General features: G+C 38.0%; 2 protein-coding genes across 7 annotated transcripts; one reads left to right on the top strand and one right to left on the bottom strand.

The window, feature by feature from the left end:
- Positions 1-11,856: 11,856 nt before the first annotated feature.
- dyrk2 (dual-specificity tyrosine-(Y)-phosphorylation regulated kinase 2) lies at positions 11,857-29,153 on the top strand. 5 transcript variants are annotated; one of them, XM_053650534.1, is made up of 5 exons: positions 12,035-12,055; positions 15,380-15,489; positions 18,418-18,590; positions 19,404-19,495; positions 20,446-22,159. In XM_053650534.1, the coding sequence occupies exon 5, from the start codon at positions 20,467-20,469 to the stop codon at positions 22,036-22,038; it is 1,572 nt and encodes a 523-aa protein (XP_053506509.1). In that variant the 5' UTR covers positions 12,035-12,055; positions 15,380-15,489; positions 18,418-18,590; positions 19,404-19,495; positions 20,446-20,466; the 3' UTR covers positions 22,039-22,159. The 5 variants fall into 5 exon arrangements, 4 of the variants coding, with proteins under 4 accessions (XP_053506507.1, XP_053506508.1, XP_053506509.1 ...); XR_008388582.1 differs by lacking the exons at positions 18,418-18,590; positions 19,404-19,495 and adding an exon at positions 28,802-29,153 and having other exon boundaries at positions 11,857-12,051; positions 20,446-27,766; XM_053650533.1 differs by lacking the exon at positions 18,418-18,590 and having other exon boundaries at positions 12,032-12,055.
- Positions 29,154-70,075: 40,922 nt separating this feature from the next.
- On the bottom strand, positions 70,076-72,027 carry si:ch211-266a5.12 (uncharacterized protein LOC557488 homolog). 2 transcript variants are annotated; one of them, XM_053650520.1, is made up of 6 exons: positions 71,805-72,027; positions 71,622-71,684; positions 71,404-71,538; positions 71,174-71,227; positions 70,976-71,050; positions 70,076-70,798 (listed from the first exon to the last, which is right to left on the bottom strand). In XM_053650520.1, the coding sequence occupies exons 1-6, from the start codon at positions 72,006-72,008 to the stop codon at positions 70,703-70,705; spliced, it is 627 nt and encodes a 208-aa protein (XP_053506495.1). In that variant the 5' UTR covers positions 72,009-72,027; the 3' UTR covers positions 70,076-70,702. The 2 variants fall into 2 exon arrangements, with proteins under 2 accessions (XP_053506495.1, XP_053506496.1); XM_053650521.1 differs by having other exon boundaries at positions 70,076-71,050.
- Positions 72,028-72,089: the final 62 nt, after the last annotated feature.

Here is a 72,089-nt window from a genome sequence, read left to right as displayed (position 1 = left end):
ACACCCACCTATCTGTGCCGCATATTGACTGCTGAAAATAAAGTGACTTGTTCCTGGAGTTGTCCCCGGAGTTGTCCCCGCTTGCTCCTTCATGGCTGTTAATAGATGTGCAAGGGGGAGATGGAGAGTCCGTCAGCTAAAACAGCAGGTGAAAACGGTCTTCTTTTTTTAAAAATTGCATCACCTGTGCCACACTCCATCTCCAAAAGACATCTACTGGAAATTGGGGAAACGTTTCTGAGAAGCGTGTGGTATTTCTGGGGTGACATGGGATTGGAGATGGGAATGCAGTCAAGGGCAATGAAGGCAATTTCCCAGCTGATCTTTCCTGAATAGAAAAGAGGTCCCTGGAGCGTCATGGTTATGACCTCTGATCTCAGTGACTGACAAGCCAGCCTGTCAATCAAAAAGCAAAGCCACAATCCCAAGTGTTATACAATAATGAATGTAAAAATTGACAGCTTGCAAATCAATACAAGACATGTGTCAGAAGTCATGTGGGAAAATGTCAGGCTGAAGTGCAGTGAGAGAGGATTCTGCCTTACATTGTTCAGAACATACAAGCGGGAAGGAACACCACATGTCAGTTATAGTGCCTTATCAGTGATAAACATGTTTATGGCTTTTTATGAGCAAGTTATATTGAGTGTTTAGACTTGTTTCATGATGCTCTAAGTTAGGCTGCTTGGACATTGCAAGCCTGGTGTCTGGGGTGGCTCGTGTACTGCCTCCATCTGTGCTATGTGATTGACACACACACACACACACACACACACACACACACACACACACACACACACACACACACACACACACACACAGAGAGAGCTCTCTAGCCTGAGACCCCAGTCTTAATATTTTCATAGCTATAGCAGCACAGATGGGCTCAGATGGCATGGAGGCAAGGGCAGACGTATTGAAAAAGTTTACTATTCTTGAATATGATTACCAGCTATGCATAAATCCAATCCAGGCTAAAGGTTATAAAGCAACCCTAAGTTTGTAAGTTTGACATAAGACATCAATAATGTGCAATCAACTACCTATCTTGCGTTTAAAATGTAAATGTAAAACCTGATTCTCACATTCAGAGGCCCATGAAAGCTTTATCCTGGTCCTGGGAACATTGGGTGTGATGCACAAACACACCCTGGACTGAACTCACCATATAGCCAGTCCATCTACTGGCATGTTTTCTGGAAACTGGAGAACTCAGAAAAGACTCACAAAATGGGAACTGTATAGATGGACAAAACAAGCATAATTAAAACACAAAGAATATATCAAATCAAATAACATAAAGTTCCATATTAAGCTAGAATAAATATTTAAAAATGTAAAACAAATGCTTAAAATGATTGGTAACTGATGCTCTTTATGAAGCTTTATACTGTTTACACTGAAATGATGGATTAAAGGAGATCGAGTATACAGCCCTGTGTACGCTACTGTGTACGCTACATGTGACCTGCAATAACAACTTTTTTTTCCAGCTCAATCCTACGTACCACACATATTCAGGTTCTTTTACTGACCAACAATAATGGTGTATATACACACAGGATTTGAATGATACAGATTATCATTCCCTAGGAAAAGCTTACGATTGCGATAACAAATTTGAGCTGTTGATGAATGACTTTTCCAAGTTACACTGAGGATGATGATTAAGTTTGTGTAATGGTGTGTTTTTTTTTGAGAGAAGGAGAGATGGAGAGAGTGTATTTGGCTCCAGAGGAGCAACAAACACAACCCCCCAGCTTTCTTTTCGAATTTGATTTGATTTGGTTAACAAAATGTCTGTGGTGCAGAAATGATTACCACTCTGCCAGGAACAGACATGCAGGCCACCTGTGTGTAGATTTATTAGACATTTGCATGAGGCAGTTGTCCTCTGTACTGAAGTATATTGCCTGTGATAGGCACTAGGGAGACAGCCGGTGGTTTCTCAATCAGGTTCTGGGGTTTTTGCTGTGTGTTGTGGACTTCAGTTAATGATTATATGTTTTATTTTTTTTTACAGACTTTCAGATTCCCAGGATAGCATTGTTAATCATTGCTCACTCAGGGCAAAAGTGATAAGTAATGACCAAGTGAAGCTACCACTGGTTATAAACAATATCACTAGATGCCATAATAAAGAGTATGGTCCAAACCACTTGAGGATTAGAGACAGGGAAATGGTGAACCTGCAAGAATGCAGTCAATTATAAACTCCATGCTATCCTTGATAATACTATGCATGCTTTTTTTAAACGATAGTATCAGTTATTCTGGTTTATTTTCTCCCATATTTTTATAGGACTAGCAACAGCTTTCATGCCAAACAGCCGTTATATTAATGATGAAGCAGCTGATCCTAATGTTTAAGTTAAATTACGCAGAGAACCAATGACCCTGCGACTCACTTTCTATTCCTCTGGATGGTCCCTCATGGACGCCCTAAAGATAGCACTTCCCAAAACCAAACTCATCCTTTCTGGATACTGTTGATGTGTACCTGTTCTTATCCTAGGACTCTTATTCACACTCTATACTCATGCTGAACATAGTTTCAACACACTTCCCAGGTAGCAAACCGACACTGGGTTAACGGCAGCCATTCTGCTGAAAGCCAGTCAACCCAATGTTGTCCCAATGTCATTATGTCCCTCCAAAACAGATCTTGGGTCAATGTCAGTTTGCTATGCGGTTTAGTGCTATTTGAGTTCGAGTTCTAAAATGAACGACTAATTTGGATGATTTGGACTCCCGCTATCTGGTGTCACCCAGAAGTCATCTCAGTGAGCTTTTCGTTCCCACTGTTAACTCTGGCTTGTTCATTATGGATCTAAATCTACACTGGGATTTCTGTAAAGCTGCATTGTGACGATATCTATTGTAAAAAGCATTCTACACATAAAAGTGGATGGTATTGAATCTTACTCATGAGTGGCATATAAACCAGTTAAACAGAGCCTGAAGCTGGTAATCCACTAAGCAGATGCATTACAGAGTGGCAATTACTTTTCAGGGATGAGCTGTGGTGACACAACGCAGATGGACTCTTTCAACCTCATCAATTATTAAATGGTGCAGTGTTACACGTTGCATGGTCATGCATTTTTTCATTAATGATACTGGGTTTTTTTGTGGGTGTGGCATACTGCAAGCGTAAGTGACTTTAGAAGGTTATGGCCTTTCTTAATTGCAGCCAATGGAAAAAAGGTGTGTGGATGCCAACTATTCTGGAAACGCCCAACTCTCTCTCTTTCTCCTACCCTCTTTCCTGTCATGAATCTATCATTTCTTTCTTTATTTTCTGTTATGTGTAATACAGAACAAAACCTGCCAATGGATATTAATGAACAGAATTTCCTTCAGAAATTTCATTTGAAAAAAAGATCAGGAGTCACAGATCTCATTTATGGTGAGCTTAATTATATTACATTTTAAAAGGGATTGGGGGGAAACCTAAAACGCTATCACATTTTATTAGGCATTATAGGCAAGGTGTCAACTGTGGGTTTCTAAATTATAAGGAGAGTAAATATATATAAACAGCATTGGAGTCAGAGTTTTCCTAAGTCATCACTAAAATAACTGAATAATGTCTATACCTTATACCTTACCTAATATCTTGATTGACATTACATTATAAGTACTATATTTTCATAAAATACAGACAACACAGACAAGATTTAGCTAAACACCATTGGGTAGTGGAACTGTTCTGCCTCTAAAACAGACACCGCCCTTTACGTAAACACTCAGTGAGCTACAGAAACACCACACCCCCTATTTATCTCCAGCTGATTACATGATTCAGGGTGATCATTTTTCAGCTATGCCTTAAAATAAACCTCTCACGCCACTGTCATGGAGGTCTTGGTGGTGGAAAAGAGAACGTAAACGCAGTTGTAGAGAAAGTGAGAGACATTTCCACGTTAGGCAAAACTAATAATAGCTGAGCAACTTATTCTGGGGTTTGCGTAAGCGTGACATAATCTCCTTTTTGCTTCAGAGTGTAAGAAATATGATTTACATGCCACTTGTCGTGTACTTTAATGTAACAGTAAAAATGTTTTCCTAAGACGTTATGATCGCTAGTATAAACATATAAACACGGCTTATCATAAAACTTTTATACACTGTTTGCCCTTTGAAGCACGACAGTACTTGTTAAGCACAATGACGGGCTTGTGAATTAGTATATGTATGTGTGTGTATATATATGGGAACATACAATAGGAAGAATGGTCTTCTATTTCTACTTTTAATGATTAAGCCTAAGCAGTCATTTGGAATAATGCTAGTGTATTTAACTATAGTTGAAATGAAATTATGATGAAGACTCAAAGTTGCATATTCACAAAAAGTGAATCACCTATTATAGAAAAACTTTCTTGACAATAACATGTAACACAATGAAATTGTACATAATATCCCATATATAACATAGTTGTAAATAAATGGTCTTGATACAGTGTTTGACATTTCAAAGGGTTGAATATAAATATGAATATAAATCTTTATGTCATGCATAATAACACTTATATGAACTTTTTTATAAAGACAGTGCTTCTAGATAATATTACACTACATTATATGAAATGCATACCACAGTGCTCTTGAATTCTCAAAGTTGATCGATCTTGAGAAAGTCTACCATTCAAGAACAAAGGACTTCGCACTTTCTACTTTCTGATCAAAGTATCATGACAAACTTTTTGGTCTTATTAACTTCAAGAGTGAGAGAGAGTGACAGAGAGAGAGAGAAAGAGAGAGAGAAAGGGAGACTGGGGAGAGAATGACTGTTTATATCTGCTATGATGTAACTGAAACTAACTCGTCTCATGGAAGTTCCATATTACATGGAACTATAACTGGTTAAAACGTACAATGTGCCACTCCTTTGCAAATTAAAATTATTATTTTCATTTAAACAGCACACCCTGACATGTATTATCCTTTTCATACGGTACTGTGGAAAAGTTTTAGGCACATGCAAAGAAATGCTGTAGAGAAAAGATGCCTTCAAAATAATGAAATGAAATGTTTCTACATTTAAAAAAAATAATGTAAAGAGCAGTAAACAGTAATAAATGAAATAAAGTCAATATTTGGTGTGACAAAAAATTCAAATAAAAATACAATTAGAGCAGTTTTATATGGAAATGAGCTGTGAGTTTTATTGAGCATCTTGCAGAACCAGTCATGGTTCTTCTGGAGACTTTGACTGTCACACTTGCTTCTTATTTTTGCAGCAAAACCCAGCAGCCTTCACTGTGTTTTTGTCTGAAAAGTGTCTCTTACCACTTAATATGCTGCTTTCTTTACTGACATACAAACATTTTTTTCTGTAACATTTAATTTTTATGCTATAAAACTAATGGGAATCTAAACTGTTTTGTACTGACACATGGCATGTGGTTTTCTAGCTGTAAGGAGTGACAGGTGGTCAGTGACAGGGAAGGTTTGATGCTGTTTCTGCCCACTGGGGGTCTAGTGTCTATTTCATGAGTACAATAGAAGCTCTATTCCTACTGTAGGCTAATTGGGTTGGACACCATTTCTATTATTCTGATAATGAGTTAACTGGTGGATGGCTCGGTAAAAAAAACAACAAACAAACAAACAAAAAAAAAACCTCCAAAGGTCCAAATCCTAACAACTAAAAGGATATATGTAGGCCATGCATTACAGAAGCTATAGTAGCTGTCTTGCTGGTTCTTTGCTGGTTCATAAATTGGCTATACCCCCCAACATAATCGCAAAATCCTTAAATGTATATCCCCAAACAAATTTCAATAGTGCTGGTGCTGCTGCTGGATTGAAATACATGCTCAGCTACTCTCCATCTCAATCTGTCTCAGCTGATAATGGAGATTTGGTGTTGCTGGGCAACCGATTATTTGTGTAACACAGTCCTCGGCTGGTTTCGGTCCTAGCCACTTGACTCACTGTTTTGTTCGTACATGCACTAAACCGGAAAGCCAGTTTAGTGCATGCACGAACAAAACAGACTTTTCCTGTAGCCCTTGTAGTGGTTTTATTGGTTGCATTGAAATAGTTAGTAAGATTTCATAAATGGCTTCACATTTGTATAAATGGCTTCCGGATAAATCAAGCTACTGTAAAGTCATGGTTCACAGTATGTTTGCTTTGAAATGTAATCAATGCACCACCTCTAAGAAATGAAGCGTATCAATCCATAAATCTAGTATTAGATAGCAGGAAGCCTTAGGGACAGAAGCAGATGTAGAAGTATGTCCACGTGTCTTCAGCTGTGGCCTGCTGAACTCCCAGTGATTACACAGCTCTCGGTATGCAGTCTCAAGGCTGTGGGCGGAAGGGTTTCCCTGCATGAAATGTTGCCAAGCACCACTGGCTCCTGGTTGCTGGACTGGGGATGTTTGTGGTCAAAGATATGGGTGCATCTCCTGAGGTATAAACATCTAAAAATCCACCATCTGCGTGAATATAAAGCAGAATGTAACTTGCCGCCATATTTAAGCAAGGCTGGCACCTCAGAGGAGTAGATGATGTTGCTCTTTGAGTCAGTGTACCACTGATTCTCACATACGCATTAAAGCATTGCTCCAGCATGCTTGACTCACCATCACCACTTCCATAAAAAGTCAGTGGTAATGATTCCAGTGGAGTTTTTTTAGCTTTTCCACAAACTCCCACCAGATGGCTACAAAAATAAACCCTGCTAAATATGTAGTGTGTGGGTGAAGGAATGCCAGCAGAGATGACATAAATATGCCTGCCAGTCTCAGAAAAGGTACTCTGGGAAAAAGTGGGGCTGTGATTTACATGGCACAAAGGGGATCTGCTCCGTTTTCCGAAGATCATTAAAAAGTGATCAAAACTTCTTTTGAAGGATCTATTTTTATTCAATGGTTCATAGTAGGGTATATTGTTCTAACAACAAAGTCTTTTTTAACATGCAATTATATTTTCCATCTTTCTTTTGAAAGTTACAAGCCAAATGCCTGGCACCCGTAACGGTGGATGGTTGACGTAAAACAAGTTGCACGGAAATTCCCACCTCCCACTGTCTCCACACACACATACACATACACACACGTCCTCTACCATTAATTACTCTGTCCTTGTCTGTGTGTGTGTGTGTGTGTGTGTGTGTGTGTGTTTGTGTGTATGTGTATAAGCATATATATGTTTGCCCATGCCAGTTGTGGAGGAAGTGTATCCACATGCTCCAATGAACATGAATCATTGTTGCATAATCCTCCACCAGTAATTTGCTCATCAGATCTTGTCGTGTGTCAGTGGTGTGGATTTAATAGATAGCTTTCCAGCTGGATATATATAGTTTTTCAATCTATCAATTGGGACAGGACAGCATGGATCGTGGATCACATGATCACGCGCAAGATCTGCTGTCAAATATCTGACCTTCTTATGACCCCTGTCAAAGGCAGGGGTGGACAAATCACCTGCAAGCACATTATGTATCCAGGCTATGGATTTTTTATTTGTAGTTTCCCATAGCTGCTACCAATTTCAAATCCACTGCCTGCTGCAATATACAGCTCAGGCGTGCAAACATGATGTGCTACATTAGAATTTTTTTTAGAAGAGGATTATCATATACTTGTTTGTTTCCCTTAATTGGTATCAATGCATTTAACTAGCTAACTAGCTGACCATACATTATTACATTACGTTAGCTACTACTGTTTAGCCTAGTCAGTTTCTAGGCAATCAAAACATAAGACAGGGCAGCACACTGGAGCTTTTATTTGCCCAATAGGCGTGCTTATGAATTTATCATTTCTTCACTCCTGAAAGACTTCACATAGTTGTCCATTTGTCAGTAAATTAGTATATGTAAATACATATACTCAGAGAAGAGGCTGCCATCTTTTTAGATTTGTCTGATCTTGACAAGGATTTGTTTTTGTTTTTTAAATTAGAGTTAGAGATTTAACGTGCACAAGAAAAGAATTGCCATCACAGCTGCTTTAGAAATTTTCAGGTGTGCGTGTGAATGTAGGACAGAGGATGAAATCTCTCAGGTGTAGCTTGTTTCTGTCTCTGGGGCTTGGGATCATCAGGAGGTGATTTGTCGCTTGGCTTCATTATTGTGGCGCTGAGTAAAATGCAGGTAAAGTTACATACAGTACACTCTAATTAATCATCAGGGGCTATGGGTTAAGAACATGCTTGTGGGGGGTTGATAAGAATTCAGTCAAGCTTTCAGGGAGGGAACAGTTGGTATACGTCCAACAATAAATCAATAATAATTTTAAATATAGGACAATTTATTAATTGATTTACTGGTAATTAGAATAAAAAATAAATATCAGCAAAAAATAATAATAAAAAAAATATATAATATAAGAAAATGAAACAAAACAAAGTAAAAAAAACTTACACCTTTTTTTTAATAATAAAAAAAATATATTTTTTACTAACCCTAACTCATGAGTTTCATAATTTACTAACCATTCTGGGTAAACAAAGAAACACAGATGTATGAATATATAACACACATAACATTAAAAAAAAAAAAAAAAAAAACTAAATAGGAGCATTTTAAAATAATTCCAGAGCCAATTTCATCCTAAAACGTAGCAAGTGGTGTGAGAGGAAAATCATTTAATACACATTCACTTTTAAATAGTTTACAGTTTAACTAGGAGCTTTTTAACAGGAACAAAATGTATTTTTTTTTTCTTTTCCACTGGATTTACTGAAAGCCTTGTAAAGCAAGACTTGCTGTCACGTATAAAGAACATGTCAAAAACATAAATCCTGATGTTCTTGACCATGCCATACTGTAGACCTTAAAATTGCTGAAGAGATGCTCCATGCTCTCTATGCTCTTTGCTACATGTTTCACTAAAAAGCCTTCCAGCATGTCCGTATGCCTCATTAAGCATGTTACTAAGCAGAATGAAATGTGTTCAGACTCTGTTCAGGCTGGAACCATGATTGTTCCCACTTCTGTCATGATGTCTGAAAGCTCCAACACCTCAGAAATCACTCTAGCTAAATATAGATCAACCACTGCATCCTCCTCTAATCTGATGTCTCCACTATTCCACTGTGTCTCCCAGTGAAGTACTCACAGCGAAACCTTCAAAATTGAGCTGCACCCCATGCCACCTCAATTGTGCTGGTCTAAAAGAGACCCAACGACCATATGTCTGCAAGGCCATGTCGTCTTATTAGCCCTCCCGAGAATGATGCGGAAATGTCAGCAGAAGGCAATGCAAAAACAACACAGCCTGTGTTTGGAGATTCTCAGACAAGCACCGCTGACTCATCCCCTGAAGATCAGATGTTCCCTCAGAGAGCAGCAAGGCAGAGGAGACAAACAGCAAAATGGAGGTTTCTTTGCAATGCTTTGAGTAAAAGATGGAGTCTGGTGATAATTCTACAACGGTCTAGCAATCTTAATCATGCTAATATTATTAATGGCCAATTTCTACCAGCTGAGCTTGCACAAAACCGCTGTGTTTCTATGAAATTATGAGTGCTATGGGAGCTTCATACTGCTGTACCTCAGTGAATGGGTGTTTATTTGACAGCTGACTATGAAGACTATGATGTAAAGCTGACATAAGCTTGTGATCAACCCTTGTTTAGGCGTGTTGATGAAATTAAACTCTCAGTAGCATAATTCTTTACTCACCATTGAATGCGACCCGACACGTAGCACTACGAGGCAGGAAATGATAATAATGTTGTCATACTGACTGCAATAACATTTACACTGCGATGCACATTTTTACTTATTAGCAGTCGGGACTGAAAGATAAAATCTGTGCAGTGGACTGCCTAATGATATCTTCAGAATGGCGACTTAATACATTTTATACCATAGTGATGGGGAATACACTCTTAAATATTTAGGTTCTTTAATGGTTCTTGACAGCACCATGGATTTTGCAAAGAACCTTCTTCTTGTCAAGAAATATTTTTCATTGTATAGGGTTCTTGAGTTGAGCTATATGGTTCTTTGGAGATTAAAGAAACTCTTTATGGTTCATTATAAGATCTTCAGTGCAGTATATTTGTTCTTCAAGGCATCATCCTTTAACAGGTTAAAGTGAACCTTATAAGGTTCTTTGCGGGACTGGAAAAGTTATCTTAAGGACCTTACTTTGGTCCCTTAAAGAACTAACTAGTTCCTTATGGCACTGCTGTGAAGAACCATTTCTGGGATATTTAAACATCAATAAATAGATGGTTCTCTAAAGAGCTTGAGAGTAAAAGGTTCTTTGTGCAACTTAAAAGGGTTCTCCTGTGGCATCAGGCTGAAAACCCCTTTTTGGCTCTAATGGGAACCTTTATTTTTAAGAGTGTACTCAAATAGTCATTATGTGTTGATTCATTTTCTTTAACAGCAGCTCTGAAAATAGTGCTGGCTGTAAGACAATTCACAGGTTTAGATTAATGCAATCATAATACATAATACAGCACGTCATCATTAACTAGTTCACCAAAGTCACTCCACAAAATCTAAGCTTAATGTTAAACGGATAAACGTTAAAAATACAGTATGCCGTTATTGAAGAAAGAAACACATATAATCATTGATATGATGAAATTCTGTAAGGATACGTTTATGTAACATTTATAGAAGGAGTCTCCAGTGTCAGCAGTTTGCAACAGTCTGAGACTGTTCCTTTAACTTGTCCAACATGGGAAAGACTCCAGGACAGAGAGCTTTACAGTTTCTCAATAACATAAGCTGCAATTTTTCTGTCTTATTCATTTAGAGAGAGAAAAAATGAGGGAATGATTCATTATTATAATGAGAACAGGAATTAACTTTTTTCCTGGACATTCCACAACATTAAATGTAACCATACATTGATAAAGTGCATTGTAATGTTCTTTAACTAATAAATAAATGTAATAGTTGGAAAATTGCTTTGGTAAAAGAGACTTAAACCACATTGTGATGTCATAGGAGGATTATCTACTTCAGCATGGTAACAGTAACTAACAGTAACAATGTTGATTATTTTCCTGTAACAGCATGCCCTGTTGTTTTTAATTCTGGCCTTTGCCGTAGATATTCTGAGAAGAAAATCTTAGTATACTAAGATTATATACTATTATTTATTGATTATGATTATATACTACTATTTAATACTATACAGTATATCTTAGTATACCATAGTAAACTAGGTTATTTCAAATAAACATGCTTAGTGATGTGCAGTCAGTGAATCCACATGCTGTATGCTTAGCACTGATAACATACACATTGTTACGCCTCATACTTGGCATTGATAACATGTATTCAAACAAGAAGGCTTTCACTTAATATTCAATTAATTTGTGTATATATTTTCCATTCAGTACTGGTAAATACTGCTGTTGTTGCATTGGTTATTAGACTGTTTCATTATATAAGCCCCACCTAGTAATCAATCTAGCATCATAATCTCTTTAGTTCCCTAGTCTTTGTTATTGGTGTATTTCTTTTTACATCCACCTAAAACAAATGGGAGCCCAATTAATCATGAGCTGATCAACACCATTGTATAGCATTGTATGAAGTACTGTCTGGAGGACTACAACACCTCTAACATTGTGATCATTGTATTTTAGTGCTGTTTATGTTATAATTAGATAGTGTCGTGGAAACTTACAGTTTTCTCTTCTCTTCTTTTTTTAATATAATTTATTTATATTTTATTATTATTATTATTATTATTATTATTATTATTATTATTATTATTATTATTATCTCAGTAAAATTGACTTGTGCATTAAATTTTCCAAATGTATCATGCATTGACTCCCATACAGACAGCAATACACAATGACACCATAAAATTCTAATTCTAATTCTAAATTATTGATGATTCCTACCGGTCAGTGGTAAGGCTGCATCGGTCTTTCGCTCTGCACAACAAAGAGCAAACCGCCTGTGTATTAACATGGACTTCAGGATGAAACTTTTCCATGAACGTCCTCCGGTTTGCTTGTTGCCCAGAAAAGCTGAAAAGACTCGCGCAGCCCAGCCAGGAGACGCCAAAATGTCGTGGAAATTAGACAACACTCGCAGACTCATCCTCTGTAGGTAAAAAAAAGGTTTATTACAGAAAGATGGTTAATACAGGATAGAATAAAGCAGGATAGAATAATGAGAGCACTCTGAAGAGCTTGTGCTGAACCAGTACTATATATGAAACACAGAGCATGACACACTTCTGTGTACCGATAAGAAGCGTTTTGAGGCAGTTCAAACAGGCTTTGTTTCAGGGTCTTAGATGATGTGCAGACGAACCTTAAACAGCAGAACATGTTTGTGTCTCTGCATAGTAGATAAACATTCTGTACTGATGAGAATGAAACAGAACAAGAACAAAACTATTACAAAGTAAAAATGAATAATTTCCCTCACAATAGCCATAAGAGGCTAGTTAGATTAATATCTAGCTAAATCCTGTCAAATCTTTTTTTTTTTTTATGTGTTCATTTAAGTTTAGAACAACTGCAACGGACTTTATGGTGTTTCCCTGTGTCTTCAATAGGATTTTTAAAAAATAATTCTAATAAAAAGTGGAGGTATTTTTATTTTTATTTTTCATTCCATGCATACAGACAAATTCCATAACACCACGAACAGTTGCAGTCAGTCAGTTGTATGCATACGTGCAAAGTGTCATGTGTAAGAGCACATGCGAGTGCTGTACTGTTTAGCCCCCTCCTGAACATTCATGACATTCAGGGGGGGCGAGAGCAGGCCTCGTGTTCACCCCACCCTCTAGTGGACAATGATCATGACTTTGAACAAGTGTGCATACAAAACTCCACGAGTTCCTAGTTATAAAGGTTACAGAAATGTAAGGTTATAACGCTGACAAAACTAAATGGGTTCTTTGTCCCTCTGGGAAATGCCCTACATGTATTATATGTAGAACACAACAATAAAGGGTTTCCCTTTCAGAAAACTTTCAAGTAACATAATTTTGGAACCATGAACCATCTGTAAAAACTGATAACTTATTATACAAGCTTTGAGGATTGTTGGTGACCGATAAGTTATTGTTTTTGTCTGCATATGTTATAATGCAGTCATAAAACAGTAGCGAGAGAAAAGCATATTTGTTGTCTCCTTCCTTGAGTCTTTGTTTTAATACAGCTTTTGTGTATTCCTACTTCAATATTTCATTTTTCTTTCATTTGTCCACTATGCATCCAAATAACCCTTGACCAACCCTTTTTTTTCTAAGAGTGCATGAATGCAGAACTAAACATACTCAGAGAGAAACATTTGAATTGTGTATCAATAAAGGCTTTGCGCGTGTTTGATGGGGGACCCTCAAATAATAAACTACAAAAAAACATTACATGTATACTATACAAGCCCACAAAACAAATGGCTCCATTAAGCATGTCTTTGGTTTGTTCCTCTGTCTCTATGTAGAACCCTCCAACTGAGTGTTCCCTTTCAGAAAAGGTACCAAGTTGAACCATTTGAAGAAGACAGACCCAATAACCTTCCAAAAAAAAACAACAACAACAAAAAAACCCTTTTTTAATCAATTAATCAGAGTTTGGCGATATTTTAATTAGTATTGAGTCATGTAAACGCCACAATCCGATTGCCCGATTCAGATTAAGACAATATTCTGATTTCCCAAATTCTGATTCCCTCCCCTGGAACATGCCTGGTTTAATTGTAAATTTGTTGCATTACCTTAGTCAGAAAATCTACTGAAAGGAGATATATGTGCTTGCTCAGTCCGCAAGGAATTGTGGGTGCTGACAGATTCTTAGCTGTAGGCTAGGTATTTATGAATGGCAACTCTGACAAATTTACAACAATCATGTATACAGGAATACTCTGATTCCTGTATGCATATAAACATCGTATTCGGAATACGGCTGCAACCAGAGTATAGACCTTAATGTGCATGTAAACATAGTCACCGAAAGAAGTTTAAACCCATAAAAAACTTAAACTTTAATTATTATTATGATAATTTATTTATTTTTTACACAGTTGAAGATTATGCTACATACTGATTATAAATACTCATATGTAAGTTGTTCAGGGTGAATTGTTTCTTATAGGTGATGAAAAAAAGATGATAAAAAGAATATAATGGTTAATGAGCTGGGTACAGCTAGTTCCCAATAGAGCCAGTCAGGTATGTGGCTCAGCTGAGAGAGAGAGAGAGAGAGAGAGAGAGAGAGAGAGAGAGAGAGAGAGAGAGAGAGAAGGGGGGGGGATGGAGGCCAACCGGGGACTCTAGATAAACCAGGCAACACCCATAGCGAGTCACACAGTGTCTGCTTTGCTTTGCTCAGAGATCGCTGGAGAAGGCGTTTATTACCATGCTAGCACCGGAACTCGCCGGTTTTCCGCGCGTGTACAGTCGGTGTGTGTGTGTATGTGTGTGTGTGTGTGTGAGTAATCAGTGTGTCACTGATGGTGTTTGCTTGGCGTGTATCTAAGCTCATGTGGTGGTGCTGCTCTCGGGGAAGCGGCTGTAGGTGGTGTGAGCGGCGCTAATGTGGACTCGCGAGCCTGGATGTAGCTGATTGGAGTCGGTGCTGATCGCGCAGCCGACTGGGGGGAGGAGGAGGAGGGTGGTATCAGGAGTGGGGTGGTTTCTTTCTCTCTCTCTCTCTCTCTCTCTCTCTCTCTCTCTTTGAGCGTGTGTGTGACTCTCTCCAGCGGCCATGTTAACCAAGAAGCCCTGTGCTGCTGTCTACCCGACTGGTAAGAAGCCTGAAAGTCCGACTCTAAAGCGGTGCTTTATGAAACAGAGACCACCCGCGCGGTTCTGCTGCACATTAGACACTGGATTAGATGAATTTATTTACTCCGGAATAACGCGGAGATTGAATAAAACCTGGATGCTTTCGCTTTTCTAATGGAAATCGATGGTTGCTACAAAGTAGCTTGTAGCACTAGCCGTGTTTTCCTTTGCTTTATCGCCTACTCTGTATGTATTGCGCTTTAGAAATGTTTAAGGTTAGTGTTTAAGGTTAGTCAAGCCCTAAATAAGCGCAGTGTGACTGTAAATAACAATAATTATAACAGTAATAAAGTAAATGAAATGTTTTGACCTAAGTGTGTGTCTTGTTATGAGCTTTGTTTCGACATGTTAGTGTTAGTGTATTTAGATGCATTTCCTATGCCACCCTTTTCCACACCACACTTATTTCCTCACACGATTTCCTGCATTTCCGGTTTTATTTTATATCCTGGAGGGTTCCTCCATGGGACCAGGGTTTTAGGATCATAGGATCAGGGCCCTCTTTCCATGCATACAGACTGGAGGGTTCATTTCTGCATTGAGTCAGAGGTTTTGGGGTTTTTGTTGTTGTTGTAGTAAGAAGTGTGTGTGTGTGTGTGTGTGTGTGTGTGTGTGTGTGTGTTGGTTCTCAGGTAAAGGGGGTGAGCTGTGCACCGTGGCTGTCCGGTCTGGAGCAGGGAGCGAGCCGCCATCACCCGTCACACTGCCACCTCTCAGGAACTCGCTCAGCAACTCGCTCACGGTACAGATACACTGTAACTACATTACCATACACACACACACATACACCCAGAGAGAGACAGAGGTCCATCATACTCACTACACCACTGTGCAGGCGATTTGTACATCCTGCTGATACATAATAGAAGTAGCTTACTCAAAACACGAACATGTCCAGGGCACTCGCTGTCTAACCGGATTTTAGAACTGCTTATCCAATCAGACCATTTTGTTGTCTGTCCTCAAAGGGCTTGCTGGACTGATGTACTCCATCTACACACATTTGAACAAAACGTTCTCTCCATATTACCCGTTTTGTTGAAAACAAGCCTACTGTGTGTTTCCTTGTTCAACGCCAAACCAGTTTTTGTATTCGATTCGCACGTTTCAGTGTAGCTGAATGTTATTTCTCTATAGGACTGGCTAAATATGCAACAGGCTCAGAGGGGTGAATTACACGTGGGTTTTGCTAGTCTGACCCGTTTAGCGTATTAAAGAAAGAGAAAACACCATATTGTTGGTGAACTTAAATCTTGGATGTCTTAAATATGTATAATGCTAATAGTAAACACTAAAACATATATATTGTCAGAATGACAGTTTCTGACACCCCTACAATGGAACGTACCATTTCTTAAACGCTGACCCTACCGCTACCCCATTTACTGATGTAATCATGATGTATGTAAAATAAAGTCATATAATAGGGCACTATTTGACAATGAAAGCCTTTCTGTCCTTTTCAGTCTGGCTCAATAAGGAGTACAGACAAGATTTTTGGTCCGAATCAACACTGAAGCTCATGTATTATAGACTTTCGTTTTCAGAGCCAGACAACTATTGTTCATGCAATACCTGTAGATAACGGTTCAGAATGACAATTGTGTGGGAAGCCAAACTTTTTCATTTAGACTCTACAGAGATCCTAAATGCATAATATAATATAATATAATATAATATAATATAGTATAATGTAATTCATTTTAAAATATAAAGTAACCTAGCAAACTAATTCACAAAAATGTTTGGCCTAGATACAGGTGCAATCAAAATTATTCAACCTGCATTGCAAATCAGGTTTATTGTAAAAATTTACAGATTTTCAGCTGTTTTTGATGAACAAATCAAACTAAGGCAATTGAAATAGTTCAACACAAGGAATGCTTCAAGTGGTTTCCCCAAATTCAACTGAAAATGCAACTTATAATGATTTCTCCAGTTTCAAAATTATTCAACCCCTTCATAGCAAGCATCTTTAGTACTTAGTAGAGCACTCTTGCTGTTATGACCTGCTGCAAATAAGATGCATAGCTTCTGGCAGCATTCCTGAGGAATCTTAGCCCACTCCTCATGAGCAATGGCCTCCAGTTGAGTAATATTCTTGGGTTTGTGGGTTGCAACTGCCTTCTTCAAATCCCACCAGAGGTTTTCTATGGCAGGGGTTCCCAAACTTTTCCAGGGCAAGGCCCCCCAAATGGCATTAACATTTGACCGAGGCCCCCCTTTTGTAAGATATCTTTAATACACATAAAAAATACAGACTTATGAATATATCCCCCTTTTTTTTTTCTTAATAATTATATCTTACATCACATTAGGAATTGATTGTGTGTGTGTGTGTGTGTGTGGTTGTCTGAGAGTGAGAAAGAGAAAACATACTAGTGGGCGGGATGGGCACACCAAATTGTTGAGGCCCCCCGGGTGCCCCCTGGTGGCCCCCAAGGGGGTCGCGGCCCCCACTTTGAAAACCACTGTTCTATGGGGTTCAAATCAGGTGATGGCCCTGTAGAATCTTCCAGGACTTCTTCTGCAACCAAGCCTTGGTGGAATATGAGGTATGCTTGGGATCATTGTGCTGTTGGAAGGTCCACTGACGCCCAAGCTTCAGCTTCCTCACAGACAGCATGACGTTTTCTCCTAGGATTTCCGGATACTTCAATGAATCCATCTTGCCTTCCTCCAGACATACCGCTGATCCATCGTGTCAAAAAGTTCCTGTTTTGTTTCATCGCTCCACAGAATAGAATCCCAAAACTTCTGTTGCTTATTTATATGATTTTGAGAAGAATTTTGTTGTGCTTTGGGGTCAGTAGTGGCATACGTCTTGGAGTTCTGGCATGGAAATCTTCTGCGTTTAGTACGCACCTTACTGTGCTCACTGAAACCTCAGTGACTGTTGCTACCAAGTCTTGCTGCAGGCCTTTTGCAGTCAGTCGAGGGTTTTTCCACAAACTGCCTTCTCAGAAATCTGCTTGCAGCCGTTGATAGCTTCCTTTTTCTACCCCGTCCAGGTATTTCATAAATTTTCTACCCCTAGCCAGTTCAGGTATTTCATGTGTTCTAGCTCAAGCTGGTGTAACTAATGAGGCCCTTGATTAAGTTGTATCAGGTGTGCTTGAGACCACACCTGTTTTGTATATTTGTGCTGTTGTGAGGGATTCTATTCAGGCGGTTGAATAATTTTGAAACTGGAGAAATCATTATAAGTTGCATTTTCAGTTGAATTTGGGTAAACCACTTGAAGCATTCGTTGTGTTGAACTATTTCAATTGCTTTAGTTTGATTTGTTTATCACAAACAACTGAAAACCTGTAAATTTTTACAATAAACCCGATTTGCAGTGGGGGTTGAATAATTTTGATTGCACCTGTATCTAGGTTTGCTAGGTTACTTTTCTATTTTAAAATGAATTATATTATGTTATGTCATATTATGTTATGTTATGTTATGTTATGCATTTAGGATCTCTGTAGAGTCTAAATGAAAAAGTTTGGCTTCCCACACAATTGTCATTCTGAACCGTTATCAACAGGTATTGCATGAACAATGGTCTATAATACATATACTCCTTATTGAGCCAGACTGAAAAGCACAGAAAGGCTTTCATTGTGAAATAGTGCACTAATACAGATGTGAACTGTGGCCTTGTTTTCTGTCATTGGTCATGTAGGCAATGAACACAATTAGGCATGGCTTAACATATTGTGTGCTGAGCTGTGGAGCTTGCCGTTAGTGGGGGATGGGGAGAGAGAGAAAGAGAGAACCAGCCCATCAGCCTGAACCATTACAGGATTCAACAACAGTCTAGCCCTACTGGTCTGATAGCTCACATGAAACAACACGGTCGGAAATCTCTGATGAACAAATGTTTTAGAAATACTTGAATGAAATTCCACTTCCTGTCTCGGTTGTATTTTTACTCTGCGTGACTGTAACGGAATATCGGATTTGCATTAATGCCAGTTAAATTCAACTATGAAGCGGGCTTTATTTAGCATTTCTAATGCACGTAAAAAGAGAATAGCACGGAAGCTCAAATAGCTTAATTAGCTGACCTCACAGGTGTGCATCTTTTAAAGAGTCAACTTGTTTTCCAAATACTAGAAATAACCACTTTAATCTTGAGCTATGCTTCTCTTCAAAAAAAGAGAAACGCTAAGCTTTTAGGTTTGGATGCATGTTATTTGCTGGCTCGCTCATATGACTCAGAGTGAACACAACAGGAATGCACGTATGATGTAATGTGCGTATTAGTGCATAATTGTGCAATCTAACGTTAATGGCCTATATTAAGGTTTTAAATATCACCTTGAAACAGAAGGAAAATGTTTTATGGATCCAGGGTGTTAGAGCATTCATAGTTTTATATATAAATCATGTTAGCTGTTGTAAATAAACATAATGTTCAGTTATTCGTCGGACATTATTTGTGAATCATATACGGTATATTAATTATATGTGAATGGGCTAAGAGTGCAATAAGTATTCTGCCTGTTATTTCGTATTCTTTTTCCACCTGCATTTTTTATTTTGCTTTGTTTATTAAAGGGCTATTAGCAAATGTTGTTTTGCTATACGCTACCAGAGAGTACAGAAACCTGTTAGAAAAGAGTTCAAATAATTATGCCCTCCATGTCATTTCTTTTGTTTGTCCAGTGCTCCAGTTGGCTCCAGTTCTGTGTGGCAGTTAGTTCACATGTCCTCCCCATGACATTAGACCTGCCGCTTCCATACGCTGTGTTCATGAGGTTATTCATCTCCTCTGTTCATTAGACTCAGTTATTTTGCTCTAGTTTTTGGGTGTTTTTGTCACCAGGGCTCTTTGTTTTAGAGTAAACATTTCATACGTATGGGTCTTAAAAAAACAGGAATTTCTATCTAGAGATCGGATCTTGATTAACTGATGAGGCATTTTTAACTACTACTTAGTTATGTATTTCTTTCAGTTTCTGTTTACACTTTAGCAGTCAATCTCTGAAGATTCATTACTGACAAGCCAGAGCTTAAGAAGAACCATAACTGTCTTAATTTAAAGCAACAAACACTAAACTTTTTAAGCACAATTGTGCACAATTAATGGGGAAAACAGCCTCTCTGAGCAGAGGATGTATGTAGAGCCAATCTGACCACTGCAACAGGATGTTATAGTAAAACAAGTCAAAGAGACAATCACAAGCATCAGGAGACAAGGAAATGCATGTCTGCTTTCCTGTCAACATCACGAAAGCAGGAAATGCATGCCTCATGTTTTTGGTAAACAAAGTTGAGCTTTTGTTCACGTTTGAAGATCTGGGAAGTTGGATAAATCCTGGAATAATAACATGTAATAATAAAAGACAACTAATGAAAGACAACATGCATGCTGTATGTTTGCAAATGACTGTGTATGCATTGATGACATTTTATAACTGAAGTTTTCCCTTCTGTGGTCACGTGTGTATTTATAGTGTGTGCATCAGCCACCTTTGTTCTGGCTAAAAATAGAGAAGATGGATTTATTTGCTCTCTGTGCTGGGCATGCTGAGCATGCTCGATTTGAATTCTGGAAATGGAACAGGAATTCTGGAATTGTACTCAGCTTTACAATATGCTCAAGAAAAGTGCACAGAGTGCAGCAGATTGTAGTCCTCTGAGGTTTTTGTATTCTGCTTCCATCCGCTCTCTAATCGCAGATTTTCTTTGTTTGTACTTTTGCTAGGTTGGAGGCAATAAGAACACGATGAATGACCATCTGCATGTCGGAAACCACCAGCAGATCCACGTTCAACAGCTGTTTGAGGAAAACAGCAATAAAAGGACAGTGTTGACGACACAGCCGAATGGGTTGACGCCAGTAGGCCGAGCAGGCTTGTCCTTGCCAGAGAGGCAACAAGAAAGCAGCCAGTGTAGGGCGGGCAGTTCCGCCTCCACCAAAGCGACTGAAAGCAAGCCCAAGATAGCCCCTATTACTCCTGAGCAGGCCATGAAGCAGTACACGTCCAAACTGACAGCATTCGAACACCAGGAGATTTTCAACTGCTCTGAAATATACTTTGTAGGACCAAATGCTAAGAAACGGCCAGGTGTGGTCGGGGGCTCAAATAATGGTGGTTACGATGATGATCAGGGCTCTTATATCCATGTACCCCATGACCATATAGCCTACAGGTATGAGGTATTGAAGGTCATTGGTAAGGGAAGTTTTGGACAAGTAGTGAAGGCCTACGACCACAAGGCTCACCAGCATGTGGCCTTGAAAATGGTGCGCAACGAGAAGCGGTTTCATCGCCAGGCAGCCGAGGAGATTCGGATCCTGGAGCACTTGCGCAAGCAGGACAAAGACTCTGCTATGAATGTCATCCACATGCTGGAGCACTTCACATTCCGCAACCACATCTGCATGACATTTGAGTTACTCAGCATGAACCTGTATGAGCTCATAAAGAAAAACAAGTTTCAGGGCTTCAGTCTGCCACTGGTGCGCAAGTTTGCGCACTCTATCCTGCAGTGTCTGGACTCCTTGCACAAAAACAGGATCATTCATTGTGACCTCAAACCCGAGAACATCCTCTTGAAGCAGCAGGGACGCAGCGGGATAAAAGTGATCGACTTTGGATCCAGCTGCTTTGAACACCAGCGGGTCTATACTTACATTCAGTCACGCTTTTATAGGGCACCAGAAGTCATTCTGGGCTCTCGGTATGGGATGCCAATTGATATGTGGAGCCTGGGTTGTATTTTAGCGGAATTACTAACAGGGTACCCTCTCTTGCCTGGAGAAGATGAAGGGGACCAACTAGCATGTGTCATAGAGCTACTGGGCATGCCCTCCCAGAAGCTGTTGGATTCGTCCAAAAGAGCCAAAAATTTTGTCAGCTCAAAGGGATATCCTCGTTACTGCACGGTCACAACTTTACCTGATGGCACGGTAGCACTAAACGGTGGACGGTCACGTAGGGGTAAGCTTCGAGGTCCGCCAGGAAGCAAGGATTGGGTAACTGCGCTTAAGGGCTGTGACGACCCCCTCTTTTTGGACTTCCTCAAGCAGTGTCTGGAGTGGGACCCGGCTTTGCGTATGACTCCAAGTCAGGCCCTCCGCCACCCGTGGCTGAGAAGACGCTTGCCAAAACCTCCCACTGGGGAGAAAACTACCGTAAAGCGAATCACTGAGGGCACAGGTGCTATAACCTCTATCTCCAAATTACCTCCCACATCGAGTTCAGCCTCAAAATTAAGGACTAACCTGGCACAAATGACTGACGCCAATGGGAATATACAGCAGAGGACAGTGTTGCCAAAATTAGTCAGTTGAATACTAATTTTTTTGTTTGGTTCTTTGTTTTGTTTCTATAAATGTTGTTATTTAAATATGTGGAAAGGCGAGCATCCACAAGTGTGAAAGGTTTTTTAGGAATATAGTCTTTAAATCATCATTTATTTACAGCTTTGTAGCACCTTTTTTGTTCAAAACACTTTTTTGTTTTACTTTCTTTTTTTCTTTCTTTTTTTCTTTTTTTATTTTTAGAAATACTAAAATGGCCAAGAAAGAGGGAACAGTGCTTTTAAGTTTTTATTTCAGGACTGTACTGTGTGGAATGCTGCAGAGAGCATTCATGCAATCTGGCCTATTACTAATGAAGTCCTAATTAGTTTCCTCACTTATATCTTGTAGCATAGAGTAAAGACTCTCAGCAATGAAGTTCATTTGGATTTTTTTATATGTGTTCTCGCTAGGGTTTAGCTCGCTACCTCTGTAATCTGTTGGAACAACACTGCGTCGATGAAGGAGAATTTTACATGCGTTTCTAAAGCGCTACGCTATCTGCAGTCACGTAGCGTTTGAAGCTCTTTATATTCATGTTCGTTTGTGAATGAGAAGGTAGGACAAGATATAGAAGACATTTGAAGAGCATCGTGAAAGCAAAGTGAATGTTTTGGACTGCTTTGAGGCAGAAGGGAGAAAAAAAACAATGTTTACATGACAGACTTGGTATGTGCCTAAAATCTCTTGACATTCCTTATAAAATGAACTCAAGGAAAAGAGAGACTTCAGGGTAGTGTAACCTTATAAATAGACTTCTGGCAAGTTAAAAGGAATTTATTTAGTTTGACTGAGTGGACTCTGTTCTCGGCAGTACTCGACAGGCTCGTGTATTTAACTATAAGCTATTCTCCGGAAGAACTGCTGGGAACAAAATGTCGTACTGTCTAGTGGGGAAAACTTTGGTGCTTTTACCTTTTTATACAAAAGGTTGTTTTTTTAAAAAAAAAATCATTTTAAACCTATGCTCATGGAACAAAATAATGTTTTGAAGCTAATCGTAGTTAACAAATAGGAAGCAATAGGAAGCTTTTAAAATCGCTAATTCTCCCTTCTAAGGACTGCTGCTTTTGCAGGGATTTTATAAAGGATCGTGCTAATCATTTATCGACAGGACTACTTGAAACTGAGCCAGTATTAACACTATCATTGAAAAACTACAGCAGAGAGGGGAACTTTAAACGAGAGGCTCGTCTCATCCGGCTGTCGTTTGTAATCAGAGATCACCCTCTGAAATTCATATCGCGTTTTCTATGTTTAGTTTTTAGTGTGGTCTCGCTAGTATGTGGCCAGAGTTTAAACTCTTAAAAGCTTGTTCCCTTCTTTCAATGAAGTTGCATGGTTTTACCTAAACACACACACACACACACACACACACACATACAAAATAGTGGAAAATAATTTCACAAACTGGCCATTTTTTGTAGCAATTTTGATGTAGTAAGAAAAGAAAATAACTGACAAGGGTCTGAAAGCTTTGTAAAAGTTTAATTTATTTATTTCTTATTATTGGTTGATTTTTAATTTTATTTTTTTTTAAAGAAGAGCTAATATAAAAAGAAACAGTGGCCAGAATGTGTGTTTTTTTGGCTTGTTATCAGTGGAGTGACTTACAATGTAATACTTTTGAGACTCCACTCGCAGGAAAACGCTCTCGACCGGATGCGAATGTGGCGCTGGTGAAAAAGGGGCCGGACCAAGGGCCGTTAAAAGCAAAGCTGCGGCATTTATGTGGGTTTTAATACCCCTGCTACTGGTTGGCATGATACCCAGCCTGCTGCACACTGCCCAGTCCCCTCTGGACGCCTACAGTACATTTGCGAATGCACAATAATCTGCCAACACCAGCAGGCAGTTCACATTGTACTTTATATCTTTTTGCTGTTTTGTGGATTAACAGTGGTGGGGAATAATTGTGCCCTTAGGTTTAATACAATGTGCCTTTGATTATCAATGCCATTCATTTTTGTCCACCAATGACACCCCCAACCCAGTCATTTGTTGTTGGGTACACCGAACCGTAGGCGATTACAAAGATCCGCTTTATAATGGTGATCACCTTGCACTTGTCTGAGCATTGCCCAAAGATCCTCCTGCAACCCCCCCATATAGTGGGTTCTGGGTGGAAATTGGCTGCACAAATGAAACGTTTTATATGCAGTTTGGACACGTGATTTGAGTTAAGACCTCAGAGACCCATTGCCAACAGGTATAACTCACCAAGTCAAACCTATACCTATTTCCTTTAGTGCAAAAAGGGTCTTTTCTACGCCATCCATCTTGTCTTAACAAACTCAAGGGGTTACATTTGCTTCATTGTATTACTCTATAAATGACACATCTTACTATTTTACCTCAGACTGTTGTAATATTCTTGTAATTTATTAGCCCAGGGCATTTGGTATAAACCAAAGTGCATTCCTTTCTATGTTTGTGGCTAGGAGGAAAAAAGCCAGAGTTTCTCAGTTTTGTTCTTTTTAGCTGAGAAAGAAGAGGCTTTCAAGCTAATTTTATCTGTCAAGGGCAGTATCTAGAAAAAGCTTATCTTCAGTCAAGAAAGAGAGGTAGAATATGAAAGCTTGTGGCACAGATCCTTCTGAAATGTTTGATCGAGGCACCATGCCTCTAAACGTCTGGTGCAAGACATGATGCATGTATAATGTGCTGAATATTGATGCCCCAAGAATATTCAGCAAGTCAATAGTCAGCCCTGGCTGCAATACGGCAGTTGTGTCATTGGGGCAAACTGAAGCAAATGGCTGAGCGTTACATTTTGAAAGGATGTACCTTTTTACTACTTTCTATCAAAATGTTATCCCAGGAAGTTGAATCTAGCTATCCACTGTCAACTCTGGTCAGTTCGTTTTTTTTTCTTTTTTCTTTAAACGAATCTTTAAATAAGGAACAAAGTTGACATTCATTTATATCCAACCATAGAAACGTACTGTACATATATGAACTTTACTACGAATTCAATGTGGATGTGTACATATGTAAAATGTTTTCCCTTTTTGTCAAATGCTGCTGATAACACTACATCAGTCATGTAGTGGATTTTAATCTTGGCGGCCAGTTTTATGATACTGTATGTATTGTACAGCTGATTTTTTTTTTCTAGTGATCATTCGTTAAATTTTATTGTTGTGGCCAGAAATAATTAATAATAAAAAAAGTTTTAATGTTGATCTTTACAAAACCTTTCATTTTGTTGACGGTCACTTCATGCGAAAGTTGTTTGTCTTGAACAGATAAAAAGGGTTTAAACATACAGCTCTGGCTGAAAGACAGAAACCTTATCTTGTAGCACATGAGTATGTTTTTGTAAAGAAACAGATTGGGAAAGGGAGTTTCTGACAATGTCAGCAACCCTAAAAGTTGCTCGAGAGATTTTCAGTGTTGGGTTGGACGACAAACCAGGGGAACTTTGGACACCAGAAGTACAGCTCTTGTTGGAATATTGTTGAATGGGATTATAGGCTCAATTTTTCATGTTGGTCAGCATTATTAGCTTTTTAACACTGGATACTTAGACACCATTTCTCAGATATAATAGACTGATATTTTCAAACCCACATTGAGCCTGTGGAGAACCTCTTATGATGTTAAATATGCTGCTTTTTGATAGATAAATGTTCTGTAAAAGAATTAAAGGACATTATATAACCTACTTAAATTTAATATATGGTAGAAGTGCTAGTTAAACATGGGGCTTGATTACCGTTGGTTTATGAGAAACAAGTTGGCCCTAGAGCAATGAGCATTATCAAAAGAAAACTAGTGAGTCACAGTCAGTGAGCAAAAACATGAAGAGTGTCTCCTATGAAACTTTTTCTCCGTCCTAGGCGTAACGGATGAAAACTGAACTACAGTTTGCATTGCTCAAGTATTCTGTGTTTTTCAGGTTTATCATCAATGAAATGTTTGTAGTTTATCCTAATTAATATATTTTGGCCTGTTCATTTTCATTGACTAGTCAGTTATATCTGGTGTTATATTTATAATCAAATAGTGACTAATATATTGTAAATTCACTGCTCTGTATGTGGAGCTCTCACATGGCTTTCACTGAACCCTTAGTTTAATTTCTGTTCTTATCTCAAGCCTAGGGTATTTAGGTTATCTAAACGAACGTAAATGCTCTGCTGAGTTACAAAATGCTCGTTTATCACAGGAACCACTTTTTACACTGGCGCTAATTGTGCATTTAATGTTCAATTACAACCGCAGTTGCAGAAAATATGCAACAGTATTGCTATGTTGTTTGTTATCCAAGCCTAAGCTTACGTAATTTATGGGCTATGTGTACACACTCTCTTAATTCTTACCTTAAACCTGACAGCTGATGTGTATTAAGAGTTTGGCCACTTTAGCAGACGTTGTGGTCATTTTAACTGCAGTCTTTCTGCAAAAATGTAATACATTTAATATTAGACAGCTGTTCAACCTTCTGTCTGCTAACAACGGTATTTATTGTGTTTACTTTTAGATGAATCCTCTTCTTTAAAAAAGAAAAAAGATGGTTAGGGGGAAAAAAAAACCCTGCAGGCATTACAATATATACTGTCATGTAAAAAAGGTTGATTTAAACCGTACCTTTCCTTGTTGCTGGGGTAGATAAGGCCTTTTTACCTTTTATGTGTTTTCTGAGTAATAGAAAAAGGCTACTACACTGTAGTTGAGTAACAACTACTACATTGAAACAAACCCAGTCTCTATAGCATTATAGATAAACGTGCTTTTATAAGGAGTCTCACTCGCAGTCAGCACAGCTTGTTTACGTTATAAAACGTAGTTGCGTGTTTATTATATAGTAACATGTATGCTCATGTTTTTTTGAACGCTACCCATGATACAATGTTCTTCATGAATAAAAAAAAATCGTAGCTGGTTAAAACAAACCTTGTTAGCATGTTGCAAACGGCTATGAAGTTCCCTGTTTCACACAGCCAAGTTATTTACCCACTGAATGACTTTTTACCATGTAAATTGTATTTATTACAGTCAAAATCAACTCATTACACGGGTAGAACCGATCAAGCTTTTCAAAATGCTGATTGTAATGTTCGTCACGTTTTGAAACCAAAGAAACTGTGAAGGTATGTGTGGAAGGATAAATGCAGGTTACAGCTAATAGCAGCTTTGTGCTGATTTTTCTGCTGTATTGGAATTACCATTAATACATTAAAGTAAGTAACGTATATTAATACCCTAAAGTAAATTAAATGACCTTCAATGTAAATGTCCTTTTAAGTTGCAAAAAAAAGTGGGGAGCTTAGGAAACAATTTGATTGTTGATCATGGTAGAGAAAATGATGGTTTCGTTGATTGATTTATTCTTCTAAAACCCTTTAATCATCACCAGTTACTGTAAACACTGACATATCTCTAATAGTTGGTTGCTTTATGTACATTTTCACAACGGAGGAAATGTGTGGAACAACAGTGACTTTGTCTTCAGCATTAAGCAAACAGTTTAGAAAACCAAGGTATGTATATATTAGAGATGTACTCAAACAGAATTACATTAAATTGAAATGAACACATAAAATGTTCTTAATAGATACAAGTACAGATTTTTTTAAGAAACCTTGACTGGACCAGAAAAAATCGCATGGCATCAGTTTGGGACCCCAGGACACATCTAAAAAGTTGGGAGGTTTTTACTTTCATGTGAGGGCGAGCGAACAGCCAGATATGAAGCTTGCGTGACAGAGAAAGAGTATGTACATAAACATGAATATTTACATTCATTTACAGCATTCATCTTTAGTAACTGCCTGTTCAGGCTCATGGTGGTTTACATTATGCTAATACTTTCTTATAACTAAATTTGTTAGAAAATATCATGGGCATGTGTGAGTAGCGTAAAAAATAAAAACAGCCCTGCATACATCTCTAGTGAACTAGAGTGATGTACACTCTATAGCCAAAGGTATGTGGACACCTGACCATCATACCCATATATGGTTCAGCCACAAACTGGGAAGCCCGCAATCATCTAGGATGTCTTTGTATGCTGTAGCATTACAATTTCCCTTCACTGGAACTAAGAGGCCCAAATCTGTGCACAAAGCGAACTCAATGAAGACATGGTTTGCCAAGTTTGGAGTGGAAGAACATGATTGGCCTGCACAGAGCTCTGACCTCAACCCCACTGAACACCTTTGGGATGAATTGGAACACTGTGTGCGTACCAGGCCTCCTCACCCGACATCATTGTTCGACCTCACTAATGCTCTGAGCAAATCCCCACAGCCAGAATCTAGTGGAAAGACTTATCAGACGATTGGAGGTTGTTATTATAATAGCAAAGGAGGAACTAAATTTGAAATGGGATGTTGAACAAGCACATATGGGTATGATTGGTCAGGTGTTCACAAATCTTTGGCCATATAGTGTAGCTGAGGTTCAGGAACTGTCAGAGCCAGAATTTTATCAGCCAATGCTGACAGTGTTTTCTTTCCAGTGTTTCTGGGGGCATAGTGGTACGGTTCATATGTATATATATATGTGTGTGTGTGTGTGTGTGTGTTTATATACATACACACACACACCCCTAGTAAACATAAGCTGCAGGGCTACAAAAGATTTTTGGTCTAAAAGTGTAAGGTGAATAATGAACTTGCAATGTTCAATGATTTCATTGGTTGTCATTTACACTGCATTGTGGTCAAAGCTGCCTAACCCAGTGGTAAAGATTTGATTTATTTATGAGCATTATTTTATTAGTCCAGTGTTCTTTCTGTGTTTTCAGGGTGAACTCCTGTGGGAAGAATGCTCATGTGACAGGCCTGTGTGACCAGACAGTGCTGGAGATGAGCCACTGATGTCATTGCGCAGGAATGCAGAAGAACATTACAGTGCAAGGGCCCCATGGAGACAAAGAACAGAGATATTTCTCCAAACAAAAAGAAATGTCATTGCCTGAACCTGTCAATTTATTATTACAGCTCTGGGTCTGAATGTCTATAAACTCTTTCATTCAATTTGTTAGTCTTTTCATGCACATGAACATGTTATAATTCAGACTTTCTTGTAGTGGGAATCACAACACAAAAAAGTAATGCACAGCATTTAATAAAAGTAGAAATGATTGTTATATTTCATTTTATTCTGCTTACTTTTGTCACTACGTGGCATAAGAAATGTGAATGGTTATATATTTTGCTGAAAGTGAGTTTGAAGTCATATGACCTGCTATAGAGTTTGTGCACTGAAATAGTACCGCTTACTAATTACAGGAAAGGTTGTTATGTTTGACTTTCCTAATGAGGTCTAGGGGGAACAATGCCTGTGCCTTTAGCCCTTCATTAAAATACTTGGGTCATTATGAGAAAAAGGCTTCATTAATCCAACAGTTAGTGCTGTGTTATTTTGAATTGGTCAGCCATGTCTAGAAACAGCTGTCAACAACAGTTCATATTAGTTCTTTTAATAAAACGTGAAATTAGTTAACATTAGGGTTGGAATAATTGACAGCTTTCATTAAGTTTTCACATTTTAAACAGTATCTTACAGTACAATTAAATCCTTACTGAATTAAATCAACTGAACGAACCTTTTAACGTAAGCAGATGTGGTGTGAAATTGTGTGATTTATTTTTTAAAAAATACTGCTTTTCCATGCCACATGCTGTACTATTGTGTATTTTGTGCTGAACAGCTCATTGATATAATAAACTGACAGTGACTTGGTGCATTTGAAATTACCTCTCATGGTGCCAGATAAATAGTACAGTGTGGTTTGGCATTACATAGTTATTTGGAAATCCAGACTACAATGAAAGCAATGCCTGATTGTTATGCCATAATGGACCAGTCATGCCCAGTGTCACTGCTGTCGAAGTAGTTTAGGTCCAGTGCACTTGAATTTAATATTCTGACATTCTGACACTATTAAACATCTTAATTAATTGGATCACATGTGTTAGACTAGGGCTGGAACAAAACTGCAGGGTCGTAGATCTCTGGGTGCATGTACTCGGCACAAATCCAAGCAAAGAGCCCAGTACATGATAAATACAGTACACGATTAAAACTAAATTAGGAGTGCATGAATTGGTCTGAAGGCAAAGTATTCTTTTTGTAATGTTTTGCACAAGTGTGACTTGCACATCCACTTTCAAACATATTAGGTTTGTCCACATTTTGGCTTGAAATTCTCTGAAAATTGGGTCGACTGTCTCAAAAATGTAATACAACAATTGACTATGATTAGTATTTAATTGTACATGCTAAAAGCATAACTAAGAATAAATACAATGCTATTGTTGTGTGACCTAACCCACTGACAAAACAAATGGATTACTGTATTTGAGCTCACACATCCATGGACCTGTGGCCTTTTTTGTTAGTTGATTTGATGAGCAGCTCCCATGAGAGGCATTTGTTCTCCCACTTCTGTAGCCTCCATGTTTCTTTTATGCACACAGGGAGCAGTCTCGAACCCAGACGAGTAAGGCCTCGGTCATACTGGATCGTTTTTCGGTGTATCCTGTGGAGAGAAATGTGGAAAATTCAATCTTAACCTCATGTTCAATATTTATGATTCACCATCCTGTAGTATGTGTTTGGGGGAGTGTGGGGGGGGGGCACCATCTGTCTGATGCCATGTGTGAAAGACGTCAATGATAGCATAAGAAGATGCCCTCGTGTTTGTTTTGAATCATGAATAATTCTGAGAGTTATAAGTTTTGGGATCATTGGTCAGGATTCTTGAGCATCAGAACTTTTATGATGATATACGACCAAAATATCAGTTAAATCTGCCATTATATATAGGGTCCTCCACATTTTAACAGCAGTTAGGATTGTACTAATCTTGTAGTGTGGGCTGGGCATAAGGATTCTGGGAGTATAGGACTGTTATGGTGCTCTCTTAAAAGTGGAACCATTCCTGCTTAAACTAATAAAACTGTCAAAGGATCTTACTGGTCAGACAGCACCTGACTTTATCCCAAGATTCACTGCCAGAGAGGATGAGTTGGCAGTGATCAGTGTCTTATCTCTCATGTATCCTTAAATTGCTGGCTGTGTCTTTCTGTTAGAAATCTTTTTTACAGTCTAAGAATTGTTAAAAAAATAAATAAAAGGTGCAAAACACAAAAATAAAAACATTTTAACATTCAGTAAACGCTTCATCCTTGTCAAGGTCAGAGATCCAGAGCCTATCCGGGGAACACAGGGCATAAGGTGGGAATACACCTTGGATGGGTCTGCAATCCTCCCTTAAGGGGCCCATGCACACACACATTCACAGAGGTCATTTACAGTAGCCGGTACACCTACTGGCATGTTTTGGGACGATAGGAAGAAACCCACAGAACACACTGTGAAAGACATCTGCCCGGACAGTAAACCAAACTCAGGATCAAACCAGGGACCCTGGAGCTGTGAGGCAGCAACACTACCTGTACCACTGTGCTATATTTTAAAAGTACTTTCCCAATTTTTTCCCCTCAATTTCTTATTAGCTGTTGTTGTTTGTAGATGATCCTCATTAGGTAAGTCACAGAGAACCTTGATTTTTAAGTGCTCAATTCTTGACCCAGCAGACATCTTCACCTGGTTTGTAGTTCTCTTGGAGCACCATTATCTTATCGGGATGAGCTACCGGTTGCCCCAGTTTTGCGCAGGCTTTCTTAGAAGTCAGCTGAGTGACGATTCTGAGAGTGGATGCCGCAAAGTACAGGACTGTAATGAATACTGACCTATTGTAGTTGCAGTCAGCTGTAGTGGTTATGCGCCTGATAAAATCTACTGCAGTCAGCTACAAAGCCACGTTGAATGAAGCTCACAGCTGTACTGGGCTGTAGAGGAAAGGACATTCATGTGCTGTTTTTAAATGGGCACCTGGAGCTTTTACATAAGGGTTCACCAGACTTGCCCTACTTGGCTTCTGGCATGGGGACAGCAGCAGTAGATCATCGTCTATAACATGCGTCATCAACAGCAGTGGTCTCACCTGCTCTGGAGTAGCATTGAGTCGCTAACACCCTATTAAACTCTGTACATTAGGTTCGAAGTTTGCCTGTTAAGATTAGTTTTATTATTGTTCATACATATTCTGGATTATGTATCAATTCATGATACATAGCTGAATATTTTTGTGTTTGAAATCCATAGAAACAAACTTGTTTTTTTGTCTTTTAATAAAGGTTTACAAGGTCTAGCTGGGTGCATTATAGAGGTCATGTACTCCTCAAAGGTTAAAACCCAAGGGAAACCATACTGATGGTCTTGTGTGCATATGTACAAAGTAGGAATAATTCGTAGATGGCAAGGTGGAGCAGCGGGTATCATTGCCACTTCACAGTTCCAGGTTCTCTGGTTTGATTCTAAGCTTGGGTTCTCCTTGTGTCCGCTTGGATATTCTTCTGGGTTCTAAGGTTTCATCTCAGCTTCCAAAAGTATTCTGGTATTTACATATTGGCTATGATACATTGCACCTAGGCATGAACGAGTCGGTGAATGTGTGTGCGCATGGTGTCTGCCTCACTCCTATTTTTCCCTTGAGCATGACCAGGATACTGATGATGAATAATTTTGACAGATGAATAATTAGTGACTTTCTACAGCCTGCATACTTTGCCAGAATTTCAATGCAAACTGGGCAACTCTAATATTGGTTAAAGTTTGCTCTCACCAAGTACAAGACTGATGCCACTTGTCTGATCTGCACTGTGTTCCCATTTGAACCGTCGATTGAGTGTGAGCAAGTATAACCTGTTTTAACAACGAACCTAGCAAGCATTGCCTTTTTAAATAACATATTTTAAGAACACTTAAGTTATTAACACTTTGTTTTCGTGCAAATATTTGTAATATTTCTATTGCAAATATAATTCATGTAAATTAAATTTTGTTACTGCCATTTGGCATACCCAGTCATACTGGCTCATGCAGTTGCTACACCCAACTGGTGTCTGGAAATGCGTTATTTGCGTTTCGTCCGGATCTGATAAACGATGCCAATCCAAATAACTAGAGTTGAGCGATGACAGGATAATTAACCATCCACAGAAATCGAGAGGTTGGTTGCTTGGGCCAGACTGCTCACCATATTAGGAGTGTGTGAGGCCAAGATTAGGGGGCTGCAATGATTCATAGGAACTGCTAAGTCAGTCAAATGGAAGTTATTTTTAGCCTCCTTGCACCCATGAGAAGCAGAGGATCAGAGGGCCAACATACAAGTCAAGACCTCTTGATCTATTACACAACTTGCTGTTTTCACTGCATGGTCTCACTAAACAGCCAAATGTGTTTAAACCCAGTATTATCTTGCGCTCATGTGTGCGTTTACCACTTCCATACATTTTTTGTAAATTAAAAAAAAAAAATGGTGTATTCTCTACAGCTGTGAAAATGAATTCTATTTAAGGGGCTAATAAATTCTCGCACCTATCAGTAACTTATCATTTCTATTATGGTACCATTATGGTTGTGCCTTATAACCCCTTATAGGGGTCTCATCATAGGTATAACGCTCTGTGCTATTTGTACTTAGACTGGACAGTGTTTGCTTAGTCTATTTACTTCTAGCTTCTCCAGAGGCATTTTGAAAAATTTGTGATTGCAATAGTAATCCACTGCAGTCGTTGTTATTGCACGCACTATTCTATTACTTGGTGCCTTAGATGCGAGTCGAGGACTGGGAGGATTGCACTCTAAACACAATCTACCTGACACTAGTGAGAGGACAGCGAACAGCAGGTCTCGTAAATTTACTAGTAAACTATAAATGAGAAACTGGAGAAACGGGATTTTTAAATCAAAGGTTTCCGTCATGGTAGTGAAAAACTACAAAGGCAACTGATTCATTTGTTTTTAATAATAACTTCATGCAAAGTTACTCCACATGCAGCTGAGGTTTCCCGAACTCTTTAAGGCTTATTCATTTTTTTGGTTTACTTTGATTGAGTTCTACTGGTTTATTTTTGTTTTCCTGAATGCAGTGCTCAGATGGTGTTTGAACAACAGGAAAAAAGGCTGCTGGTGTTACTGTTTAAGGACACAATACTGATTCAAGTATAATGAGAATACATAACTAAAAACTGAAATAGGCGGAAAATTTAACTTTACCTTTATTTGTAATGTATGGCCGAAGAACAGATTAAAAACAGACAGACTAAACAGACTTTACTTTAAATGTAAAACTTCATTGTCTTTGGAGGTAGGGTGTAGGGATGTAACCAAATATGAATATATTATTTGGACTGAACAGATATTGCATTCTAAACAAAAACAAATACATATATGGATGGGATTTTGTAAAAAGCTTGACAGAAGGTTCATGTGGCTTCTAGATGTTTGCATCACTATCCCATAGGATGCAGTGAAATAGTCACACAAACTGGTGGATTTTACTTTGATATGGGTATGAATTAGCTATCAGGCATAAAGCACACAGAGCAAACAAAGACCATGTTCTCTAACATGAACATATGGTGGTCCATGTTTGGGTTTGGGTCAAGGTTTGGGTCATTGTTGTTTAAATTAAGCTACAAGTTTATATTTTACATTTTGGGAAATAGACCCTTCTAAGTTTGTTAGGAAATATCACAGGCTCATATTTTAAAAATCCTAACTGTGCAAGTGGGAGTTAAAAAAAAAAAAAATCTCCAGTTCAGACCAGTTATGAACTCAAGTGATATATCTGAGGTTGAGGACCTGTCAGAGACAGAATACACAGACCATACTGGCAGTGCTGGCATTTCTATCTCTGGGTTTTTTCCCTGATGTTTTTCAGTGTTTCTGGGGTCACAGTGGTAGAGTTTATAGCAAGATAATGATATGGCATATACAAAGGGTTCAATACATTCCCACTACTTTCAAAGGTCACACTAACAAGCTCTATATAAAACGCTATGTTAACCTATCGACATATCACTTGCTGTAACTGTGGTGTAATGAGCTCAGAGAAGTGGAGAAAGTAGGGTGTTGGTAAGGTTAAGAGGGTGTTAGTAGGATTACTTTCCATATGCCCTTGACATCATTGCTATTCATGTTATTCATGTAACCAGTATTCGTGCAATTATGTAACCTGTATTCATGTTATTCTAACGGCTTTATATTTTAAAGCCTGTGTACATGCACAGAATACTGCATATCAGGCACATTAGCTGGACTGTTAATCAATCATCCAGGGATAACCCCAGATTCTTCTCCATCAAAAGCTTTTATAAACGGACATCTAAATAGACTGTTCCCATCATTTTTTTCTTACATGTGAGAGCTAATTGCTTACAAAATGTAAAAATTGGAGAAAATGTTGGATTTATCATAAAACTTGCCTCGGGTGTTATGACTGTTTGCAGGACTACCAGACTGATAAAATATAAAACTTTTTGGCTATCTAGCTTGAGAATAGACTAGTTTGGTGTCGCTAGCCAAGGGGAGGAACAACTAAGCTGTCACTGCATGGGTTTAGCTGCTACAGAGCCATGCAGAGTACGTTATCAATCCTTGTGCTCTGCTCATATCATGTTCACATAACTTGGAACGCATATAGACATTTACACACCTTGTTTTCCTGCTCAGCATGAGAGAATATTAGTGTTTCAGTAATAATACTTTACTGGTTAAAAAAAAATCGGCATTATCCATTTTTCCCCTCGCACTAACTGACTGTGTGAGCTAGCGTTTGGCAGAATTGAGACCCGTCAGCCAATAAGACACGAGCATTTCCACGCATTTTCCTGTAAACGCTGTCTGATCGGTCTTGCCTGTTCACTGAAAATACAAAAAAAACAAAACACTGCCGTCATCTTTAACTGACGTTCAGTTATGTAGTGACAAACCGCTCTAAGTGGAGAATTATTCTGGGCTAAAGAAAAAATCTACAGCCCTGACTATTGATGCCAGGTTATGCCCTGGTTCATACTGTAGCCTATGTGAGACGCATGATTAACTTTACGGGTTACATGATTAACAAGGATTTGAAATATTGTACTGGTGTCTGCACCAGGAGCTCAAATCAAGTAGTTGTATTACTTCTGCAATGCAACTGACCAAACACTTAACTTTAAATTGCTCCAGAGATGCTGTTGGCAATCATTTAACCTAATCCCCACTTTTGCATAGTGGTTTTTCAAAAGATTAGAGACTTTTCTATTTAGTGGTCTTAATGTAAAAATATATATAATAATAATAAAAAGGAAATAATCATCAATTAAATGGCAACCCAGATTTACCTTACAGGTCCTGCATTCATGCAGTGCTACACATGATTATATTAGTACCCTGCTCCTTGTAAACATTCTGCGACTGTCACCAGATGTGGTTCGCCTTGATCATTCTATTACAATGCTAAATGACATACTGCTGGATAAAACTCTAACATCATAGAAGAAGTATGTGCAAGTAAAGTGTCACAGGACCTTCGTGGTTCCTGTATGTTGTACTGGAAAGCCTGTATGAGTGAGGAAGCATCATAATATATTAAGAGGAACGATCATTTTCTTATTTATTTATTTATTTATTTATTTATTGGTCTAGTGTATTTTCGACATTGATTAGCCATGTGATTGCTGAAGTGTGCACGCATGTGGGCGGTGCTTGCCAGAGAAAATCTAAACATAGCAGACTCCTCACCTATAGGCATTTAAGAGGTCCTTTCAAAGGCAGCATCTGGTATAAATATGCCTTGCAGCGCTCCCCAACAGTGGTACTTCATCAGTTCTCAGTCGCCTTGGCGATGGTGTTTTGAAATCAAAGTAGCGTTTACCTTCCCCGCAGAACAAACAGCATGCAGCTGTCTCTGTACAAAGGCCTGCACTGAATGACACTTGTATTTTTAGCTTTAGATCTCATTTACTAGGTGATGTTCTGTTACAGTTCACCTGGTCCTGTGCAAGGTTAGATATTCTGCACAACTTTGGAACCTCAAGCAATAAATCAGTTTAAAGTGTCTTGAAATTATTACGGCATTTAAGGTCACTGTTTTCTAGGTAATGTAAGTTGATATCAAAAGCATGATCTCACTATATAAAGCAGAATGTTTTGCAGTGAGAGTTTCAGATGATTTTACAAGGCTATGTTAATGTGTCAATTTATTTCCAAACTATCTTTATACCCCGCTGAGCTCTTTGATGAAAATAACGTTAGCTGATGATTTTTTTTGCTTTGTTATGAATTTAATGTTTGGCATCTAAAATATCTTGGCAGTCTTGATCTGCTAAAGCAGACATACAGTTGCAATCAAAATTATAAAATTTTTCATAACCTGACTTCTCAGAAATCTGGTTGTAGCCATTGATAGCTTCATAAATTTTCTACCCCTGGCCAGTTAAGGTATTTCATGTGCTCCAGGTCATGCACATCTGGTGTAACTAATGAAGCCCTTGATTAAGTTGTATCAGGTGTGCTTGAGACAACACCTGTTTTGTATATTTGTGCTGTTGTGAGGGATTCTATTCAGGGGGTTGAATCATTTTGAAAATGGAGAAATCATTATAAGATGCATTTTCAGTTGAATTTGGGGAAACCACTTGAAGCATTCGTTGTGTTGAACTATTTCAACTGCTTTTATTTGATTTATTACTTGTAAACAGCTGAAAGTCTGTCGATTTTGGCAATATACCTGATTTGCAATGGGGGTTGAATCATTTTGATTGCACCTGTACTGCATGCAGTGCTAATAGGAGCAAGAGCACGCTCAGATCAGAAGTGCCTTCATTACACATTCTCAGAACTCAACACTTAGTTTTACCGAATCTTAGACTGCAGACGACTATTAATGGCCTAGTGGAGACGCTCTCTGTCATTTACTTGGTCGTTATAATCCACTTTGATGAAGAGTGTGTGTATTTAAGAAGGCTTTATTGTTTTTTTTAGAGTAGATTATGAAACTGGAGATACCTCATGAATCAGCAAACACAGCCCAAATGCCTGGGAGTGCTGTGGTCTCATGCTGGGATTTTACAGGGAGGTTTCACAGCCATGGTTGCAGTAAACAGTTAGCAAATGTGGTCGTAATGGCTGCCTGTAGCACCTGTGACCCCTCCCCCCATCTCTTTTACCATGTATTTGCCAATCAGGACTGTATTTGCCTAAAGGCATGCGGCATAGGCTACTATAGGACATACAGCACCTTTGTGAGACGGTGCGCAGTATTCAGTATTGTTATAAGATTATTATTCGCCACAACGTACAAGAATATTTCAATACAATCTTGGCCGATTTCTGTGTCAGACTTGTGTTATTCCATTATATCAGATAGACCTGTGATTAAACAAAATGTCTGCTTTCTGCTTACGTCAACATTCAGCGCAATCTGGGCTTGTGCTTTCGGTATAACAGAGGCAATATTATGTCAACAGAAACAACACTTTATTTTCACAAGGGCAGTGGTAGTTCAGTGGTTAATAGGCTGGCCTTCTGATTGGAAGTGCGTGAGTTCAATTCTAAGCACTGCCAGGCTGCCACTGCTGGGCCCTTGAGCAAGACCCCTAACCCTCAACTGCTTGGTTATATATGAGATAAATGTAAGTCACTCTGGATAAGTGTGTCTGCCAAATGCCATAAATGTAAATGTAAGCACTTTAAAAAGTTTAGAAGAGTTATTTGGAGTCATTCATGGCTGGGTAAAAGCGGATAATAAGAATACTTCAAATAGTGATTTATGTAATAAGAAATATAGGAAGAGGTAAACAGATTTCCTTCTGTGCAGCATCTCTTGTCATGATACAACTCACAATTCACACTGTGTGATTTTTGTCTGCAGCAAAATCGTACAATGTAAACAATATTCTGTCAATCTGAAGAATGTTGGGATTACAATGCAGACACAAGGCTGTGCTTGTGTGTTTTTGTGTGTCGACTTGGATCAGGATAAACAGAAAACCCAAGGAGTTGCCGCAAGCAGTGGGTCAGCAGTACTGTGGCTCTGACGCCTACTTTTCATGCCGTCTCACCCCATTTTTCTTTAAGCCATCCAGTCCCATCTGTCTAACTCTCAATCCTACTGTCTGTCTGATATACCATCTGTTAGTCTGTCTCACTGTTTCTCTTTCAGTACTTCCCTGTTGTACTCCTTCCTCCCTTTCTCTCTCTATATAAACCACCACAGCTAATGCTGATTTCTTTGTTGAGGAATTGAACTGACTAATAAAATCAGGGACCTGCTCATCATATGTGGATTACTGAGTTAACTGGATTGGATTGTTGATTTCACATGATCCTGAATTTGTCCATTCTTTGAAGTTTACCAAGGCAACAAGTTCGTAGGCTCAAATCTAAATGACTAAATTGAGGTTGTTCACGTATTTACTATTGAATATACTCAAAATAATTAAAATTTTGGCCAATTGTGGTAAAATTTTGTTCTCATGTAAAGAAAAAGTACACAATTAAAATATAGGGGTACACTTAACTGGGTTCAGTGCAATCTTCTGAGAACATTCAACAGTCAGTAGATATATTTTACAAATCTAGTCAAGTGATAGTGACATACTACTGGCAAAGTGGTAGAATTCTGCAATGCTTTGCAAATGTGTTGCTGTTAATAGCCAGTAGATGGGTTTTGTTCACAAACGATTCTGACTTTTTGAACAAGGCACTAAAGTAAATCAATCTGTATCAGTCACTTCCATTCACTGAGCCATTCTTTTAAGATAAAATGATTTATCATTGTACTGCTGTGAAAAACAACGAGATTATAATGATATTCCTTGAGTTCTTCAGACAACAGCATAAAGCAACAATATAAAACACAAACACATGAGTATAAAATAGTAAAATAACAATTTTAAATTAAACAAAGTGATAGAGTAAGACAATAAGACAGTAGAACAAATAATGCTGTGGGGTTTTGAAGTTGCAAACTGCCTTCCTCTTTGAACTGTGCAAACCAAAACACTATATTTCCATACTTATCCAGATCAACTTCATGAATATCAAAGACAGATTGTATGTATGATTGTTACATGACAGTGTTTTTCAAAGTCATTGAAATGTTTTGTATTTGCAATTGAGTGTATGCCAGACCTACACCCACGTTCCTTGAGTCAGTGAATCCTTTCAGTCCCAACCGAGATTCTTATGTCTCACTCTGTCTCTCTCATTCAGTCTTTCTCTTGAGTCAGTGAGTGCAGCGAGTCCCATTTCTAGTTATTCAGTACAGCATCACAGTGCATGCAATAGTAGTCTGTTTGTTGTCTACCTTCGATAGTGGCTTTTATCAGGCACACATTTTGGAAAACAAATGTAGTGACTCTGTGAGCAAATATCAAAGAGTTATGTAACTCAATATTCTGGAGTCATTGACCAAGCACAAAAATGATTAACTATAATGAAACGTGGCTATATTTTGGTGGACGGTAGCTGGGTGTTTTGAAATTCAAATTGCATACAAATGCAGACCCTCCCTTTAGCACTCCCTCCAAAGCCACGCCCTCAAGACACATGCACATGTGCTGCCAAGGGTATACGTAAATGCTAGTGCAAGAGGAAAAGCTTTCTGAATTGACAACCAAAATGACTAACAGGCATATAAAGACACCTCCTTATACTAATTGTTTGGCTATTGCTGGTCCATTTTCTGGTGGTCCATGATTTAATTAACATTTTCTCCTGTTTACAGAGGCTCGAATACCACAGAGATGGGGCTTTTTCCTCTGAGAAGATATTTTCTTATTTCTTCTTGTCTTGTTTTTTGTTAGAGGGAACCTGTACATTTGTTAAGCTGATTGCACCTTAATGGGACCAACTGCATGGAGTATGTGGCCAATGTTGGCATGCTTTTCTCAAAACTACAGCAAACTATTCCTGCACTGACAAATCTCTGTTACCTTTCACCTGTCATTCTTACTGTATAGCTATAGGACTATAATTAAAGTTAATACCAAACAATTTATGACTTTTGTGACTGTCTATGCTTTATCATTCTTCAAAGAAAGGTCATCATATTAGTCCAGTTATGGTCTGCATCATGAAATGTCAAGGTGTTGTCTTTAAAACTCTTTGGCTATTTATGATCAGAAATCATTATAGAATGTCATTAGTCACTACACCCTATGTACCTGATGCACCCTAATCAAGCACTGCATCTTCATGCTCTTATTTTTTGCTATTATAGAGGCGAAGATGATGGCTTCTCTTTTCGCGTGGTTGGTTGCTGGATAGATGATTGAGGGCTCAGGTGTCAGCGTTAATTAACAACGTTGGAAATAGCCTGTCGTGCCTAGGCCTGGCTAGTGTGGTCTATATACGGGAGTGAACTTTATTTGCACATGGTATTGACCATGGAGCCTGGGCTTCAGATTGCCTCTGCGCCGTACCCTCTGGGCTCTATTTAGGCCGTTGGCAGTATTTGAAATTTTGAATTTCAGGCCCACATAAATCTTTGTCCCGGTCAAACAGGGACAGGTTATTTGTGCTGCTGGCCCTTTCATCACTATTTGTCTTTGTCTTGGCCCCAAGCACCAGGACACTGCTCAGGCCTCACAAGCTGTGAAATGGAGATGAAAGCCTTTCTTACCTTGCCAAGAAACAGTCCGATCCTGTGAATAACACAAACAAATACATGGGAGATAAATGATCCAAAACCTGCCAAATTCCAAATTCACAAGGATTCAAAACTACTACTGTTCTCATCAGATTTGTTTTGACAAATCTGTTTATACAGCAGCTTTTGATTGCATCCCATTTTTAGCCGAAATGCAGCTGTATTTCAACCACCTCATTTCTTTTTTCAGTCGTTTTGTTTTTCTGATTGCTGTGCTGTTCTATGAAACTTGCACTCATACATTTTGCCACCTCCTTTGCCACATCTGTGTCTTGGTATGGTAATTTCATGATAATAAACAGAGATTTGTTTGTAAGTTGTTGTCCTTAGTTCTTTTTACATAAGACTCCTAGTTTCATCGATTTCATCTTTAAGCAATATAAACTATTGATGCAAGTAGATATATCGATGCTCCTTAGACAGGAATTTTGGCCTAGTATAACCTGAGTGGCACACACTTTTCAGTCACATAATAAATGTACGTGTCTCAGTGCTGCTTGTCTTTCAGCAAGTATGGATATTCATGGCTTGGTTTTACGACCCACCCATTCACTAGAGAAATGTGACACTAGGACACAAATAGAGTCAGGTCAGTAATTAGTGTAAACTCATAATGAAATAAATAATGTGTATAAAATGAGAAAATCAAGATGATTACACCATTAGGGAAAGGTCAAAGTGTAGTTTTCAGAGTAACAAATAGTTAGATGTAGTATGTACATAGCCTTGATTATCTTTAGGCATGAGTGTTGATGCATTTATTTCACAAGATTAAGATCTTAGCTTTTATTTTCATCACAAGGACGTGTTGCCAAGTATACAAAATATTTACCAGCTCAGACATATAAGAAGTTATAGGTCTTGTAGAAGTGGAACAGCTGACTGTAAACCGAGACCTCATTATCTGTGAGATCACATGAATGTAAAGATCACCATTACATTAGATTCCTCCTTACACAGATCTATAAAGTCAGCCCATTCAATATAGCAGTACATTACACAATACCCAATAGGAGTGTTTAATTACGCTTAATCACATTACTTCTCTAAATATAGAAAGCATTCTCTGTTCGACTAGATCAGCTTCCCTTTGTATGCTAAACAGCCCTGATGACACGGCCATGTACACAAGAAGTTCTGTTGATATCTTTTGCTGATATCTGAGAGCAGTGCCAGACTCGTCATGGGTTGCAAACAAGCATTTATCTTATATGTGTTTAACTAGCTAATGTCATAGAAATTAAGGAAGACGTCTGTGACAAAGTGGCTGCTCTGTCCACTTATTGTAGGGAAGATTTGCTGAGCAGTATCTCATGGGCCTGCCTCCAAAAACAGAAAGAAGAGCAATGCAATACAGAACTAATCTGATTAGCTAACGTCTAAGCAGGTAGAGAGGACATGCCTAATTCGGTGTCCTGACGTATTGGAACTGATGACTGTGGATTTGATGCGTCATTAAAACATGTGCCACCTAAAACGAAATAAGAAACCCTACACTGTTAAAAAAAATATTGCAAAAAACATTTAAAAAAAAACAAAAAACAAACAAAAAAAACAACAACTTGAATTTAGCGTGTGAAAAAAATGGGCATAGATCAATATTATGGTAATTAACATTTTTGTAATGTTGTAATAAAACAGAGGAAATCCCTTATTTACATCAATTAAGCACTCAGAAAAACAGACAGGTGCTGTTATATTACATTAAATATTTTTGACAAGGTCTTAACTGCTATTTTATGAATTGTTATTTTGTAATTTTATAGAATTTTACAACAACAACAAAAAAAAAACAAGACAAAACAAAAATTAAACCCAGTGACATGAGTTCACGAGAGGGAGTGGTCCTGTGAAATAACTTAATGTGACACAGGTGTTTTGCTTAGTCACATTACAAATCATTATTTTTTTGCCCATGGCTTTAAGCAGGTGTGTCTCTAATACAAGCTAGACAAGATTTACAAACTAACCTAGCATTCAATCCCCATGAATCATGTTTTTGTAGCTCATTACATGTAACAGTCTTAGTGGACTAATTAACTTGGAGAGAAAAATATCATTCTCAAGTCCATTTTAGATAACGTTCCTCAGATTACTGGAATGCATAATGAATTATTCTAAAGGGGTTTAAGATGTTTCTAATAACCTAATGTCATTTTTAAACTAATTTAAATTAGACCGTTTTGTTATTTAATATTAATGTGCAATGCTGTTTAACATTGTTTTTTGTTTAAAATCAACAGATACTGTCAAATTACAGGTAAAGATTTTCATTTAATGCTGTTAAAGGCTAGCTGTTAATTTCATCATTTGCAATGTAACTGTACTACCATAAAATGTTTTTTCTTTGAAAAAGGAATAACATAGTGAAAACCATTTTTTTTTCTCCTTGTGAAATTACAGTGTTTCTGGGGGAAGTTATATCAGCCTTGTTTTAAAAACATGCCCATGTTTTTGCAATATAAATTAGTCACTTACTACTATCTAATTTTGTTGGACTTGTGTGATTTGCGATGTCTATTTTACCATATACTTACCATCCACTTGTGCTCCTGCCATATGATTGGCCGATTAGATAACTGCATGAATGTGTGTGTACTGGTGTTCCTATTAAAGTGGCTGCGGAGTGGATGTTTTTTGCTAAATGGAATACCAGCACCTTCGTGCATAAAATCGTGCATAAAAATGTGTGCATTTGTTCTCCAAGCCTAATTCATTCTGCTGAATGTGTCATTATATATTGTATATCAGACATCCAGACATCACCCACTCGTATATAAATGGTGGTCTATTTTAGCCACACAGGGCCCCATCTCAACTGTCAGTTTTCTATCAGTTTGTCATGTGGCCTGAAAGGTGTAAAGTTGTTGTGTTAAGAGATGCATGTCATTGCGACTGCAATGCACAAATGTTATGTCCTCTTATGGTCTAAATTGGTAAAATGGTCAAATTTGTTAAAAGATGTTAAAGGAATTTGAATCAGTTATTGAAATCATATATTAAATTATAGCGTACTCTATGACTCTATCCTGCTGTATCTGACTCTACTGGTAACCCTGTTTTCTCTACTTGGACACTTAGAGCATCAGCACCTTGCATTGCAAGCAAAATGGCCATTGATGGCAATCTCTAAAACAACCCCATCCCACACTGGGCCTGTCTTGCACACTAAGACCTTTACTGTCAATCCTTAATGTGGCATTAGGTTACAACACAGGGATTACTCCACAAAGATCTGTCCTCCCAGGATAGTACAGAAAGAGTATATTTAGCTGGCTTGATGCATAGCCAAAATATTACCGTGTCCGCCAGCTATCACCCTCCCCATGCCCCTGTGATACTCCCAGTGAGAGGCTCATGATTGCACTGACCCAGGCCAAAACTAGAAAGCATTTAGGAGGGCAAATGTATTACATCTATTCTGGTGTTTTATTTCCAATTTGATGGTGCTATCCTAATTAAGATGTTCTTCATTTTGAAATAGGGTATGATATATGATATACAGCAGTGTTCTCCGTCATCATTATGTATATGCAATCTAGCAATTCCACTGCTTTCCAAATGCATTATGTGCAGAACTATATGTGAAGGTTGACCATTTAACACTAAGTGAGACGTGGAAAAAGTTTTGCACAAATAAAAATATATTTATCTTGAAAATAACTCTGGTTATCTGTTTAGTAATTGAATGCATGGCAATGGAAAAGATTTTCACCTCCTCCTTTATACACAGCTGCTGAGGTAAATGGAAGAATTTGTTGGCCATTGTGTGTCATTGTGTGTATCTCGTGCCCACATCCTGATCCAGTCACATGTGGACTATCAGCATTCTGCAAGCAAAGACACCTCCAATCATTCTTTATTTGGTTGCACATCTGTTGTGGTGGTGATTGTGGGAAATTGCAGTTTTATTCGAATTTTCCACATTTGCAGATTACATTATGAAGATTAGATGATGTTGTTTTTTTTCTAAATGGGAGGTTACAATCCTCCTATGATCTCCCCTTATACATAGATTTGTTGCTGGGTTTTTTTTTTTTTTTATAAGCCATTGCTTTAATGTGCTTATGGAAAAAGGATCAAACTTTCTTATTTTAATGTTTAAAGCATTTAGCACTGCATGAAACAAATTCCAGAATCTGTGATTAGGAGCAACCCACTGCTAGAGGTTGAAAAATAAAACTATTAAAGAAAAGCAGTGCTGTGAATGAACTAGATGCATGCAAGATGTGGAATTGTGGGGGAAAAAAAGCTAATACCTAATCATAGTTCTGCAGCTTCCTTTGCAAAATGTCTAACCTTGCTTAGCCTGACAGACTGGGGTCATTGTGTCCATCAGCTTAATTTGGCTTGGGGCTGGCTCTAAATCTTTGTCTGTAATAAGAGTTCAGCAGGGTTGGCCAACTCACCAGGAGGAGGATGCTCACACGTTTACTGGAACAGTAATATGATACCACCGAGCGGTCAAAGAGATTAGAGCATAAATCTGAATCCCAACTAAACAAATCCTGGTTCATAAAGATCACACAACTGTGATTGTATCCATGCCTCAGCCACCATCAGAGGAGAAGAGATTTGTTGGATATCCCTGTAGCAGTGTCCTGCAAGGCCTACATTATGTTTGTAGAACCCAATAAGTATATATCAGGACAGGACTATTTCTGACTGTGCAGTGTGCCCTGGTGTGTTGTTGCATTCTCGTCCCTTTGGTGTCATTCAGTGTAGTCTGTGACTGCTCGTAATGTATGCCAAATTCACATATGTGGGGCTAATTAATGTATTCTATAGTAATGTGTTGATCACCAAACCAATACTGATAGGTTGTGAGGACCTCTTGTACATCACAGTGTTCTATGGCTTTGACAGACAGAAAACAGCAGAATGGATACTGGGTTAGGGTTAGGACCATCTTCACACATACAGGATGATTGTTTTATTTAGAGAGAACTTCTTAACACACATTAACACAGACCAGACTAATTTGAGCTGACAGGAAGTCTATAGTAGCTCAAATAATCAGTCTTTACAACCATGGTGAGCAGAAAAGCATTTCAGAAAGCACACCACATCAAACCTTGAGGTGGATGGGCTACAACAGCAGAAGACCACATCAGGTTCCATTTCTGTCAGCGAAGAACAGGAATCTGAGGCTATCATGGGTACAGACTCACCCAAACTGGACAGTTGAAGACTTAAAAAAGACACTGTGATTTTTTTCATCTTCAACTGTCCAGTTTAGTTTAGTTTAGTCTGTGTCCATGATAGCCTCAGATTCCTGTTCTTGGCTAATAGGAGTAGAACCCAATGTGGGCTTCTCCTGTTTTAGCTCACAAGAAACTGCAAGGTTTCATGTTTTGTGCATGTTGAGATGCTTTTCTGCTCACCACGGTTGTAAAGAGTGATTACATCAGTTACAATATTCTTCCTGGCAGCTTGAACCAATCTGGCCTCAATTTCCCTCTGATCTCTCTCATCAACAAGGTGTTTCCACCCATATTCTGTCTAAACTCTAGAGACTGTTGTGTGTGAAAATCCCAGGGGATCAGCAGTCTATGAAATACCCAAACCAGCCCATCTGGCACCAACAATCATGCCACAGTTAAAGTCACAGCGATGACACTTTCCCCTCATTCTGATGTTTGATATGAACATTAACTGAAGCTCTTTACCTGTATCTGCATGATTTCATGCATTGTGCTGCTGATTGGATAACTGCATAAAAGAGCAGGTGTACATGTGTTCCTATTAAATGGCGCACTTATATAGCACTTTTATCCAAAGTGCTTTACACTGTGTCTCATTCACCCATTCACACACACACACACTCACACACCAAGGTGCTAACTTGCCATCGGGAGTAACTTGGGGTTCAGTGTCTTGCCCAAGGACACTTCAGCATGTGGAGTCATGTGGGCTGGGAATTGAACCGCCAACCCTACGATTAGTGGACAACCCGCTCTACCACCTGACCCACAGCCGCCCCATTCCTATTAAAGTGACTACATGCAAGCTGTGTGTACCATACATAGATGCCAATGCTTAGCTTTAAAAAAAAAAAAAAAAAAACTCTTTCTGGAAGACTTTCATCATATATCACATTTTAAATGTAGCATTTTCCACCTTTCAGAATATTTTTTGTTTGTTTGTTTATTTTTTGCACTGTGACATTACTAAGCATTCAGCAACCTAATTAAAGAAATGTAAGAAGAAATGTATCAGTGTTATCACTGTCACAGATGAGTTATTGCTGCCTTATACATATTACTCTAAGGGTAAACCCCAGTCAGAGGAAAAATTGTGTGTGAGCAAGGCCACACTACACTGTCAGGCTTCCCAAGATCCATTACTCTACACTTATTGATGCCATCCTGTCCATGCAGTAAAGTCCCCCAGCCAAAGGTGTCACATTGCTAGAACTTGAACCAGCACCCCAGGTGTAGAGCATCCAGCGCTGTTCAGCCATTGATGCATTGTCATTAGGTGCAGGCTCATATTCCTCGTTGTGGCAGATATAAATAGTTTTGAAACTCATCCGTCATCACTGCTTGCATTTATTCAGCACAGTTTACTATGCATTGCCCCAGGGAAAATCAGTGTAGGTTTGAGTAGGCTGACATAAGTTAGCTATATGGAAATATCATCACCTGCTCTGATGCTGGTGATAGATATTAATGTCAGCCCATAAGCACGTGTCATGGCTGTGTGTTTATTTATATTACATACTTCAGTTAGCTGTCACTTGGTTGTGTTTTGTGTCCATTTTCAAGTCAGCAAAAAATGAGCTCTGACCCTCTCATCTCATGTGTGTTATTTTTGCCCCATGCTTATGAAACATGTATCTGGAAATCAGCCTTTAAATACACTGTGAACCTCTAATTATAAAGGAATAAACCTGTTTCCATTGCAGCAAGTGCATTACTATTAGAGTTCTTGCTTAGACACTTTTGGAATCACTGTTATTTCCATAAAGCTTACATTTACAGTCATTTGTGAGAGGTTTTGTACTTTTAGACCATTTGAACACAAGCTATGCCCATGTGGCATTCTAGGAAAATTTCTATGAGATTTTCTAAGAAGGTTTGGCCATCTGTGGGCTTTGTGTTTTTCTGAGAACTATTCTGTTTGAACTGTGTCTACATGCCACTGAACATTCACTGTTTCACTGGGAAAGAGTTCTTTACTTATCATTACTGTTAATTGAAATGAATCTTATTAGTTTAGAGAAGATCCCAATATAGCTCAATGATAGCAAAAAAACAAAAAAAAACAAGCTTTCTATATATTAAAGGTCTGTTAACACTATGAACTAAATTCCTTTGTCTACATTCTTATATATTGTACATCTCATTATACTGTTGGACAGGTGTTTGTTAGTTATTCATATTTCATGAGGTTGTACCAAACTCAGTATTGTCAATTACTTGTATCACTTATTGTCTATAATAGCATAACAATAAAATTGTGGTCTATTACCTGAGAGTTGGCGTCTCTGTAATCACCAGCTACCATTATGATGAATTCTGACTGCTTCAGGTTTTTCTAAAATTGTCACTTCGCCTCAATCAGCAAGAGAAACATGTTAAAAACTAAGGAATTCCCTTTTTACTGCTTAAATGCAGCTCTAGTTTCATACAGACATAATGTAAAATGAAAGGGTTTCTAAAACCGTTGTGTAACATGGACCTCCTGAGTGCAGATATATTTCATGAACATTAGTTAATTGTGTACAATAATAATTTGACTATATATTAGAACCATGCAATTTTCTATTACTGAACAGAACACATTAGATTAAAGTTTATAGGACTACCTATAGTTATTGTTATTGAGGTTTGGATGAAACCCATTAAATTCCTTTGACCACTCAAATGTGCTATATTACTATAATATAACTATACAGACTGAGTAATAATATAATTTTAATAATGGTGGCTTGGGATTTCTACTACTTGAACTATAGTGATAAACTTGTCACTTTAATAATGTGAGAGCCAGAAAATTAGATCTAGTTCATACTAAGAGTTCCTATTTCTTGCTATTATTTGCGAATTCAAATAGCATCTGGTTACTCTTTATTTATATTAAATTATCTTACGTGGAATTTGAATTTGTACATGTACATGCCTATGTTCTTGACTATGAAACTGGGTTTGTTCAGTGAGAAAATAATTTTGAATGGATCAGTTAATAATCTGTGTTAATGTCTGTGCTGGTTGTGGTGTACATGAAGTATTTTGACACATGACACTAAGTCATATAAGTAATATAAATATTTAATACAATATCTAAATAATTAAGTTTTTGACTGTACGCAGCAGTGTCCCACTGAGACTAGTATCTGTCAACAGGACTAGGAGAGTCTTTGCTTTACCTCTAACGCTTACTCTGCTCTTGTTAAACCAGCAGATCATTTTGAACAGATCAAGCCATTATTCTTTAAATACAAATCATGACTCATTAGGTAAGGAGTGACAATGACATCTTAATTTCCACTGACAATAAAAGCGTCATACAGAGCCGTACCAAGGAGCCGTTGGTCCCATCATCCTATTGTACTGTAATTTTAGATCTCAGGTTAACAGCTTCACTGTTCACTTTAGTGGCACTGTGCAGTAATTATTAATGAGAAATCTCAGGTTTTTTCTTACAATGAAAGGAAATTAGCAAATTATGTTGTATTGTATGTGATCTCATGTGAAAGTGCATTTCAACATGTTTCTTCCTGTAAGTGCACAAAAAAGTAAATGCATATGATATCATTTGAGCAATGTGTGATTGCATATGGAAAAGAATTATTCAGGTGAGAAAATGTAAACATAAATAATTAATTGTGTAAATAATCACATGAAAATAAATTATTTTATTAAAAAACACATGAAATTAAAAAGAATTGAAAAAACAATTCATGTGAAAAATAATTAAATTTGAAAACAAATTAATTGCAACATTTACATAAAAATAAAAATATACATAAAAATAACTTAACTGTGCAAGAATCCCATATGTAAAACTAATGAACTATGGCGGAAAATTCACATGTGAAAATAAATGAATCATACATTAAAAAAAAAAAAAAAATCACGTAAATTAAATAAATTGTTTAAAAATCACACCGCGGTAACAAACCTCATCGTGATTGCATGCATTCACATATATTACAAATATGTGTGAATCATAACATGAGAAGGGTTTACATTTCTCATGTGAATTATATATGATTATTCACACGTGAAATTCCTGTGACTTTTCTGTAAGTGAGATTCAATATCTATTATAAGGAAATGAAGATCTGAAACTGAGTGAGGAATAACTTATTTGTTGCCTTCAAAGGCGATATTTTGCTGACCAGACATGGGATCATCAATTTCCTTTCGGTCAGTGGCTGTTAATCTGAGCTGCTGGTTTGTACATTTAACAGAGATATGTAGTATACAATGCAGTAAATGCAGTACAATGCAGATTGAGCCTTGCACATAATCAGTGAAGACACTGGCAGGATGCTAGTGACTGTATGAAATAATAATTAGCCATGTTCCTCCCACACAGATGGGTTTCAGTGCTGTGCTTCCTGGCTTCATCTTCTTTTTTTTCTTCTTTTTCTTTTTTTTAATTTTATGGAGCCATACTGCTAGCCCTGTATGTCTGAGGGTAGATATGGAGATGGGCCAAGCACAACTGAAACTGAGTCAGACAACAGAACAGCTCTAGTGGTGAAGCTTTCGAGCTGTGATCTCATTGAAGTAATCAAATTACTTCTGTTGATGTAGCTGCAAATTAGATTTCAACTAGATTAATTATTCAGCTATTTTTACCTGTTTATATCTGTCTTTCATTGAAAGCCTTTTAATCTTCTGTTTTCATGTTGCGTCTTTTCTTTTAACAGAGTCATAATTGCTCTATTTGTTAGAGCGATTTGAAATGAATTGAATTGAATTAATTTGAATCGATTTTCTTTTTTAGAAAGGGCTTATGTCACACCATACATACACTACATGGCCCAAAGTGTGTCCTTCAAACCCATATGTGCTTGTTGAACATCCCAGTCTAGATTTAGTCCCTGTTTTGCTGTTACAATAACCTTCAATCTTCATGGACGGCTTTCCACTAGATTTTGGAACATGGCTAAGCCACAAGAACATTAGTGAGGTCAAGTACTAATGTTGGGCGAGGAGGCCTAGGGTACAGTCAGTACTCCAGTTTATTCCAAAGGTGTTCAGTGAGGTTGAGGTCAGGGCTCTGTGCAGGACACTCGAGTTCTTCTACATAAACCTTGACAAGCCATGTGTTCATGGAGCTCGCTTTGTGCACAGGTGCATTGTAATGCTGGAACAGGTTTGGGCCTCTTAGTTCTTGTAGCTCTTGTAATGCTGCAACATACAAAGACATTCTAGACAAGTTTGTGCTTTGAACTTTGAGCCAACAGTTTATGGATGAACCACGTTCAGGTGTCCACATACTTTTGGCCATATGGTGTATTTTGATTTTCATGTTTACATTTACATTTATGGCATTTGGAGACGCCCTTATCCAGACCGACTTACATTTATCTCATTTATACAGTTGAGCAGTGGCAGCTTGGCAGTGCTGGGATTTGAACTTATGACCTTCCAATCAGTAGTCCTACCACAGACCCTATGTTCCTCCTAAATATTTGTTCAATGAGTCGGTTCAAATATTAAAGATCTTTACTTGTTAAATCCACAATTACGAAACTTGTATCCTTTCTCAAAACTTACAGCCTTGGTTCAAGGCTTTTCTATGGTTTAACACTGATATAGAATAGATAGAAGGAAGTGCACTATCAAAGTTGTATTATCAAAGTTCTTAGAGTTACTGGTCTGTTTGATTGGTCACATGATTTACATGGGTTCAAACCTAAATAACTGAAAAAATAAGTAGGCCTATAAATAATGGTAACATGAACCTCTTCTGTCAGATAATAAAATTCTGTTCAGGAATAAAAAGCTCAAATAAATAGCCAGAACATCATTGCACATATTTGAATAATTACCCTAATATTTGAATAGTTCATAAAATAAATCTGGACATGGATTCATAGATGAAGAGGTCCATGGTTCTGTTTAAAATAAACCTTTCAGTCAACCTTTCAACCGATCATTTATATAATGTGTGAGATGTGTGTTGGGGAGGGTATCATGTGGAGTGTGGATTTTAGAGACATACAGAATGAGACAGTGTTGAGTGCTGGAACAGTGAAATGCGAGCTATCATCAGAGGAGATGAGTGACGGATTGGACAGCAGACTGTAGAACAGTTGTGTGAGTTTCCGTCCCGAACACTGGTACACTGAGACCTATACACATGAACGTATCCTGCTTGACCTGGACTGTATGCTCAAGTGGAAGGTATGTGAGGGCTTTATTTAGACAACATGCAAAGCTATTCTATAGATGCAAGAGGTTATGGCATTTTCAGACAAATTGCTTCTATCGTACTGCATTCTTTCACATACAGTTCCAATGCTATAGTTTAATAATAATGGCTAATTGCTGCTGGAATGTTGTATATAAGCTATATGGGCAAAAGTTTGCGGACACTTTATCATCACACCCATATGTGGTTCTTCCCCAACTGTTACCGCAAAGTTGGAAGCACACAATTGTATAGGTTATCTTTGTATACTGAAATATTACAATTTCCTGTCACTGGAATTAAGAGGCCAAAGCCTATTCCAGCATGACAGTGTCTCTGTGCACAACACAAGCTCCATGAAGACAAGATTTGCTAAGGTTGGAGTGGACAAACTTGAGTGGCCTGCACAGAGCCCTGAGCTCAACCCCACTGAACACCTTTGGGATCAATTGGAACGCCTGATCTCACTAATCCGCTTGTGGCTGAATGGACAAAGCCCCACAGCCATGCTGGAGGTTGGAGTGGAGGCTATTATGCTGTCATGAAGAAAGACACAGTCAGCATCTAGGCTACTGTTCATGTAGACAGTCATTCCAGTCATTCTAGCACATAATCTTGTTTTATCAGGGAAGATTTCATGTATGCGCTGTGTGTAGCGGCCTGGGAAAATCCTTCTCATGGTCAAAATTTTTATGTTTTCTACTGTATGTGTATATTTTTGTAATTAATATAATTCATTAGGATTGAGTCCATTTCACTATGACATGTACCAGTACAAAATAATACATAAAATTTAATCAAATCACGAAATCACACATTTTAGACATCTTTAGGCAGACTGACTGCATTTCCTGTTGTGTAAAACTAGCTCCTTGCCCACTGTGATTTTGCTGGCAGAGAGCCAAGACTAGGATATGAAGTAGCCTATAATAATTTAGTATATTATTAGAAGGAAAACTGTATTTTGTTGTAAAACTGATTCTTTTTTTCCTTAATCCAGCTGCTTTGACATTTCTCAGACTACTACACATATCTTTTTAGCGTGGCATCCCTGAAGCAACTGCAACAGGATCAGATGTAGTTGCAACAGTGGTACCTGCTTGTTGGTATGAATGGCACTCCAGAGACAACTTGTGCTATAACTTGCCCATGGCAAATGCTCCAGTTGAAAACCACAGATTCTGTGGCTGACAGCCTATGAACACATACATGGATTTCGAGTGCCTTTCCCTGGGATGTTATTTCAGTAGGCTGTTTAGCAGGGCATGCTCAGCCATAGTCAGGAGATGGTTTTGGTTGTCGAGGCTCAGTTCCTGGATCCAGACATCTCTGGATCTCTATCTCTCCCACGTCAATTTACATGGTCTGGCAGCTATGAAGACCTTGGAGTGAAAAAAACACCCACTGATTCTGCCAAAGGAAAAAAATATTGTAGTTCCTCTCTTTCAGTCCAAGAAACACATCCAAACCACTATTTTCAAACTACTTTGTATGCATGGAGACTTGTGGTATGCTTGATGTTACAAGTTATGTTAGAGTGTTAAAAGTTACCAGTATACAACCCCCCAGTATGAATTAGTTTTGTAATGGAGCCTCATTGTCCCACTAATTTATTCTGCTTACCATATGTTTTAAATTCTGTTTTCATCACACTTTCAATGTTTCTTTTTATGAATATATTTTAGTCAGTAGGGGGCATGATGGCTCAGTGGTTAGCAGATTTGCCTTGCGCCTCCTGGGTTGGAGGTTCGATTCCTGCCTCTACCCTGTGTGCTCAGAGTGTGCATGTTTTCCCCGTGCTTCGGGGGTTTCCTCTGGGTACTCCAGTTTCCTCCGCAGGTCCAAAGACATGCGCTGTAGGCTTATTGGCATTTCTAAATTGTCCATAGTGTGTGAATGTGTTTGTGATTGTTCCCTGGAATGGGCTGGCACTCTGTCTATGGTGTTCCCCCGGCTTGTGCCCTGAGTTCCCTGGGATGGGCTCCAGGCTCCCCACAACCTTGTGTTGGAAAAGCGAAAATGGATGGATGGATAATTGGAATTCAGTCTTAAAGGTTGGGCAAAAAGAGGCAGAACCCAACAGTTGGTAGGATCACACAATGTCTATGCATCAGCTAAAGTTATAGCATGGCATGTGAAATGGATGTAAAGATAAAATTCTGCAATGCGCAAGAAAAATGCAATGATTTTTTTAAAACAGCTTTTTATTCATCGTAAATCAAACACTAATGTTACTTAGACAGCTTTTTGCCAGATGATAAATAAAATGAGTAGCGTGCTACTTTCTTCAATCACATGTACAGATATTCGACTGCCTTGACACCTTGACACTTGAGTATTAAACAAGACAAATGAAACATTTACAAACACACACACACACTTACTTGTAGACACTATGGAGCAGAAGGAACAGAAGATGGCTCTGAATAATTCATGCCTTGCATGAAAGGCCTACTGTGGATCGATGTTCACTTTTAAAAAAACATATAAACAAATATCGTTTCAATATACAACAAATTACAAGCCTTCAATCTTTGATCACATGTTAAAGTGTATGTTAAAGTGATTCTCATATCAAACAGCCTTTTTTGTAGTATGCTGCCATAGTACCAGATTATTTTATTTCTATTCTCACATAAAAAGTTACACTGTGTGTATGATTGCAAATAATCGAACATTTCTGAAGATATTTGTATAAGAATGGCGTGAACGTTACACATATATGTATATATATAGTGTGTGTATATATGAACGTATAACATGACATGCATTCAGTTTGCCTATTAATTCGTTGTTTATCAGATGTTAGCTGGTCTAACCAATAGACATTTCCTTATCATGCTGGCAAGCATATGTTTAGTGCATGTAATACAGCATGTTCATATTTATCTTGTCTGCCGGAGATAAGGGATAAGGTTTCCCCACACTTAACATATACAGCATGGTATGCTTGGATGCAAGACTACAACACTATTACAGCATGGTGTGTCCCTTTTGGTTTATGTTCATGAAGTGAATCATGACTCCTCTTCTCAGTTTCAGCATCAGCTGTAGATGCTAATATCATGTCAGATTGAGATCATTATTTTTTAGTGGGTGCAAAATGAGAAGCTCCACAGTCGTTTTCTCCATCGCTCAATTAATTACATCTAATGGTTGAACAGTCTTATGAATAGTATTCCTATAACAGTAAATGTAGAGAATGCTGCATAATGACTTGTGTATTGTTTGCAGGCTTACACAATGCAAAACAGCTCTCTCAGTTCATACAGCCAAATGTAGTAGGCTAAACAATGCATGGTGTCATCCTACCTTTCTCATTATGTGTGTATGTCTAGATCACATTACTGAGTCAGGCTGTTAGTCAAGTGCAGGTCGAACAGTATGCACTGACTTGCATAATTAATGGTGTTTTTGGAATTAAGGCCAAGTGCATAGACATTTAGAGAAGCGGAGTACACATTAGAGTGGGCATCAGACCAGTAAAAGTCATACCATATGAGAGTAGCTACGGAAAACGTTTAAGGCCATACCTTCCATTATCAAGAAGTTACATGTCAGCACTCATCACTGCCAATCCCCTATAGCTAGTGCAATTATTTTATGTGACCTGGAACTGAAATAAAAGTTTTTTGGCTTTTACACAAAATTTGGAAATTCTGTATGTTCTTCAAAAGTAATTAATACTCAGTCAACTGAAGACTAGAAACTTATTTTAAACCTTAAAGTTCATGTAAAGCAAAAATATGGGTAAAAAAAATAAATCTGATTTTTTTGTTTGTTTGTTTAGGTTGTAAATTTTGAAAAATTTGCTCCCAAGTGGTGCAACAGAAAAACATTCACCCTATGCTTGGGAGATCAGAATCCCAATGATATCACAGCCATCATAGCCGGGAATCAAAGAGAGCAAAACTGTTCATGCTCTCTGGGAGGGAGGGAGGGAGGGATAACATTACTCTCTCCCATGCAACACTAACCAATCGTCGATATCTCTGAGTTCATGTATGTGGAAGAGGGCAGTTTTTAACAAATGTGTTATGCTGCCCTGTGATGTAGCATGAGCAGTGATTCAGAAAAAAAAATGGTGTAGCTAGCATCATGTGTCTTGGAGGAAGCACATGCTAGCCTTTACCCTCCCTGATTGGTAGCTATTCTGTGATAGAGGATAGTTAGCTAGTGAGTATGAATTGGCAAATGACCAAATTGGGAGAAAATGAGGGTAGAAAATTGTGTACTTAATTGTACTTTACATCACTCTAATTATTATATAGACATACCTCAGATTCAGATCCATTTATGTTGTAGAGGTCAACCCTGGTCCTGGATTACCCCTGGTCCTGCACATCACAGTGTTTTCCCTGCTGTAACACACCCGCTTCAACTCAGGAAGCTCTCTGAATTAGCTGAATAGTTAAATGAGGTGTGATGGGAGCTGGGAAAACAGCAAAAAGTGCAAGACAGGGTGTACAACAGGACAAGGTTTTGGGAACCTGTGATGTATAACATTAAAAGTAGACCTATATTTTGTATGTATCGTACAAGTTGTGGTGTGTGCTTATGTTTGTAGCTTCAGTGTATATTGACAAAAAGAGTTTAAACTTGTAGGCCAGTGCTGTTTATTAACATTTCCAGCAGACTACTTTTTTCACTCTGAAATGTTTACAGAGTAGCACACTCATGTGCAAAGTCTGACCAGAATCTGAAACCTGTAATTTGTGATTTGTAGCTAGAGCTGTTTAAGAGCTGGTATCATAGACATGCAACATATTGGAGTAAATTATGCGTTAAGTGATAATCTGTTGCTTTTAGACAAAGCCTAATTATGTTAAAGCCACTTTGATGCTTAGCCTACGTTTATAGTATTGGTCATATGTGAGTGTGATGTGATTGGATTAAGTAAAGAATAAAACAGTATGTGACATGCTGTTATAGGAAAATAATCAAAGGTAGGGTGGTGTGATGTTGTTACCACCTCAAAGGTGATTTATTATTTTATTTTATTTTTCAAAAACAGTCCCGAAATGTTTTATTAATATTGTACCATGGCAATGTGCCAACAATAATTTCATTTTAAATAAAAGGACGACGCATTTATTTATAGTTACGTTTAATATTTTGGAACACCTCGCAAAACAAGTTACGTTCCTGGTACTACTTGTGTTATAACAGCTATTAACATTTTCTCCCTCGGCCGCCTCACTTTTTTTTCTTTCTCTCTCTTGAAGTTAATAAGACAAAAGAAAATGTAGCTTGTCATATTACAGAGATGCCACAAAGTGCAAAGTTCTCCGTCCTAAAGACTTCCTGTATCAGAAAACCTATGAAGTGCTTTTTTAAATCATTTCATGTGGAACATCTGCTATACAAATCCCTGTGTAAGTTGTTACTACTAGAAATGATAACGTATAAGAATAAGTGTTTTGATATAAATCTTGCCGCCGGTACTACAGTTCGAGCCAGTGTTAAAAAATAAATAAATAAATTCAACACCACACAAAACAGACTTTGTAAAGCGGTCTCTTTTTTTCAAGCCTGTTAGGTGCCCTTTAGCGACTCTGGCTCCTGTCTTATACTGTGTGCAGCAACTCAGTACATTACGAGATGAGTGATGTTCAGGAGCTACTGCTGACAGCCATTAATAAGTTGTTTATCTTTATTTATATAGCAAATCACCCATCGCTCTACACCAACCAGCTGGTGCAATCTTACTAGTTTATGATCATGCTCATAATACACAAGTATGTATAAAATTCTATACAGTAGCTGTTTCTCTAAGTGAGTTAGTGTAACTTGACCACAACACTGAGCAATGGGTCGGCTCATCTTAATAGCTTTGTGATGGAAAATAGAGAAATTTATTTCCAATTTTATTTTTGTTGAATAAAATTGAACTATGAATAAACCTATAAACCTATCAAACTTGCCTATAAATAACATTTCTAACCTGCTTTTTCTAGGCTTTATTAGAGCCAGTGGAAATACCAGTGTAAGTGATTATACGACTGTCTTATTTATATATAATACTTATTATAACACTTGTAACATTTTTGTCAGATGCATGACGTCAGTGAATGTATGTACGTTGAATCCATGTAGACGAAAGCTTTCTTGTAACACTGGGTTAAACAGCATTCTGAGATCTCGCTGTGAAATGACAGGCTCGTTGAATAATGAACGTCATTCGTGTTTTGCATGCGCTAAGCTTTGGTTGCTCATCTGCATCTTGTTGCCATAGTGATTCTCCCATTGTATTGTATCTCTAGGTAACTTCATTAAAAATTATATTATAGGTTTGGCTTGAGATCCCCATTTTAGAAACCAAATATAGTTTCAAACACGCCATTTTCTCACTTTGCTTTAGACCTAACAGGCTGTAACGAGCAAGGCACTCGAGGCTTTTGAAGTTCACACTTTCACACTCTAGGTATGAACAGAGGTTCACACAGCTTTGAAAGCTATCTCCTTTGTGTTCGTGATCAGACTGAAGTCCTCTCAAGTGTTTTCCTCAGGATAAGGTGAAATGGTGATCTTAGTTTCATGAGTCAGCCAGACACTGAGTATCCAATGTGTTTCTCGTTGTTAAAAATAATTTTTTAAATATAATTAGACAGTGCATCTATATGCTATTCAGATTGGTTTGTGATTTTGGGTGCACTTAATAACATAGACATATTTATTATTTATATATGTAATGGAAGTAAAAGCACTAGAATGGCCATTGTTTATTTTGTACACTGTGTCTCAGCACATGTCTACATGGGTTTTCTCTGGGTTTTCCAGTTTCCCCCAACCTTTGAAAAAACTTGCTTGTAAGTCGATTGGTGACTCTTCATTGCCCCTCCGTGTAAGTGAGTGTGTGAGTGTATGTACATGGTGCCCTGCTCCAGATCCTCCACAACCCTGACCAGAATAAAGCAGATACTGAAGATGGATCAATGAATGTAAACTTTTTGACTTTTTCATTTTACATTGAATAATTTACAAAAACATTTTTAAAATAGTAGCTTGTCTGTACAATATGAATGTTCGACACATCTTGTCTGCATATGGGCTGCATTACCCTGTGGTTAAGCCTTAACAAGCTTTACATACATACAAGTAATGACATGTCTGGAACGTGGATGACTGAATGTGCTTGAGCAGCTGTTATTATTCCCGTCTGTTGCATGTGGCTTTATTCTGCCATTCCAGTTATGATGTGCCTTAAATTCCTTAATTCCTACATCTTTTATACAGTCTGCTGAGCCTTTCTGGCATGACCAAGTGTCCTGTATTGGTATTTGATATATTGTAGTCAGTATGTATTCATATGTGTTGTCATATATAGTATATTAGCTAGATGCAGAAGTGTATGTAATACAGATAACATTTAATTTGGCGTTATTGCATATTGTTTTTCATGTTACATGACTAAAACCAGCTTGAGAAATGTACATAGTATTCTGCCTACCTCTTACGTCTAAACATCATAGGCCATCTTTCTTTTATTGATAGGCTGCTGGTTATGCCTGGTATTTGTGGTATTTTCACTCGACTCAGCATTTCCAGAGTGCTGAAAAGATCCTCAGTTTATATACATGCACTTACCATCAATTTCCGACATCTCTCAATTGGCACTCATGCTATTAGTGTAGGCGTTTAAAAAGTGGAACTGCATAAGCTGATGCCAATGACCTTTTCAATGAGTAGTGCTGCAATGATGCTTGACAGTTTCACTCTGGATCCACAAAACAGAACAGTCCTGAGCAGACATGGGGAAATAAGGGCTTCTGTTTTCCATTGCTGCCTGACATCCTGCTTATTATTGATGCATTTTTATACCCTGGAGTGCAGAGATATAGAGATTTTTTCATAATGTATGATAATTGCTGCTGAATGAGTGTTCACTGTGCAATGCTTTGTGCATAATTACAGCACTGAGATTTTGCAGAGACGCAGCGTTAAAACTCATTTAACCATAGCAGCAGATACAGATGTTTTTCCTCATATAATGTACACATATAGTGTTCCAAAGAAACAAAAACTATTGTCCAGTAAAGGTCCACTCAATGCTGCTTATGAGCAAAAATCAAACAAAGTATAAACAAAATTTACCTGCACGTGTGATGTAGATTAATTTATTATTGTTTTGTTAGTTTTTCATGAGCCTGTTTAATATGCATATCACAGGTCCCACCACCATGTTTAGGTCATGTGAGCACAAGGGTGACGATATCACGAGAGAAAAAGACTTGTATTCTCATCAACTGCCATGTCTGTTGACATCAGTAAAGTATAAACCTGGTTCCAGAAGCACTCAAGATTTCAAAACCAAACTTTTGGGACACAGCATTAGTGTTCTTAGTGATGTGGATTATTAGCTAAGTAGTGAGTTGTGGTAAAAGTAAGGAATAGAACACAACAGGATGTGCTGTTATAGGAAAATAATGAACGACAGGTTTGGTCAACTTTGACAGTGTTTTATCCCTCTTATACCACAGTTTGACAATGCAAATTATTTTATTATTATATATTTTTTTTAATTAAAAAATGACACATTTTTAATCCATTTGTAGTTACATATAATGTTATGGCATGTCTGTGAAACAAGATAGTTTCAGTAATCACTATGTTATAGAAGCCCCAGCCTCTCTGTTTTGAAGTTATTAAGACAAAAATTCAGCTTGGCATTTTTACATGTTTATATGTTACAGAGAAACCATGAAGCATAACCCTTTGTGCTGAAGACTTTCCTTTATCTTTATTTACTTAAGACTACATTTAAAACTCATTTATCATTTCTGGTTCTTCCTTCCTCTTTTTGACTCCATTTTTGGCACATTGTGAATGTCTCCACAGCTTTAATTTGTTATATTATCTTTAGCTTTATCCTGGTCAGTGTTGGAACTAATCACACGACAGGAATAGAACCATGACAGGACGCCGATCCATCGGAAAGCATCACGCTCATCCACACCTTGGGCCAATTTAGAGAAGCCAGTACACTTATTTTGTGAGGTGGGGGAAAACCAGAGGAAATCCATGTGGACAGATGGAGAACATGATGTTATGATATCCACAACAACATATGGGCTCCATGTTGAGTCTGGTTCCTTTCAAGGTTTCTTCCTCATGTTCTCTCAGTGAGTTTTTCCTTGCTACTCTTGCCTCCAGCTTGCTCATTAATAATCTAACGCTATATCTGGACTTCTGTAAAGCTGCTTTGTGATCTTCATATACTGTACATAAATAAAAACTGAATTGAATTTTCCTGAACATGTACACTCCACTACACTTGAGCCACTAGGTGTCAGTATAAAACTGTAAGTGCACTGTCAAATCAGCTTTTTAATAATACGAAGAAGATGATCTCTCTGTCTGAGCAGGCTTTTAAGATAGTGTTGCTATATTTAGCACACTTCATCTGATCACATGTAGGATGTACTCGTACAAGCAGCTGGCAGTATTTTCTTATTGGAGATAAGAGTGTCTGTGTGTGGTTTTGTTTGGTTGGCTGATTCTCTTTGTCCACTAGAGGGAGGCCCTGACATTGCTTAAACTTAGAACCTAACACCATGTAGATATATGGTTTTTATCTATCATTTACACAGTGTGCTCCTTGTTTCATGGAAAATGTCACCCAGAAAATGTCACATAGACATATATTATTTACCCAATAAACATAAAATTGATGTATTATTTACATAATAGCCATGGGTAATTTCTGCAAGATGCATACCCACTTACAGAGTAATTCCTGAATTTGTCGATTGTCGAGTGAATAAAAGAATATTAAATTTATCCTATTTGACTTTAGTGTAAAAACAAGTAAGCCAGTTACAGGCAACGGGTACATGTAAGTCATCTAATCGTTCTTAATTACAGTATCATGAAAAATAAAAAGAATGAAAATTACAAACACAGAAGCAAAGTTCTGCCAAACTAATCTAGTTAATGAGCTAATCTATATAAACCCCAGTATATTTCGTAAATAAACACTTGCTTGTATACTCAGCTACCTAAACACTACACCTATTGTACTCATAAGGCATACAAGCCTAACGTTAAAGTCAGAAAGTTAAAAACAACTAAAGTTAAAGTTGAATTCAGAGGACAAACTCTTTACAGATTTATAGGCTTTTCTTGCACACTGAAGAGCAGCTGTGACTATGACAATAAAATATTTCTAGACATGAACACACCACTGGATGGCAGACTTAATCTTCATGCACTGCAGAAATGGTGCTTGATGGTGGATCTGGTTCAGCTGCCACTCAGTGTTTCAGATGTGATAAAAAACGAAATCAAACACCTCGTGCAACTCATCAGTGCACAATCTATCTTGTACTATGTGTAAATACTGACACGTTTACATAGTTACGTCAATGAGTGCTATTCTCTGAGTTTCTATTTGAATGTAATAGTTTCCAAAAAATTTTGGACAACTATGACTGTTATAACCCTTATTATCATAATCATATCATTTCCCTGGGATTGGCAAAAATGCCCATACATTTGTACCCTTATGCAGTGCTATGAGGCTGTGTTCACCAAAATACATTTCAGAGGAAAGAATATAGACCAACTTAATACCAACTGAATAATAATCTATGGCTTTTCCTGACAGCTTTGTAATATAATACAGGATCTCTCATTTATGGCTTTTATGCATGTTTATGAGTGTTATGAGTCCTGCGATGGGCTGGCTACCGTCCAGGGTTTCCCCCGCCTCGTGCCCGGTGTTCCCTGGGATAGGCTCCAGGCTCCCCCATGACCCTGTGTAGCATAAACGATACAGAAAATGGATGGATGGAGTGTTATGAGCGGCATTTATGAGTATTAGAGTGTTACAAATGCTAAATTAAGGCACAGGGGGGTTATGTCAAGCATTGAGACATAGTTTTCTTTGCTACTCTATTGCAAAGACAATGCTCTTCTTAAAAAAAAAAACCTTCTTAAATTGCTGAGAGACAGAAAAAATCTCTGGTGAGGGAATAAGTTTTTATAGTTGATATAAGTAAGTGGTAACAGGAACTTGTTTGACAGACGTTCCACAGCATGAAACATAACTAAATGAAATAAATTAAACATTATATTTGTTGACAAATTTCTGTCATGTAAAAAGAATAAAACATTTCAGGATGTGCTCTTACTGGAAAATAATCTTTCAGCTTCATGTCAGATCATCTCACACCGCCCACCGTTGATTGTTTTCCTATAACGGCATGCTTCATCATGTTTTATTCCTGATGGTATAAATCATCCATAAGTTTCTTTTGCTGTATTAAATTGTTTTTTCATAAATTTTAAAAACTGGATTTCCTTCCAAAATCCATCCATTCCATCCATCTATTTTCTATACCGCTTATCCTACACAGGGTCGAAGAGAGCCTGGAGCCTATCCCAGGAAACTCGGGGCAGGGGGACACCCTGGACGGGGTAAAGTGTTCCAAAATGCACAAGAAAAACAGTGCAAAATGTTAAAGTTAAATAATCCCATATAATAAATGTCTCATAAATAAACAATCTCACTGTAGGATTGAAGTGTGGGATTATCAACTATCTACAGTTCCTTGGTGTTAAGAGGTTAACACTTTCTTATTTCACTGAACAGAAAAGGGTTGGCTTTAAAATCTCACTGTCAGATCTATTTTGAAACTAGCCGAGTCCAACTCTCTTCATGTCTCTGAGGACATGCAACCACAAGTGCACCTTCCCAAAGACGAGAATGAGCTCAAACACTAATAATTAGACGAAAACAACTCAGGTGAATTGGTCTTTCGACATTAATATTTAGTTTCTTTAGTTTTAAGAGTCATTAAGCTTTACAGATTATTATTAGAGGGGAAATGTTTACCATCATATGTTGATAGAGATCACGAGAGAGAGAGAGAGAGAGAGAGCGAGAGAGAGAGAGAGAGAGAGAGAGAGAGAGAGAGAGAGAGAGAGAGAGAGAGAGCAAGAGAGAGAGTGAGAGAGAGAGAGTGAGAGAGCGAAAGAGAGAGAGAGAGAGAGATACTTTGCTCAGTAGTGGGTGGTATGTGGAGCCCCTGAGTCATTAGGAGCCCAGCAGCAGAAACACAGAAATGTTGAAAGGTCATTCATAATCCAGTGTTTGAAGGATAGAATGATTTCAGTATATTGTAAAGTACATTTCACTAGTGTGCATGGTGCATAAATAAATACACCTCAACTAAAAAAGTGTTAAAGTGAAGAATTTTACTGTTTATTTTACTTATTTTTTTACTTTGTATAACTTCTGAATTTATTTAATCAGAAAGATCTGGCACTGCAGTTTAGATGAGCTGTCACAGAGCGGGGGTTAGTCGATTAGAGAACCCCTTTAGTATAAGTGTTTAGGATGATTATTGTTTTGGCATGCCCCCGCATTCTTGCAACCACACACTGTGCACTGCAACTGAGAATGCACAGGAAGTGAGTCGTTATGAGATGTCAGCATATGGAAACCCTGTAGCCTCTGCTCTTTTCCATATGCAAATGCAAGGTTGGAGTTTATGCTGATAATTAAAAGTTATATTTAGTCACAGGCTGCATTTAGGGAGGCTGCAGGAGCATTTTTATAAAGTATCATGCAGACCTCTGTCTTATTGTTTTAACCTTGTCTTTGTTTAAGTACCACAAACATATCTACGTGTTAATATACGAATGTTAGCGTTAAATTCTTTTTAGTGAATGAACTCAAACCCAAACACTGATACTAAGTTTTAATTTCTGAAATGATCATCTACAACCATAGAAGAACAATTCTAAAGTCCATATCTATTTTTACATATGGCATTATAACTTTGACTTTGTGGCGTCAAAATCGTGGCGTTTAGGGGAATAGGAGGGAAGGAAGGAAACAGTTGAATCAACCCTGAAGGAACATTTTGAGTAGTTTCACAATTCAGATCAGGGGAAGAACAGACTCTGACCCAAAAAAACCAGCGTGAAGCCCACTGACACGTTTAAGGCTCTTTTTTTTTAGGCATAATTTCCATTATATAAAGTCAACGTGCTGATCATTTGTTTCGGAGCAAGCCAGTTTTTTTTCCCTGTTTGCACTGGTCAGAAATAAACGCATGAGCTGACATTCTGAGTTACATTCAGAGTCTGTCAATGCAACAGTACTTCCTGATATTCGTACTGTATATTTAACTTCTTGCCGTTTTTAACAACAATTTTTGAGATATAAATTGTGACACTAAAAGTCACAAAAATTTTCAACATAACATCTACAAGAGAAGACAGATGATGTAATTCATTGATTCATTCATTCATTTTTGGTAACCACTTTTTCCTGGCCAGCGTCGAGGAGGATCCAGAGCCTATCCCATGAACACAGGGAATAAAGTGTGAATACACCCTGTATGGGCCACCAGTCCATCTCAGTCCATCTCATTCACATGCTCATTCACACCTAGGGGCCATTTTAGAGTAGCCAATCCACTCACGTGCATGTTTCTGAGGAGTTCTCTGGGGAAAACCAGAGAAGAAGAAAACCCAGACACAGGGAGAACAAGTCTCTGCATTATGATGAAAATAAATATTGACCTGAATTGTATTCATCGAATGAAACTGCATCCCATTAATAACAGCAGCATGCCATTGCAAACCTCTTGATAATGTGTTCATGCAAAACCAACCACCTTTTTTTTTTTTTTTTTTTTACACCTGCCACTTGTTTGCATCACTATCTTATGCCTTTAATTTTTAGCTTAGGCCATGATCACAGAAATAAATCCTAGAAGTCTGAATGCAACAGCACTGGGCTCCAACCTGGATCACGGAGGCAAAGTGTGTGTGGCCATGTGTAACAAAGAGGACTTGGGAGATGTGTGAGGAGTCAAGTGCAGGAGGGTTTATTAAGAATGTATAGTAATCAGAAGGCCTTATCTACTCTAAGACCAGGAAGTGATCCGGAAGTGGTAAGCTAGAGCTCAGTTGTAATGTCCTGCACTGATGTGACATCATGCAGAAGAGTGATGTCTTCTACTTTCCCAGAAAATACATGTTTATGTTGAACCTGGTGTTAGATGGCTTAACAACCTGACCTCATTCTGAGAAAAGGTTTTGTCTGTTTTGTCAAAGGTAAAATCTGCAGTAATATAATTGAAATTTATTTATATGCCAATATGACAATACAATAATACAAGTATAGATGAGGCTGATAGTACTCTTGAAATCTGCACTAAATTGCTGTGCTTTCTATGAAATAAAAAATTCTATTGTGAATTCCTGTTCCTGTTTCTATACTCTGGTTTGTAGATAGCCATCTATAATATGGGAAATATTGGTTTCTGATCCTTATCTTCATGTTTCACTATAAGCAATCTGTCTCATGGTTCATCGCAGCTCCACGGTATGAACCGTTTGAACTCCCACACACTCTTTTGTACAAATATCTCAGCACAAGACAATATTTTTTTTTACTTTTGTTGAGCTGTACACACAAGTCAGTCCAGACTATGCCATGTCCCTTATATTACACCTGTGCTGTTTTCTGTGAGCTTTGTAGGTCTCTTGTTTTGTAGAAGATAATTGTGGCTTCTAATAAACATTGACGTTTCAATTATAAAGTTTGGAAGCAGAGATGCTTATATCAGATATTTGTTATGGACATGCTTTGTAAAGAATGTGTTAATTTGACAAGCCTAACAATGTTTAATTATTCTAGAACAAGACGTCATACTTTAAAAAAAAATCTATTTATAGTAACGTTTAATGCTGTAGAGTGTCTGCAATACAAAGTTCCTCTTATCCCTTATGTTATAAACAGTTGCTTTCTCACCAACCTCTTTGCAGAAAACAAAACTAAAAGGCCCTCCGTCCTGAGGCGTTTCCAGTGTCAGAAAACGTTAAAAATCCCTGCATTTATTGCTACTGTAGAGATGATTATACATTAGAATAAGTACATTCACATAAACATGTGCTTTGCCGTGCAGCTAACACTGTTGTCAGAGCTGCTGCTAGAAAATGAATCGTTATCTTTTAACCAATCAGAATGTAGAATTAAATGGCGCTGTGGTACAAAGCACATATAATAAGTGTAAAAAAAAAAAAAGAAAAGGAAAAATGAATACAACAGTATTGAATATAATAGTCCAGCTACAGTGCTGTAGTCTGCTGATACTGAATCTTGTGTGCAATTATAACAACACACAGTAAGTGGCACATTATTTAGATGCGAAATTAGGTTATGAGGCCAACAGCAATCAAGGTTTGAACCCACACATTATTGCATCTTGTGTATGTTTCAGAATCCGTCCCGAAACTCTGGCTGGCTATGAAGTCTTTGTTATGAGCAATTTAACTTCTGTTTCAAAGGTCATATGTGGTAAGAATGTAGGCAAGTGGTACATGTTTAGGTTAAGCTCAGCAAAGGTTCCTAACTTGAATCTGCCTTCCATAATATATTCTTGGTTGGCATTGGTGCTCTGGATTGCAAACCAGAGGTGAATTCTGTTGGGCCTTAAGAGTGAACTGCTCATGACTGTATAAAAGGTGCAGTAGAGGATTTGATTGAAAACGAAACTGCTGAGTCTATACACACATGTATGCATGCAGTTGTGTAAGGGCTTTTTTTAGGTTTCACAAAATGAAACTAAGCGTTTTTCCCGAGAGAAGGATGACATTATTCTCCCACTGTCATCTATTTAATGAAATGCATCCAAGCTGTGTATAATTATAAAATATTAAAATATGCAGTATATTGACATCATATATATATATATATATATATATATATATATATATATATATATATATATATATATATATATATGGAAAATATATAAGGAAAATATTATATATATATATATATATGTATATATATATAATATTTTCCTTTCAAGAGCTGATTTTTCTTTTATTATCTGATTGATGTATTTTTTGTAATTTGCACTGTCATCAAGTATTAAGCCCATCATGTCATTATTAGAATGCAGAGACTTTGCAGTGGCACTCATGGTCACTTGCTGTCTCATTCTGTCTCTGTGCAGCAGCTTTGGAGAGGGTTGGGTCTGTGGTCTGCATAGTGCACTGCTTATCGTAAGCCTCATCAGCTGTCTGCTTACCAGAAGTGACAGGAGGTGGGGGTTTCTCACTTATCTCACAGCAGACAAACCAAAAAAAGTCACCATATGCGGACTTAACGGTGGAAATTTCACTTAATTTCACTTACCAGTTCATATGAAATGATGTAATATGATTAAGAATGCACATTTAAAAGGCAACTGCAATACACTTCAGTAATCAGTGTAGCGGTGATCAATATTTCAGAGTATCACAAAGTTCACAAAGTTTCTTATGAAACAGAACTTCCTGTTGAATGGATGTCTTCGTGAGCCATACTTGTACAAAGTGCATCTGCACATTGAGGAGGTGAAACCAGTTGACATCATTATTTTAATGCCTGCTAGATTACTCTCGTACAGTTTCAGAAAAGTTTTGAGAAAAGCCTTCGGTTCATTTTTATTTGAGCTCGAATGTGTGAGGCCTAGTAGTTTTATTGCCCACAAAGGTAGTAACTTGTAGAATGATAATTAATTAAAATTCAAATTCCCAAATGCTGACCGAGTAAAATTTCCTCAACATTCATCTCATGTTGCTTTGGTCTGATTGACCTGAAACACCTGCAAACTGCTGTCCTGGAGACCGGTGTGTAGCGCCCCCTATGGGTCCTGAAAGAGACAAAAAGATTCTGTGTGCTAAGAGTTTGACCTCATTTAGAGTGCTACATTTACCATGGGGAGGGCATCTGCCTTCCTCCAGACAGCCAATATTGAACTAGATCACAATGGAAACTTGCCAGTGCACACATAAACGGTCTGTTTGGCAGAGCAGAACAATAGCAGGTTTTGTGTTTACGTATGAGTCAGTTCTTTAACATTTAATGATACCATCACCTTGTACCAGCACCATGATGCCTGAAATGTTGATGTTCACTTAGGTTATTCAACCGTTACTTTCTTACAGTACATAGCCGTTCCTCACAAACTTTTACTATTATTGTCATGGCTAACGTGAGCTGCTTTTAGAATAAGCATTAAAGACCGAGGTGGCATTGTTGCCTTCTTAAGTGCCATCACCAGGCTTTGTAAATTATTCTCTTTTCCAAAGAAATTCACATGTGAAACAATTGTATTAAAGATTTTATTGAAAAGCATACAAAAATGGTGAAAAGCATTGTACTAAATTAGAGACGAATATACAGTTGCAATCAAAATGATTCAACCCCCATTGCAAAGACATGTATTTCATGTGCTCCAGCTCAAGCACACCTGGTGTAACTAATGAAGCCCTTGATTGGTTGTATCAGGTGTGCTTGAGACACCGCCTGTTTTGCATATTTGTGCTGTTGTGAGCGATTCTATTCAGGGGCTTGAATCATTTTGAAACTGGAGAAATCATTATAAGTTGCATTTTTAGTTGAATTTGGGGAAACCACTTGAAGCATTCGTTGTGTTGAACTATTTCAATTGCTTTTGTTTGATTTGTTCATTGCAAACAACTGAAAGTCTGTAAATTGTGACAATAAGCCTGATTTGCAATGGGGGTTGAATAATTTTGATTACAACTGTATGTTAAGGCATGTAAAAAAAAAAAGAGAGAGAGAGAAAAGCTTATTTTATTAAAAATATCTCACATATTAAAAATATATTTTCCAATATAGAAATGCTCTATAGAATGTATAATTGCATTCAATTAGTCACCATCACTATAGATTTTTGGACCTGTCTAGGCACGGCATCAATCACAAGCTCACATGTCTGGATGTGGAGTCTACTGGGATGTTATTCAGCCATTAGTTTTTAGGAAGGCACTTCCAGGGATGTAGTGATGAAGAGACTTCAGTTCATCCATGGCTGTCTCTAGGATGGTTGTGTCATTTAACTGTGTGTGTGTGTGTGTGTGTGTGTGTGTGTGCGCGCGTTAGAGAGAAGGGGGGTGCGGGAGGGAGAGAGAGGGCAACATGAGTGAGTAGGATCAGTATAGAAATGACAGTAAAGTACAAGACATCTACGTAATAGTACCAGCTTACAAACCATCAAAGACTATTCTCATACTCACTCTTTCACTAGCGTGGTTAAGTTTTTGTAGCTGAACGATGGCCACCTCCTGTGCACTCATATCCGATTCGGCAATCTACATCGCATGATGTAATGATGTGTTTATTTATTTACTTGTTTATTTTCGCCAAACTTGTACGTTGTCTGTTCAGAATAACAAATCGTATTCATTTGCTGAGACCACTTCTTCTGAGTTTACCTCTAAGTCGGCTTGGTGGTTAGCCTTTTGATACAACATCTCGCATCTCTTCACCTGAAACGATAACCAAAAAAACCCCACAAGTGCTTAAATCTAAATGTAAAAATCTCATTCAAGCAGCTTTTGATGTACAGTTACTTTCATGCTCCATATGGTGAGCTTAGTAAAGATTCAACATGCCAATAGTTAATAATCCAGTACAATGTGATGGTATTGTTAGTTGTTCTTACTTTATAAGTGCAATTTCTCACTCTGTCCAAGGTGTAGATCAGTTCAAGACCATCGTTTTGAATATACTGGTCACTGGATAGGACATTCTCATAGAATTCAAATATTTTTTCTAGGACACAACTGTGGAGGTACTTCTGTTGAACGGAGAATGAGATATTCAGTGTTTCTGCCTGGTGCATGGAGTAGCTATAATAGTGTAGAGTTAAACCTGTCATACCTTTTGGCGAATTTTATCATACGTTTTGCTCTTTAATAAAATGTTGTCACTGTCTGCACCTGGCTGGAGAATTATAATATATAAATGATGTGTTTAGAATAATTAATCACAATTAATATATTAAAAAAAAAAAAACAACTAAACTACACATACTGTACTTCCAATATCTGACGGATTACTCACCACATCCTTGCTGACACGCTGGGCCATTCTCTCGACAATTAGTAGGTCAAAACATGGTGGTTGTGAAGTGCACCTGGTTCTTTGTGGTATCCCATTACACTCCTGCACTGCTATAGCTAAAGTCAGGAGCAGAACTGCATACTGTGCGCTGGCCATACCCACAGCCTGACTGCTCAGTGATTGATGAAAAGATCGTCGCTTCATGTGGATGAACCAGTAGAATACTTTCTCCTTGCTTCACCTTTCTTTTTATGCCTCTGCAGTTGCTTGTGATGACATCAGGTT

The sequence above is a fragment of the Ictalurus furcatus genome, chromosome 19, assembly GCF_023375685.1.
Source record: "Ictalurus furcatus strain D&B chromosome 19, Billie_1.0, whole genome shotgun sequence".
NCBI lineage: Eukaryota > Metazoa > Chordata > Actinopteri > Siluriformes > Ictaluridae > Ictalurus > Ictalurus furcatus.
The sequence above is the reverse complement of the archived record's forward strand: the minus strand, read 5'-3'. Positions and strand labels throughout refer to the sequence as shown.

What these genes read in the sequence shown, in the direction of transcription:
- dyrk2 (XM_053650531.1), top strand. Translation starts at nt 14,668, where the DNA reads ATGTTAACCAAGAAGCCCTGTGCTGCTGTCTACCCGACTG. An exon ending in TGCTGCTGTCTACCCGACTG is followed by an intron (nt 14,708 to 15,379) that starts GTAAGAAGCCTG and finishes GTTGGTTCTCAG; the next exon opens with GTAAAGGGGGTGAGCTGTGC. An exon ending in CGCTCAGCAACTCGCTCACG is followed by an intron (nt 15,490 to 20,445) that starts GTACAGATACAC and finishes TACTTTTGCTAG; the next exon opens with GTTGGAGGCAATAAGAACAC.
- si:ch211-266a5.12 (XM_053650520.1), bottom strand. Translation starts at nt 72,008, where the DNA reads ATGAAGCGACGATCTTTTCATCAATCACTGAGCAGTCAGGCTGTGGGT. An exon ending in ACCACCAAGCCGACTTAGAG is followed by an intron (nt 71,051 to 71,173) that starts GTAAACTCAGAA and finishes CATGCGATGTAG; the next exon opens with ATTGCCGAATCGGATATGAG. An exon ending in TTAACCACGCTAGTGAAAGA is followed by an intron (nt 70,799 to 70,975) that starts GTGAGTATGAGA and finishes ACACACACACAG; the next exon opens with TTAAATGACACAACCATCCT.